General features: G+C 34.2%; 2 protein-coding genes and 1 non-coding gene across 3 annotated transcripts; 2 read left to right on the forward strand and 1 right to left on the reverse strand.

Annotated features, from left to right (window-relative positions):
• The first annotated feature begins 11775 nt into the window (after window positions 1-11775).
• LOC111636071 (lymphoid-restricted membrane protein-like) lies at window positions 11776-19307 on the forward strand. The gene is made up of 4 exons (XM_023381232.1): window positions 11776-12022; window positions 12162-12192; window positions 18898-19038; window positions 19143-19307. The coding sequence occupies exons 1-4, from the start codon at window positions 11967-11969 to the stop codon at window positions 19305-19307; spliced, it is 393 nt and encodes a 130-aa protein (XP_023237000.1). The 5' UTR covers window positions 11776-11966.
• A 14926-nt stretch (window positions 19308-34233) lies between these two features.
• On the forward strand, window positions 34234-37250 carry LOC111636075. Its single transcript, XM_023381240.1, has one exon. It carries the CDS (start codon window positions 36351-36353, stop codon window positions 37125-37127), a length of 777 nt encoding a protein of 258 aa, XP_023237008.1. The 5' UTR covers window positions 34234-36350; the 3' UTR covers window positions 37128-37250.
• A 7080-nt stretch (window positions 37251-44330) lies between these two features.
• Trnaq-uug lies at window positions 44331-44402 on the reverse strand. Its single transcript has one exon. It is a non-coding gene; the product is annotated as a tRNA-Gln (tRNA).
• Between the last annotated feature and the right edge of the window lie 16696 nt (window positions 44403-61098).

Below are 61098 nucleotides of genomic sequence, written 5' to 3' on the forward strand. Positions count from 1 at the left end.
AATTCTTTCCACACAATCTTGTTCATATTACTGAAGATAATAAAAAACGGTGTTTAAAAAAACTATACTAATTCCAAAAGAAATAAAAAAAAAACTTAATGATTACATAAAATTAATAAAAATTATATTGTAATTGTTCTGTCACAGTACCTATTTAGAATCAATCACTTTCTAAACAAGAAAACACTTTTTGTAAAATGTCATTGCAGTATGCCTATCACTTATTCCCAGTTTATTTAAAAGTTTCTTCACATCATCTATCTTTCTCAACTTAAGCTTATTCCCGAATGGAAACAAATCAATTAATAGACATGACCATTTTTTACCTCTTTTTAACATTGTATGTTTGTACATCCCCCCATCTATCAGAATAATGCTGTTTGCAACAAACATATTTAGGGTTTATTTTGATTACTTTCATTTCAGATACTTTAAAATCCATTTTTGACTTAATGTGTGAATTAATTGCAAGTTTCCAATTACCAAGTTGCCAGTTTTTACCAAGAACATGTACAGCACTTGTCCTATACACTCAAAAGTTTTATTGTAGTCTTCTGGTAAAAGAAGCAGTTTAGTTTTCCTTAACATGTCCACCCTTCCAAAGGCTCTATCTATGGGTAAATAACTGTGATTCTGCACCGGATATGTAATCTCAAAAATTACACTATACAGTACATATCTGAAAGTTTACTTATCATTACTAATGTGTGTGTTTTGTGCACTGCATCCATCACAAAACAAATTAATTTTCTGGATTTTTGGATTTTCCTTACGAAAATTTCTATAAAATAAGGAGGCGGCCTCTTTCTAGCATATCGATTAAATACTTTTTGAACTTCTTCAGAAAATGTGGCCATTATTAAAGAAAAATTAAGGAAACAATCAAACACAATAGCACTTGCACTTCAGAAAGCAATCATTACTGTGAAATAATCGCGTGACCAACATACACTTTGTAATTGGCTGTTATGGAAATGCGACAGTTTGGAAATAAATACAAAACGAAAAACATTACATTTGAAAATAAAACCAATTTTTTTAATATATTTTTCAACAGAAGAAACACCCGTTTTGGAAAAACATTGTAGCACCATAGAAAAGCTTATTATCAGCGTTGGTGCCATAAACTAAAAAAAAAAATTAAAATGGAGATACGTCACTTTGGAAATAAGCTCTTCAATTGTGAGAATATAAATAGAAAAAATACTGTGTGTGTGTGTGTTATTTATACAGTCTAATTTTAAGTAATTTTAAAATAATACGAACTTCCAGTGCAAAAGAACAATAAATAAAGTCTTATTACAAATGCACTAGATAAATTCAAAAGTACGAGGTAATATACAAAGTTAGTCTGTAACGAAAACAATCACTGAATAGTTACTTTCTATTACAGTCGAGTCCACTTAACGGGTACTGTATAAGACAGCAGTTCGGTTATTCTTCACATTTTCGATTTTCTCCTCTCGGAGTCGCGCTAATGTGACTTCTGTTAACGTGCATGGAAAGAAAAGCGGTCCGTTTAAATGATCGTCGTGCATTTTTAGAGTAGTACTCTGCAAAAGGGAGCAATATTCCAAGGAAGATTTGTAAGAGAGATTTATTACGTAAGTTATCTTTAACCTTACGGTACATGGCACATGGCGACAAGGTTCTGCACTGATATATGTTATGTGAAAATTTGTTGATACCTTCCATTTTTAAAACACAGTCTGTCAAAAGATTTCTTACCAAATCGAACAGGTTTTATTGGACACGTGAGAAACAATTACATATTAAAACATCCAACAACGAGTTGCGTAACTTTCTCGGAAAGAGGTGAGTTTTTGGGTTGTTGTTGCTTTTATCTTTCGTCGCAGTGTGTGAAAGAAACGAACGAGACGAAATCGTAACAAAAACTAAACTTTTATTGTCCTTCTCGCGTACTTGGTACAGCACAAGTCTCGACAACGTGGCTAACAAAGACAACTGGTGGTCGACGTTCTTTGTGGGTTGAGTTCGAATTTATTCCAGGAAGTGATGACTCATACACCTGGGGGTAATTGCTTGTATTTTACAACCGTTAAGGGTACAGATGTGAAGGGCGGCGTTCGCCACAGCGGTTAAAATTGTGTGCGGCGCCATCTGTTATGAGATTTATTTTTAAAATAACTTTTATATCATTAATTATTATAAAATGGCAAAAAGGTTAATTTGAGGGAATTTTATTTAAAAAATTGTAAATACTAATAACTAGTAAAATATTAAGTCCGATTCCACTTGCGATGTGACACATGACCCACCCGTCGATCTTTAATCACCAAAATAATCGCATTAATAGCATCCCTAATACCCAAACCTCCCTGTAAAATTTCAGAAACTTTTGACAAAAATCACGGAAGTTATTAAATTTAAAATTGAGTGAACGAAATCGTCCACTCATCCACACACGCGCACAATAACATGTATACATACAGAAAAAAAAAAAACAAATTTCTGCATTTCTCGACGTTTTGAGGTTCTCTAAGTCCAAAAATGTAAAAATTTTGGGGATTTTTAACCGGGCCTCTGTTATACAGTGGCGTGCCGTCATTAGAAGCGGTGGAAGCGCCGCTTTAATTGTATTTTCTAAAAAATAAATACATATTAATTTTAATTATATGAAAATAATCGCACAATATTTTATTATAACCGCATTATGTATCTTATTACAAATTTCTATACTACACGTGAAAAAAATAACAACATTGCAATTGTATATTCGAATATTGGTGGCGGAGTGGAATCTCTGTATTGTCAGATTCCAAAAAGCCAGATTTGCGCACGCGCTTTACAGAGCACCAACCTCACCCGGTTTAGCCGGTGGAAGCCTACGACCTTGAGTTGATCTACACATTTCAACGCTTCCAATTCTATCGGGGACCGGTTCCGGGCTGTTAGCCACCCGCCCACTAGATATTTGGCCGATTACGTGAATAACGAGTAGATTTATAACTTAACCCAACCGATAAGAATTTACTGGTATGTTTTCACGATAGTTCTGTATAGTTGACAGGAGTTAAAAAAAATTCATTAAAATATTTGATATATTTATTCCGCTCTCCGATTTTATATTACTCACGGATTTCAATGTTAAACCAATGATATATTACGATTTCGTATATCCCATCTTTAAGGGGATGTAGAAAAACACGTGTACAATTCTTGTACACGTTTTTTTCTACATCCCTTTAATTTTTTAACAGTGTACAATTCTTGTACAATGTTAAAAAATTAACCGTTACTTTGACAGCGTCATTTACAACTAAATTTAATGAATGAGAGAGATGCGCGAGGTACAAAAAAGCTCTAGAATTTAGTTTCCTTAAATTTACGATTTATGTATCCGTTTGTCATAAAAATTTGTCTTTCCACTTTTTTCCCGAGACTACAAATATTCGAGTACAAAGTAACCGGTTTCGACTTATTTCTACTTAAGAAGTAGTTAAATAATTAAGAGATTAGGGAATTGGGGACGTAAACAAAACCCTGACGAAAGAGCCGGAATATTACTTAAACAAAAGCTTAACCGAACCAATCTATAGCCGAGTACAGTGGGGACCGATTTCTTCGAAATACTGTATTAGATGTAATAAAGACAGAAATTTTTCCAGTTCGACGAGAGTGACCGAAAAGTTGTAAATTTTGGAAATTTCCATGGACAGCACCTGGTCCTAAAACGAATTAGTTAGAACACAAAAGACGGACAATCTATTAACTTTAACGTATTTAGATTTTTACAGCTATGATGAGAAACGTTTAAAATTTACAACAACTCTGTCGCGTCCTTTGAGATATACTAGTGATGAGACAAAAGAGACATTAACCGGTATCAGCACCCTCGGGATTTGTCATGCATGCACGCACCGCACATCTACCAAGATCGTCTCTGATTCCATCCACGAGTCACTGATAGGGAGCACTTTTAACTAAGTGGATTGTTTTAATATTTAAAAAGTAAAGAATATCTTTTGCTATTTTTATGTACGCTTCTTCACAAAACTATATTCATACAATCGAATATTTTGTACCAGGTATGTGTAATTGTATATCGAACACATTTTATTTTAACAAGTAAGTTTTTATAATTTTATTTTTAATTTTAGCCCTTAGATTATAGCTAGCAATTTAGAATGTAATTGTGATATTGAAAATTTATTTCAAAAAGTTTTGGTTCGAGACCTTATAATGAAAAAGAAAACATTATTAAAAGAGAAAGACCGATGCCTAAATTAAATATAAATACGTCGACAAAAAAATTTGTTCGGCATTTTCACGATAAAATTTATGAAGATATAAAATGGCTCTGTGGATGCATAAAAATGCAAAAATTGTTTTGTTTGCCTTGCCTACTATTTTCAAATAAAATTAGTGTGTGGAATGAGATTGGCTTTGACGATTTAAATAATTTGANTGGTCGAGCCAGTGTTGCCAGCTAAAACACGTAAAAATACTATTAAAGTAGCCAAGACATAGCCAAATATTGTAGCGCCACATCACTAGCGGACATTTGAATTTGCCGACTAGAACGCGGTCGCGGTTAACCGAGGTGAAGGTTAATCGGGGGTTGGATAATCGATGCTCTACTGTACTTCGGTCGGTAGTTGATAGAGCGATACGCCGTGACGAATGGAAATCGAGCAATAGTATTGTTCGTTGCAATTGGCACTTTGAACCTGACGTTTCTACACACTGACCAGATACATCTATTTGCACGTAACATCGGTTGCTACAAAGTTTGATTTTCCTCGGCCTCTATAGAGACGGCCAGTAGTGTCACCAAGACTACTAGAGCGAACGTCTTTGGCTAACGTAGGTGATGATACTGTGATGTTGAGCGGAGTGTGCAGCAGCAAAATGAAGCTCAAATGCCCGACTCACCACACCTGATAATCGGGATGGTTGTGGTGTTTCTGTCAGACAAATGCATATCAAACTTGTTCATGTTAAAGTTCAATAAGTAACGTTTATTGATGGGTTACTGTATTGAAAATATTTATATGAGGTCGTCCATAAATTATGTCCGCATTTTCCTTGAAGTTTTTACTTCTCTTCGCCCTCTTGTCCCAGTTTGACTAAGTTTCCGTAACTCCCTCTTCTCTTCGGACGTCCAACAAAACTCGACCCTCCTTTATTACTTTACGAACGATAGATACAAGTTAAAATGAAACGTACAAGAAATTCCGAAATAAATATAATGCGTAAACTGTATACATTTTAATGAAATATACGGACGTCCACTGAAGCTCAACCCTCCCTTTCCCCTTGTCCGATTTTTGTCGGATTTGTCTAATCCTCCTCCCTTTCTTCCAATGTGGACGTCATTTACGGGCAGCCGAAATGAATAATAATTCAACTACTGGTATTTATTATTAATGATTAATTTAATATTTTTCAGAGCATTTTGACTATTTCACTTATTATTTATCAATTTTGCAAATTATAGTCGTGAAAACTGTGTATTTATTTGACGAACAGTCGTATCTGTATTAGGTATTTCCTGCAGCTTTCTGCCTCAAAGTGTCATGGCGGTCGCACGTTTAATTCGCTTCGAAGATGGCGACCGAATCTGCGGTCTAGTAGTTATATGTCGTTGGTTTGGTGGACAGATGAAACTTACAATACTTGCATATTATAACAAGCGCTGATAAACGTTTAAAATATTAAAAATTCGAAAAATTTTATTCCAATTTTGAACACGACCGTTTTCAAATTTTGAAATTCGAAAGTTATTCTATATTCGAATCGGAAAAAATCGAAGTAAATCGTTCGTAAGGATTATAAAAATGCATTTTATTAGATATTTATTTGCTTTGGATTTTGTCATTTATTTAAAATTAGACAGTTTCTTGTCCGAGGAATCCAGCATCTACCAATTGCAATCAGATGTTTATTCGGTACAAGGAAATCTCATAGATGTAGTATCTTATGAATTTTCCGAAAATAATGATACATTTTTCAACGTATCATTTTTCGTGTTTGGAAAAGGAATTAATCTTTATCTACACAAAGACGAATCCATCTTATCTTCAACAGCTGAAGTGTTACTATACAATGACGATAAAGTAAAAAAGATGTATCTTCGAAGTTTATCTGGTGCTTATGTTCTTAAAGGAACAGTTAATAACTGGATCCAATCTTCAGCCATAGGTTACTTTAACAAAAGGGGATTCGTAGGAAGATTTAGTATGGATAATGAAATATTCTACTTGGAACCTACGGATGAAAGTTTTATCTACGATCCCAGTTTTAAGGATAAGAAGACATCTTTCGTCTATAAACTAAATGACGTGATAATAAATGATTTATTCAAGGAAAAAATAAATTATTGTGAAGAAATGGACGAAAGAAATTCTACTGAAAGTTATAGTTCTAAACGACATCACAACTGCACAGATTCTGAAATGTATAACCCAATGCTTTTAACTGATAAAACAAGGTAAAAGTTTTATATAGTATACTGTTGAAGAAATTTTAAATTTATTAATTGTAGCAATTAATTTTAAATTATATTCATAATATTACTAGTATTTAGGACAATTTTGGTTTTTCTAAATCTTTGCGTCCAGTAATTATTGCAAAAATTGGACGTACAACTAACTCGAAAAATACCCAAATCTAGTAACAAAAAAAGTGACCTTACGTGTTTGATCTTATGATTGATCTTTTCTTGATCGATCGTTTCTGATCTTTACAATAAAAAAATAAGAACATTCGTTTCAAATTTCCGTTAAGTTTAATGTTTTTTGAATGTTCTTTTTCACTTCAATAAACACTCAGATTCTTTGCATACAATGACACAATCACGTTATGTATCTGAGAACTAACATTTTCTATGTATCTTTTATATATTTATATTGAAACGAATTGTTCGAACACTTATAGAAATTTGAATTTTGGTTCGAATTGGAACCGATGCAAAGAAACGTTCCAAAGTTTCAAAAGTTTCAAAAATACCTGAGGATGACCTGTGGAGCAGGTAGAAAATGTTTGTAGGAGAATAAATGTTAGTTCTCAGATACATAAGGTGATTGTGTCATTGTTCTTTTTCATTTAAGTTTGATATTCCAAATGAAGAAGACCTTCAGAAGTAGGTCGAAATACTGTTAAATATATTGCTAGAGTTATACAAGGTTCAATGCTTCTTTCGTTTGGTTACTTCTCCAGTTTTATCAAATTACTAGCAGACCCCGCCACGCCTTGTTGTGGCTCAAAATGTATCTATTATAAATGTATAACACTTCCCCCGTGGGGGGAAATTTTTCGAAAAATTTTTTCTTAGTGTACATTCTCTTGACGTACCCTATTAAAACGCAATCAAAAACGCAAAAACCCGCATCTAAAATAGTATAAATAGAAGCAGAGTTTTTTTACCGTAAGCTTACGGGGAAGGCTTACTGTAAAGAACTGTCCATCTCCCATGTTTAACGGAATAATATACAGCCTATGTCCATCCTGAAGTTCCATTCTAAATATTGGTGAAAAATTTTTGAAATCGGATGAGTAGTTTCGGAGATTACCCGCTACATCCAAACTTACTTACAAACATTACCTCTATAATATTAGTATAGTTATATAAATTCTCGTCCGCCATTTTTAATGAGATGTTTTCAACGTTAAATTTTGTTTTTATTTTATAAACTGCTGATTAATAAAGCGATGAATGGTCATCCAGGTCTAGGTCAGAGGATTCCAATATAGGTTATATGTATATACTGCATTAAAATTTTTAGTGTTTTATAATATGTAAGATATATTATTTCATTCTATTGTTGATAATCTATTAATACGATATCTTCAAGCATATTTGTTGAAAAATAATTTATAATAAATTTTACTTTCCCGGCTGTTATATATAACAGCCGGTAAAGTAAAAGGCATATTATGACATATCATTAGTGTGAGATTAATGGATCTGTAGAACCTCTTTTCAACTATGTAGAGTTATAACATCACAAAGCTGTGCTCTGATTAGTGTTTATATTTGTTTAACGATAAAAATACGATATTTATATAACAATTTGCATTTTTTTTTTGTTTGTTTGTTTTAGAGCGTAGCCTCAAATAAAAGGTCATTTCTGTAAATGAAGATTGTGTGTTTGTTAGTATGTCGCTGGTAGTTTGTAACGAGGGATTGTGAACACACATTTTTTTTGTATTTAATATATTTTTAACTAGCAGACCCCTCCACGCGTTGTTGTGGCTCAAAATGTATCTATTATAAATGTATAACACTTCTCCCTTGGGGGGAAATTTTTCGAAAAATTTCTTCTTAGTGTACATTCTCTTGACGTACCCTATTAAAACGCAATCAAAAACGCAAAAACCCGCATCTAAAATAGTATAATAGAAGCCAAGTTTTTCACAGNAATAAATATTGAAAATTATAACGAGATAGTTATGGCTAATAGATATATTATATTTTAATTATTAGATGTTATCGAAGCGAGAATTGGGATTTAGAGAGCGTAAAGAATCTATTAAATCTAATATAACAGAGTTAATTATATTGAACTTGCTTATTTATTAAGTGCGTTAGATAATCTATTAATTAAAAATACATTTAGACAAGTCTACGGTTTTTACTGGCTTATCGAACAAACGAATACGAATGCAGTGCCGGCCCGAGACAAGTTTTAGGATGGAGCGAGATCCTATTATGGCGCCCGGGGGTGGAACCCCGCCCACGCACTCGACCCACGCGCGTCTCAACAGATAAGGCCATTCACATACTGACCACACAGCAATTAAAATATCGAAAAGTGAAAAAAATATATTTTTTCCTTTACTTTTTTTACCACTGAGGCGCCCCCTAAGACTTAGCGCCTGGAGCGGCTGTTCCGTTCGCCCTATGGTAGGGCCGGCTCTGTACGAGTGGACCCTAGACCATCACTGACTGATTGCCCCTGGAAGTCGGCTTGTTACAAAAACACAGCTTCCCTATCATCAAATGTCACGGCACGCCCCTGCTGTTATATATAACAGCCGGTAAAGTAAAAGGCATATTATGACATATCATTAGTGTGAGATTAATGGATCTGTAGAACCTCTTTTCAACTATGTAGAGTTATAACATCACAAAGCTGTGCTCTGATTAGTGTTTATATTTGTTTAACGATAAAAATACGATATTTATATAACAATTTGCATTTTTTTTTTGTTTGTTTGTTTTAGAGCGTAGCCTCAAATAAAAGGTCATTTCTGTAAATGAAGATTGTGTGTTTGTTAGTATGTCGCTGGTAGTTTGTAACGAGGGATTGTGAACACACATTTTTTTTGTATTTAATATATTTTTAACTAGCAGACCCCTCCACGCGTTGTTGTGGCTCAAAATGTATCTATTATAAATGTATAACACTTCTCCCTTGGGGAGAAATTTTTCGAAAAATTTCTTCTTAGTGTACATTCTCTTGACGTACCCTATTAAAACGCAATCAAAAACGCAAAAACCCGCATCTAAAATAGTATAATAGAAGCCAAGTTCTTCACGGTAAGCCTTAATCCTGTCTCTCTCCCTGCGGGGGAATATCGAAAAATCCCTTCTTAATTAATGTATATTCTGTTGACGTATCCTATTAAAACGCAATCAAAAACGCAAAAAAACCGCATTTAAAATAGTATAAATAGGAGCAGAGTTCTTTATGGTAAGCCTTAATCCTAACCATCTTCCTTCAGTGGGGGGAATTTCGACTTGTATATTATATAAAAACACGTGCGTATTCGAATGCAGCGTTGTGTCAAAATTTCAAAGGAATCGGTAGGAACAAACGAATATTACATTTTTATTTATATAGATAGATAGATGATCTGCTTTAGTTCATTTTCAAAGAAAAGCAAACTTAGGGCGTCGTACTTGTAGCGCCATCTGTTGGACATAAAAGCCTTAATCCTAGATGATATCTTTTAATTTATATGAATGTTTAACGGAATAATATACAGCCTATGTCCATCCTGAAGTTCCATTCTAAATATTGGTGAAAAATTTTTGAAATCGGATGAGTAGTTTCGGAGATTACCCGCTACATCCAAACTTACTTACAAACATTACCTCTATAATATTAGTATAGTTATATAAATTCTCGTCCGCCATTTTTAATGAGATGTTTTCAACGTTAAATTTTGTTTTTATTTTATAAACTGCTGATTAATAAAGCGATGAATGGTCATCCAGGTCTAGGTCAGAGGATTCCAATATAGGTTATATGTATATACTGCATTAAAATTTTTAGTGTTTTATAATATGTAAGATATATTATTTCATTCTATTGTTGATAATCTATTAATACGATATCTTCAAGCATATTTGTTGAAAAATAATTTATAATAAATTTTACTTTCCCGGCTGTTATATATAACAGGGCGATCGATCAAAAAATGACCCCCAAGATTTTTACATTTGTAGACTTAGGACATCTTGAAACGTCGAGACTTGCAAAATAGATCGGGTGTAATTTCTATATGTATGTATGTATGTATGTAGAGCCGTAACTAAGGTATGGCCAATGTGGCCCCCGCCATAGACTCCGATTTAATAAAGGCGCCAACCAGGTTTCGAAATAATATGTATTCGAAATTAATAACAAAAAAATTTTTATTTTTATATTTATATTTATATAGTATTTAAATGTCATTAGATAATTTTTTGAAATAGAATTTTTTTAGAATAAAATTATAAAGGAGCCATTTTTATTCTTGGCCATAGGTGTCCAAAATCCTAGTTATGGCTTTGTATGTATGTATGTATGTATGTATGTATGTTTGGATGGATGGATGTTAGTGTGTGGGGGACGATTTTGTTCACCCTGTTTGAAGCTTTATAACTCCCTGTGTTTTTGTCAAAGATTTCTGAAATTTTGCAGGGAGGTTTGTGTATTTGGGGAATTGATGCTATTAAATTTTGATGGTTAAAGGTCAAGGGAGAGACAATGGAGGTTCGTGTGTATCTCCAGTAGGGTTGGACTTAATGACAATTTTACTTGTTATTAGCATTTACAATTTTTTTATAAAACTCATCCCTACCCTCAAAATTAATCTTTTTGCCGTTTTATAACAGTAAAAAATATATAATGTTTTTTAGTAAAATGTGACAACAGATGGTGCTACCAAATGTTGCTGGGAAAGTTGAGCAACTTGTTTCTACATTTCTTTTTTAAATATAAGTTTTATAATATCAATATCTTTTCTCGTAAACTACTATTTTTTATCAAAATGTTGCTTTTTTTATCATTAAAATTTCTACTTGCAATTGAAATTTTAACTAACTATAAAGTTAGTTAATTTTTAATTTGTAAACTTTCTAAAGGAGTAATTTGTAACGTTTCTTGTAAAGTATTCTTAGGAAAACCATACTTACATGTCTGTCACAAATTCTTTTTAATCCAGGTTTCTATTAGTAATTAGGAAAGAGTGAATAAGTGCTTTTTTTTATCAAACTTCAAAAAAAATATTAATTTTATAAGAAATAGAAATTGTGAGATTGCGTGATGCTAATTGATACGATAAAGTTAGCAATTAGGAATTCTTCACAGGTTTATTTTAGAACATTTTTCCATTAGTATTTTACGAATTCGGATCTGGTTTACATAATCAAAGAATTATCATTAGTTGTTTAATTAAATATTTGATTAAACTATCGTTGGTTGGATTTAGTGGAAAAGAAACGATGAAATTATTTTTGAAAAGATATTTTTACCGTTTTCTCGGCGTCAGAGCAAAACATATTCGTTGGATGAGACTTTATATTTTGGAATAAATTCTAAATAGACCGGAATGTGTTTTTTAACATTTATTTGCGATTTTATAAGGATGCGAAACGAACTTCCGTTAAGACCAGGAAGGTCACGACCGACCTTTCTCTGAAATATCCGACACCCACGAGTAGAAGTGGGGTAGGCCCTTACGGTCGATAAATTCATCCTGGTTCCGAGAGATTAGTAAAAGTATCGAACGGGATGAGTCAAATTACCAGTTTCTACGAACTGGTCAAAGCCGTAAAACAAAATAACGGGTTCGTATATTAATTTAATTGATCGAATCTTTATTTTCTAATAAATATATATGGTTGTCACTTTTTTTTTTTATTATACATACATATAAATAAAATTATATACATATATATATATATATATATATGTATTTTTTTACAGCATCGATTCCCTGAGTGAGCAAGAGATAGAAGTGAGTCTTTTTGAAATCATTTTGTCTCTTATTGTATTTGTAAATTATTATCGAATAATAATTGTAAAATTAAATTGAACGCGCCAAAAGTATCTCTCAACTAAATTTTACCGTTGACCTGTTTATTTATTTATTAATTTGCTGTAATAAAATTAAATCTACCAGTTCGACTTTAATTTGGCATCGCCGCGTTTTGAGGAAAAAATATATATATTAAAATTTAATATAACCTATTTTGTTAGGTACAGAAATAGCCGTATGATTTTTGTTTTCTCATGAAACAATTAATATTTTGTCGAATGAAGATTAAAACATTTTTGTATCAAGGTCCAAATGTATTGACATCTAGTAGAATGACGTCACGATTAGGCAAATTTCATTACGGTATCGTTTGCGTTGTTAAAATTTCTTTTTTCGATTTTTTCTTGTAAAGTGTTGTAATATAAAATTGGCCACTCTTTTTGTTCCTAAAGAAAATTATTAATTTTTTTTACGTTTCCTAATCGAAAAACGATCTTCAGAAACGTCATTATAAAATTAGTATTTTTAATACAATTTTATTTCGAATTAAGAAAGTGTAAAAAGTGGATTAGGATAAATATTTAAATAATACTTCGTTTTTACGAAACGAATTTCGTCGCACGTCGACCAAAAGATTTGATTTGATCCTCTGACATTCGGTGTTCTTTTTCTTGCAACGTAGAGTTCTAGAGAAGTATTCGATCGAAATAATTTTTATAAGTGAAAGTCGGTTTCAATAAGCGCTCTTTGACGTTGCCCATTTTTAAAACCTTCCACCACTGCAAATATCTGACAAAATTTTCACTATTCTAATACAATATTTTCTTTTCCGTAATTTGAATACCGTGTTATGTCATCTTCGAAATAACTTTGATTAACGGATAAGGTGCTAATTTGATAGTTGATATATTTTTTGGTCGGAGTGTTTTAGTGTTAAGTGGCTTTGACAAATCCTGCATTTTATTACTTTTTAAACTGTAGAGTCTAACTTAGATGTGAGTTTATTTAAACGTGGCCACCTTCCCCTAATCTGCATTATGTCTATTAACTTTCTGGATGTTTTCCTTAGCTTGTTTCTGAAGTTTACAGCATCCATTTGTTTTTCTCCATTCTGGCAATTTGGTTCTGATCTTCCTGTTAAAAATGAGCTTTGCTGGGAAGGTTCCAGTTGTCCAATTAGGAGTTATTCTGCATACACATAGAAATGTTAGGAGTGCATCTTCCTTATTTATTCCTTTTAATCTAGCAGCCCTGAAGACTTTTAGAAAGAGAGAATTTAATCATTCTACTTGGCCATTAGCTTGCAGTCAATAATCGTGAGTCTTATTATAATTCCCAGAAATTCCTTTTCCATTCCAAATTCTGATGATCTAAACTGACTTCCATTATAACATGTAATTGTTAGTGGCTAGCCATAAGTACAGAAAACAAAATGTAGCCAATTAGCAACTTTCTGTGCAATTATAGAAGAGAGAAATGCTAACTCAATCCATTTGGAATAGTAGTCTACCAAAACAGGGTGGAACAATTCAAAAAGAGCTGAAAAAATCTAAGGCTAGATGTTGCCAAGCTGTTATAGGTTCACCCATAGAATTTTCATTTTAGCTGGCATGCTCGACAATCTGCAACTAGTTTTTTGACATGAATATGTTTTTAAATTTGGTCAATATACTGGACTGAATTTAAAGACCAAACTACAAAACCTCCAGATTGTGCTTGTATTTCATAAACTATAAATTATAATCTAATGATTTAAATTTTGTTGGATAGAGGGTTTATATCCATATCTAAAATGGGGATAGGGGTTGTGCAGCAGTGAGAGAGGAGGAGTAGAATTTGCATTTGAACACTGAAAATAGTGATGCCACATGGCATTTTGGGCAGTGTAATTTTGGATTGTGAAAAGATAGAACATTGAAATTTATGTCAGTTTATAGAGAATAACAGGATCTGCAATATTATTTAGCAATAATAGCCAATAGAATAAAATTTGTAAATTGAATGTTATCAAGCTTCTACATTTGCTTCTAATCTGAGGACTTATCACACCTTTTGGAGAATGTTTTCAATTGGACATCAAGAGACTTTTTTAACTGTTCTACTTTATTAAATATGCATTTTTGACAGTTTTGTCCCTCTTTAGTTTTAAATTAGATACTTTTCAGGTTAAAAGTTCTTTTACAATACTTTTACAATTACATTACTTTTTTAAAAAAAAGAAAAACTGTAATTATAGGACATGTGTGTATATATACAAAATTTTTGATTTTGCTACACTGTATAAGAATACACTCACATTTGGTGAAGATTATACATTAAATAAACATTTTTTCTCTTTTTATTTTTATTTCATTCATTTTTATTGGGTTTGAATTCTCCCGAGACCTTTTCTAAGGATATCTTAGATCTATAAATATAATTTCTAAAATATTATTAAATTGGCTTTTTTATTTCTTAATAAAATTAAATTTTAAAACTTACTCATTCTACAAGGGAAATTTTAACTTTTAGTTTTTATTTATAGAATTTTTCCTATAAATATATATATTGTAGTATGTTCTAAACACATGTATTTGTTTTTAATTTATCATTTAAGACCTACTCACATTTTTTCTTTTACAATAATTTATTGATTTTATTATCTTTTATTAGTAAAATATATATTTCTTCTTTATATGTATATTCTAAAAAATTTAAAAATTATATTATTTCTCTCTTAAGAATTCCCTTTTAAAAAATTGACTTGGAATGTGTTAACTTTGAAACATTAAATGATGAAATAAGAAAAAAATAACAATATTATAGTCACAATTCATTGGCTGTTCCTCTAGTAACACAGACGGATTCACAACTTACCCAATTGTGGTTGTGCCCCTGTATACAATCCACTCTTTCTTAAAAACTCTCTCTCAGTTCCAGACAACTACAATTCTTTTGACACTATATTTCCTGAATCAGGCAAGTTTCCAAAGAAGATTTGACAAAGTGGGCAAGAGAATATTCTAAAATCCCATTTTCTGAATGAATAGTATGAAGATATATCCTATGATCAAATCCAAGAGAAACCTCTCATAAATGAATCATTCAAGTGCAGACATATCAGTTTTTTTTTTTAAATCTTTAAAGTCTTGAGAATTTTTAAAAAAGTGAATCTCAATTCTTGAGAATCCAAAAAGTTTGGGAAAACACCATCCCTAGTCTCAATATACAACCCAAGGATGTGCAAATATTTATACTTACAATATACAGTACATGTACATGCTGAGGAATGATGGCAGGAAATTTTATTCAAATTTTCATTTTGATAATTAAACTATTAAGTTTCTGTAAGAGCACAAAACTTTGCTAGTACAGTCGACCCCCCTATAATACTGTTGATTATTCCATTTTATATGAATTCCATCTTGTACGAGTCACTTAGATTTTACAAATACATGTGCCAGGCTGTGAATGGCACACGTATTTGTAAAATCTTACCTCTCAAGATGACATGTACAGTACAAAGCAAAGTTTGAAAGAAGTAAATGGTAATAGAATGAGACCAAATAGGGGAGTATATTTAACTGAAAAGTAGCAGTGGATCAAAGCAAAAAGGATGTACTGTACAAACAATTTATTACTCTGTTATGTGCCCATAACATTATTTTAAATTTTAATTAAATATTTTAAATTAAAATGGTTGTCATAATTATTTTTGCTAACTAGTATTGGAGAATCTGTCAAAGAAACATTTCATGATGAAGTGACATCTTTTGCAAACAGTTGCCATAAGTTTGCAACACCCAAATTCTGTTACAAGACCCCAAATGGTGATGTAACTCATAGTTTGAGAAGCCTTGCTATAGATAATATAGTCTATCTTCAACTTTGATTCTTTAAAAATTGTTTGTTACTATGCAATGCTCTGATCAATGTTGGCAGTCTCTGCATAATCTCGCCAATTACAAAATATGACTGACTTTGTAGATGCATTTTGAAATAATCCATAAATTTATGTTTTCTTTGCTTAATACTTCTGAAAACATGACATATAATATTGCTTTTAACAAATTTTTTGTCAAACTTGTGGAGAAGCTCTTCATGAGATAATGAATTTAAATTCATAATTTTAAAGGTTTCAAAAATTATTTTATTTCCTCTCCTACAAAAGCAATAAACACTTTTTCTCAACATTGCCACCATTCTTGAATTGTTCAAATAATAGGAGAATTTTCTTTCTAATTTTTCCAACAACTTCTCTTGTTTTTCCTACCCAAGAAAATTTCTTTATTGATGATAAAAGCAATTGTAAAGCCATCATGTACAGTACCTGGTATGACATCAGTAAAAAGTGTAAATCCTCATTGCAATTATGAAGCAGTTCCAATAACAGAAAGACTAAGTTAGTTAATACATATTGTTATTACATCATGGCTTAAGGAGGATTCTTTCAACTTTCTATTGATTATCCTTATACAAAGGGAATATCTTGGTATTCTCCAAATTGTAATGACATCTGCTGTTCACTACAGTGGCAATTTTCAAAAGAGAACCTATTTTTCATACATTATAATAATTATTATTATTTAAATATCCAGAATAAAATTCATTTTATTTGCACATTATATTGGCACAGGCACATTAATTTTATTTAAGGAAAAATTAAAGAAAAATTTTGATGGTTAAAGGTCACTGGGGTGGGGAGATAGAGGAGGGGTCATGTCATATCTAGATAGGTTGAACTTAATGATTTTATTTGTTTATAACATTACAATTTTTTTTTATCTTTATCTTCAAAATTAAAGCTTTTTGCCATTTTATGATAATTAATTAAAAATATATAAAAAACTAGCAGATGAGCCCAGTGTTGCTCGGACAAAAGGTAACAATAGCAAAGATTAAGATTATTAGATCAGATTATAGCTGATCTTACTTGTTTTCACTGAGTGCAAGAATTAGGTCCCCCCATCTTCCAAGACTTAACCCCCTTGCAAGTTTCCAATTTTTGATATTAATGTAATTAAACATAAAAAATATTAAAACTGGAAAAAAACGAAAGAAATGCGTTAATTTTGAAGAAAAAGCTTCAAACTTTATTTTCCATTGTCTCGTCTTTCTGCGAAATTTGACACTGATGAGTCATTATGTTTACAGCTGGATGACCTTGAGAACCTCTGGTGTCAGATTTCCCGGGACATTCTCATAGACGTCTCGGGAGGACACGGGTTTAAAGTAGGGTGAATACTAGCTGGCGGTATATTTTTAAATATTTTAAAAAAATTAAAATTTTATTGCGATTTCCGACCCCTCGATTTAATTAAACTTATATATAATAAAATATATTAATTAAAAAAATTAAAAAATTATTGGAGGTCGTTTTTGACATCAGAAACTAGCTTTAAATAACTTTACCGAAGTAAAATCCGTGAACGATTTTACTTTAGAACGATTAATTAAATTTGATAAAAAAAGTCACATTAAAAAACAATTAACGTTAATCGCGCAACATTAAAGGTTGATTAAAATCGCGATAAAATTTTTTCGCACGGGTAAAAATTTTTAAAAAAAATTTTGAGACCTAAAAAACATCCAAAAATTGAAAAAAAAATTTTTTCAGGGCCCAAATGCCCGAGTTTTATGTAACGCTATGTAACTTGCCCGAGTTATCTCGGGTTGAAACTTTTTTATGATAATAGAAATACAAAAATCAGTCATGCAGTTTTAATAAAAATACATAAAAGAGATTAAAAATGTCTTCACTTTTGCTATGTCCAATCATCAGGAACAAAAGTCTTCCACAGCAGAGATAATCTTTCTTTAGAGGCTACACCTCTGTAAAAAACATGCAAAACAGACTAAAAGTTCTCCAGTGACAATCACAGAACAATTAAAAATACAATATTTTTGTTTGATTCTGATGAAACCGTGTTGTTGTTATTAAGCTGTTTCTTTGCAGACACACTAAGGTGACATATATCAACACTTGGCAACTTATTGACTATTTATTCAGTTGGGACGCCTTTTACATTACGCGTTTCGGGCATTGGCCCCTCTTCNAAGTTGCCAAGTGTTGATATATGTCACCTTAGTGTGTCTGCAAAGAAACAGGAAAAAAAATACAATATTTCTTTTGTATTTTTTAGTCTCTTTCACATATTTTTATAAAGTGTAAATTCATCAACCCTTTTTTACAACAGAATGCAGTTTTATTTTCAATAAGTACAAGAAACAAAATCTCTTATTACACAACCAACTGGACAAGCACAGAACACAATAGCATATCAGGAACATGTGTCTCCAAGCTAGTCCTATTGATGAGTCAACTAAAGGAGCCCTGAGTAGTTCAGGTTGGTTCATAAAAGAGTTGAACTCAGCGTAAAGGAGGAGAAGACAGATGGGAAAATACATGAAAAGATACATATTTTTCAAGTAAAAAGTTTCAAATACAAATACATTAAAAATAATATTTAGACAGTACTTCAAGAAATGTAGGGGACTAGCTTAGTCTCACTAGTCCATTCTCAGCATTCTACTGGTTCACTACATCTTGGCCCAGCAGAACACTAGATATTGGTATTAACTGAGTAGAGTACATTTCCAACACTCAAATAATAATATAATATTCAATAAATAAATATCAATTAAAATATTTATTTAGAAAACATAATATTAATTTAATAATAATTATTTTTTTTATTTTTGCAGGCAAAATTTAATAGTTTATCTTTAGCTTTCAAAACAGATAAATTTACTTTGTCCAAAAGATTAGAGTTGCATCAGAGACAAAGAGATATTGCTGAAAAAAATGTTGAGACTGAGTTGAATGCATTGAAAACATTGCTTTCTGTAAGTAAATTTAATGTTAAATTTTATTATTTAAATTTTAATTAAATTACAGTTTATTTATATTGATTATAAAGTTTTAATGTGCTATATAATTATAAATTAAGGAATTAGGTCATCATTGTTATGAAGGAGAATCAAAAGAATTAATTTCTAAAATGCAAAATCATATTGATATCATTGAACAGTCAACTTCCAGAATATCTTGTCGTTCAGAAATTTTTGGAGCTGTACAACAGGTAATATCTAATAATGATTTTTATAATATATAATACTTGAAAAATTTTTAATTACAAAAAATAGTAAAAAATATTTCAATGACACTTTTAGTTTAATGCAAAATGTTAAAAGCAAAACATAACTTCTGAGTATTTTTCATCTTCAAGATTTGTTGAATAGTAAAGTTCCAGACATCAACTTGCAAAACAAAATTTCTACTTTATATAAATTTGAACATATATAAAGTATAACATTATTCCAATAGCATTAATAGAATGCAAAAAACACACACACATACAATATGTGTATAATTTTTTTAAAAAAGGCACCGTGTGTGTGTGTGTGTGTATATACGCACACAGTATATTATGTTATATATATATAACATAATATACTGTGTATATATACACATAATATAACATAACATAATATAGCATTATATATATATATATATATATAATGCTATATTATGTTATGTTATATTATGTATATTATGTTATATATATATACTGTACCTTTTTCAAAAAAGTTACTGCTGGTACACATACTGTATATGGTGTGAGATGTGAAAGGAATTTCATTAACCCACTAAGACAAACATCCAATGACTAAACACACAGTAGATGTGAGAAACATTTATTTATTTATGTGTGATATAACTTTATACAGGCTCAATCAAGGATGCCAACTCTAGGACGGTTGCTCTGTCAGTAACTTTAAACCTGTTTGTTGGCAAAACAATTACCAAATTAATAAATGACCATAACACACCAAATTGCGATAATACTAACTTATACTCTCATCCCCAAGAAGGAAAAATTAAGGAGATTAGAAAGTTCTAGAAGGTACAAAGAATGGGAAAATGTAAGAACAGAAAGATAAAAACAGACATATGGCACACAGCTACAATGGTAACTGAATATATATATATATATATGTGTATATGCAGTAAAACTTGTGTAAACCAGAATTGTATGGTACCAAATATTTTTTTGTCATTTGGCAGATGTTTGTTTTGAACAGGTTTCAGATCTTTTCCTTTTTTTTATCTTTAAACTACAACAGATAAATGTTACTTGGTTGTGTTTGTATTTTATAGTGAAATCACTTACATATATAAAGAAATTTTATTACTAGGATTGATTCAAATTAATTCCAAAATGATTCCAACTAAAGATAGGAGTATTTGAATGAAAGAATTGGGAACTGTTTTATTGCAAAAAGTTCTTGTTGTTCCCAGGAACTTGTGCTAGGTATTCAAATGAGCTCACACAATGGCAAACAAGCCAATTCTGGTTGTTATGTCAAACAAACAGTAGTGTCTTGCATCAGAAATTCTAATCTCATGACAGTAATCAATTTATTTTGTGATATGACTTTATGAAGAATTTTAATACTCTGATTAATCATTTACATCAATCTCTAATTACCAACATGTTAATCAATTTCTTTTCAAATACTTGGAACTAATTAGTTACTAATTATTCTATACAAGTCAAATTGTGCTGCTCAAAGTCAAAGAGCTTTATCTCCATAAAAATTTAACATGTTGTGAACTTGTCATCATACTGAATTAGTATCCTTTTTTTGATTCTGTAATTATTACAGAACATATTTTCACATGGAATATTGGGGGGCAGTGTCAATGAAAAATACTAATTTGGCATGATGACAAGTTCATAACTTGATTTTAAATTTTTTTGAAGATAAAACCTTTTTTCTTTGGACAATAGAATTGGTGTCACCTTTTTTTATTGTTTACATGAATTACATTCATTGCTTGTTCTAAAGAACTTGATTCTAGGAGACTAATCTAATTCTTGAAAAATTCTTGATTCTTAAAAGTATTCAATTCTACTCCTGGTTAATATCATACTAACCAGGGGCTTATATTAACAAAAACATGTCTGTTGTGTTTCTTTTACGAACTGGGCAAAAAGTCCATAAAAATTTTTAAGCATTCCTAAAATATGGAAGAATTATCAGAATGAAATGCAGTTTTTCATGGTAGGTATTGTCGGCATGGAGACGTTTTTGTTGATGGGAAAAAATATGTTCCAAAAGTCACTGCTAGGTAGCATTCTTCTATTTTTTTATGAATGTTTAAAGTTTTTACAGACTTTTTGCTCACCCTATATTTATTTTAAAATATGCACCAGCACAGAACAGTAATTTTAAGTTAACAAATCATTCCTGGAATACAGTTTGTTGTTTATGCTTTGCAATGACTAATACTTAGAGAGGCAGCTTTACTTATTTGTCTACAAATAGAATTTTAATTTTCCACTTTATTTGGGTTATGTTGTTTTTTGTATCCAAAACCATTTTTCTGCATTGGAAAGGTTTCCAGCTTATAGTAAAATTTAACATAGAAAATTGCTTTATTCCAAAGAAAGTTTTGTTTCTGTTGTATTCAAATTTTGCTTTGGAAGGCTTTATTGTACATAATATATATATATATATATACATACACTGACAGGTAAAAACTTGTAGCATCCTGAGAATGTTTGTGTTTGTTTACTCAAGGTCACACTTATGTACTGTACTGTACTGTATATGATCATTACTTGCGTGCAGGATCAGCCCATGAGTTTTTGCACACTAGCACACCAGGCAGATTTCAATCTTGGCTCTCTCCCCTTTTACTTATTAAATGCCTTGTGCATTGAGTCACCTGCACACCTACATGCAACAGCTCTGGATGTATATATAATATGTCTAATTAAAATAATTGATAAATATTTTCCTTTAACTGATGCTGGCTGTGGCACTCCTAAAGTTTTCAGCCCTAGGTGACTGCTTAATATGCCTATAGCTCAGGCTGGTTTTGCTTGCATGAATGCAGAAACTACTCTCAATCACTAGTGCACTCTAGAGCAACGGTCGGCAATTGGTGGTTCATGATGTAATTTTAATGGTCTGCAAAGAATTCAGACATTATTTAAATTTCTAATTTATTTAAATTATTATTTAAAATGGATAAAAAATATAACTAAAGCTAGTAAAAAAAAAGTACGACAAAAATAAAAAATTTTGAATATTTATTAATAGTTATAGTAATGGTGTGCGCAACTGGTTTGTGCAGAAATGTTATACTCTTGAAAGTATAATTTTCAAATTGTCTTATTTTATTTCTTTGTCTATGGTTTCCACCTCACTTCATCTGGCAACGGCACTGAATACAACGAAGAGTAAAACTGTTATTTCAGTATTTAATCCATTCAGATATATGTGGCTGTATATCATTTGCTTTTTATGCAATCATATGAATCATCTCATTGTATAAACATACAATTAAGGTAAAGTACTCAATAATTCATAATTAAGGTAAAGTACTCAATAATTCCCAGTGATTCATTTAATCTTTCTAATATACGTTTATGTACTTCTTTAACCCTTTTAAAGCCATGACGTAAAGATGACAGTTTTAATGTTATTTATAATTTAGGATATCCTAAATTTTGATTATCGATATCCTAATTATGATATCGATTATTGAGAAATGAGAATTAAAAATAATGGCATTGAGGAAAAGCTTGATAGCAAAATATCAAAATTTTATAATACAACGGTAGAAACATGTTCTTGTTCATTTTGGAATTCTTTTAGGGCACCATGTCATCATATTCTTATGATAAGAAAATATAATAATTTGGACATATTTTCAAAAATTTGCTTTCATGCAAGATATATTATTTCAATTGAAAATGCACTAAGTATAGATACAGGTGATGTAAATGTATACATTGATGATCATATTAATGATGAAATTTTTACTGATGATTTTGATTGTCCCAACAAAATATTATCGGATAGGGAAAAATTTAATATGACACTGGCGATAACTAAAAATATTGCAGATGTTTTTCTAATTATGGAATGCAAACCTTCAATAAATATGTAGAGGAATTAAAAGTAATAGAAAGCAAAGCAAGAAGTGGAATTTCTCTTTTTGAACATGAGATTAGTAGGCTTAGTACAATTGAACCAGAAGAATCTGAAGAACAAATTTGGTCTAATAATGAGCCCTGTTCAAATCAATCAAATAAAAACTTAAAATTCAAAACTAAAATTAAATCCAAAGGACATCTGAAGAGAAAGACTAAGCAGACTACCTTTTACAAAAAGAAAATTAAAATACAGAATAAAAATAATATATTTATTTTACTTTATTGGTATACCTATCAATCTAATGTAAATTTCATTACCTATATTTCACTGATTTAATGCTACTTCATAGTTTATTGATTACTTTATTGAACAACATTGTAACTGAACTATAATAAATAAAACTATAATTATTTATAATTGCATAGTTATTATCAAAATATTAATTGTAATAGCAGTGCATACAGTCAGTATCTGGCTGGAATATAGGAATATACAGTCAGTATGTATAAATAGCCATGGCCTTAAAATTATACATCACATTTTTAATATATTTAAGCAATCAAAATTATTAGGAATATATTATTTTTGTATGGTTCTAGGATCAAAAAATTAAAATGGATGAAGAGAAGCAATTGACAATTTTACATTTTTTTCACAATGCTTCAGGTAAACATGAGTTAGTTGAAGAATCACAAGGGCCCTCACAGATTCCATCATCATCAAGCACCAGCTAGAAAGAAGATAAAACTGAACATCAAGAAAACAAAAAATTTAAAGTTTTAAGACAATATGATCATGATTATTTGAAATATGGTTTTTTACAAGAACCTAGAACTGAACTTGATCCACGACTGTTTTGTGTCATATGTTCTATGAGTTTATCCAATGAAGCCATGAAACCATCAAAACTTACCAGACACCTGACTAAACATCCAGATTTAGCTAGTAAGTCAATCAAACATTTTCAGAGATTACATGATAATTTACAAAAGTAAATATATCCTTTAAATACACTGGTGGAAATTGAAAGTGTTACACCCAGATGGAATTGGTGGAAATTCGCAAAACTTGGTAAACATGTACAGTACAGGAGCATACCCAGAAGAAATAAACACAAAATGAAATGAATTACACAAGTTTTATTGCTGTTTGGTACATGTTTCAGTAAGTGGTATTCCCACCTTGAGCATGGAAACACTCTTGGATCCTTGCAGGCATTGAATCAATAAATGCTTGAATGTCTTATTGACATTCAAGCATTTATTGCTCCATCTCTCCATGCCTGCATAGCTTGTACAGTCAGTTGTTGTACAGTGTGCACTGGATGGCTATGAGATGTAATCTGTCTACTCATGGCATTCCAGACATGCTGTATAGGGGATAAATCTGGAGACTGGGCGGTCCAATCCATGATTGTAACACTTTGCAAGGCCTGTCTTGTGATGGCAGCAGCATGAGGATAGGCATAACCTTTTTGGAAGATACCATTTTGGATGGTGTTCATGAAAGGTATGACTACTGGATGAATCACCCTGTCCACATACTGGCAGGCAGTCATTGTGCCTTCAACAATCACCAACTCAGTCCTGCTGTCGTAACTGATTGCCTCCCAAACCATGACACCAGGAGTTGGACCTGAGTGCCACTCTGAAATTACAGCAGGGTGGACTCTTTCTCCAGCATGCCGGCGGACATGTCGCTAATTATCACATTGGCCTAAACAGAATCGGGATTCATCACTAAACACAACTGTACACCATTCATGTGTCCAATTACAACTAGCAGCACACCACGTTAGCTGTTGTTGGCGATGATCTCTGGTTAAGGGAACTCATTGCATGGGAGTCCGAGATCTCAGCCCAGCATCAAGCAATTGGTTTACAATTGTCCATGGGGTGATTCTTGCAGTAACTACTGCTCGGATCTGTGCTGCCGTCACCCATCTGTCAGCAACTGCCATCCGCATAATATGGCGGTCTTCGTGTGGTATCGTCCTTCTGTGTGGACCTGTGCCAGGTCTGTGAGTACTGGACCCTTCCTGCATCCACCTTGTGACCACTCTTTGTACTGACATTGCAATACGGCCAGTCCTTCAGGCAATTTCATGATATGATGCTCCCATTTCTGACATGCCAATTATTCGACCTCTTTCAAAGTCAAACATTTGGGTGTACAGAGTTCTCACTCGTTGATATGGCATAGCTGGTCACCAACAACCTGTGGACCAAAAAAAGTCATGTTTCCTAACACAGTTCACAACTTATAAACTAAGCACTATAGCAATTTTGCATAACAAATGTCTCCATAATTTCCATATCACTGTATGTACTTCATTTAATTTTTGATCATTCATTCATTCATTCATTCATTTTTATTTACTTTGTACTGTCAAGTACAGTACATTCCTGGCCCCGCATGGAGCATTACTAGGAGATAAACAATACAAATACGTTACAATATACAGTAGAGCATTGATTACCCGACTCAATTGGGGACTCAGGTTGGTAGGATAACTGAAAAAATCGGATAATCGAAAAGAATAAAAAAATACATTATTAGTATAGTATATTAGCATATTAGTATATCCCATGTAATTAGTATATCGTTATTAACATACTTCATGTTGAATTTTCATCGATGTTAAGCCTAACAAAATTTTTTTTTAAATAATAATAATAGCTATTGTATCGTTAAAAGATATTTTTAAATTATTTTATTGCTCACAAAACAAACAACCACTTATAATTAGAAAATTAAATCTCGTTTAAATACTGGCCTCCCTTTCATGGTTGAGCCAATGTTGTCAGCTAAAACACGCAAAAATTTAACAAAAACAATATTAAAGTAGCCAAGACATAGCCGAATATTGTAGTGCCACATCACTAGCAAACAATTGAAATTTACCGATTAGAACGGTCGGTTAATTGATGTGACGGTTAATTGGGGGTCGGATAATTGATGCTCTATTGTATATTCGTAGAGAAAATTAAATAACATTAAGTTCTAGTAATGGTAAATAAAAAATAAAAATAAATAGATAAAATTGTTGAGGGACATTGATAGGACGATCACAATTTAACTATTAACATTTACATAGATATAGAGTTATTATAAATTTCGTGATTAATATATATTTACTTAATAAATATCTTGGTTATTGAGTACTTATAGATTAAGAAGGTGAACAGAAATAACTGTTTCAGGTCTCAAGAACATAATTCTCAGCCTAAGCAGTTAGAACTTGGATTGATGTATGTTTTTGCCGCTTCAAGATGGAATGAAGTTGGGCAACAACACATTCCTTAAGCATGGTATCTTGAGCAGAGTATTATTAAAAAGCAAATTATAGGTAACACATCACCTCTGTAGCGCAGGACGATTTGAATGCATGTCTGAGATATCACAAGATACCATTGGCACAGCACTTCCAGGCACTAAATACACAGATATGATAACAATCAATGCACAGGGTACGGCACATGAAGAAGAACATCATCCCAAGTAGAGAAAATGTGTAGAAGTTTTCTTTTTACAAGCACTTCTATTAGAACAACATCATTGAAAGATGGTTCACACATAATCAGACAATGATGATCAGAACCCTTGTTGTATATCACATATAGTAGTATTGCTTTCAGGATGCAAACTATTGAGAGTAGTGCAAACTCTGCAGATATTATTCAATAAGGCACAATACTTAACTATAGCATGTAGCCTTATTCTTGAGTACAATTTCACAGTAGTTCCATTAGTACAGTATATTCAAGGCACTGCGATTAGGACAATGAACGCCAAGGATTTTTGATGCATAGGAAAGCAGAGCACTTCCATCAGGACAACACTGCTGAAAGATGGTTCACAGATACCAGTTAATAATGATCAAAACATAACTGGACGAAGATTGGCACTAGTGATTTGCTCCTTATTTCCAAATCACACTCCCTGTGAGTTGGAAATATTATTCTCTAAAGATATAAAGTGTATAGTTGGCAAATGCACAAGGTGAATCAATTTGAAGAACACAAATTTTCACAGAAAATATGGAACATGTCCAGAAACACAATCATTCAATTGAAATATTATCATTCAGACACATCTTAGACAAGTTGATGAGATTGCACATGTAGTTTTAATGTTATATTATTTGATATGTTATTTTAGAGATACTTTTAGCAAGTCTGGTGAAGGCATTATAAACTTCAAAAGATGTCCATATGTCTGATAATTGGCAGGGCCAGTTAATTCCTAGTTGATTTAGTAATAATTTTAGCTCTAGTCGTTCACGATCAAATAGTATGCAATCATAAAAATAATGTTTGGAACAATCTGTCACAAGACAAGTAGGACATTGATCAGAGTTTCTATCAGTGAACCTAACAAGATATGAAGCATATTTGCCATGATTTGTGAACAGCTGCGTGGCGTAGTAGGTGGGTGAATACCACTGTATCATGAAAAATTTACGGAGGTCAGGAATGTATTCATGAGTGATATGATAATCATTGCAATCCCATTCAATTTGCCATAAATGAAGAGCATGTTCCCAAAGTATACAGTGCAAGGTATGTTGACTGTATTTATTATAAGTAATAGGAGCAGTGATATCATTAGCTGCAGATTCTGCCAAGCAATCAGCCTTTTTGTTGCCTAACGTTCTCTGATGCACTCTGATCCATGTGATAGCAAAAGTACAGTTGGAAAACCTCATAAGATGTCTGATTTACTCTGCAAGTGGATGTAGCTTTGAGTTGTTAATTAAATTGCAAGTGGATAAAGCATCAGTGTGGATATGAACTGAAATATTATTATAATTACTGTTTATCCAGTCAATGCTCATTTTAATAGCGAAAAGTTTCGCCTGAAACACTGTGCAGTGGTCATCTGATTGTATATTTTGCAATCTTGCCTGAAGACAACAAAACTACACCCCACTGAATCGTTAATTCTTGAGCCATCAGAATATATATCCACATCAGCATAGTTATTGCTTTCAAAAGTGTAATTTAAGGGAATACCGGGGGGAGAGGTGTCACAGTAAGGAGAGTTCCATTCAATGTTATTGTGTAATATCGTTCTAGAGTATGTCATAATATTTTCACCCCATTTGGCTTGTTGCAATTTCTCTTTCATCATAACTGTTAGGTCTATTAGTAGTTTTTTCACAATAACTTGTAAGGATTGATTGCTTGCAGTTCGAAATGCCTTGGTTATAAGTAGAAGGGCACATCTTTGCGATGAGACTAGTTTCCTTTTAGTATGTACCTTATGAGTGGCTCATCCCCAAGTTCCACATGCATATGTAATTATAGGAATATATATACTGTCATAAATAATGGACATTGCATCTGCAGATAGTCCCCAGTCTCTTCTGGCTACTTTTGCAAAAGCTCGAAGTATAAATCCTGTACGGTTAGAGATATATTTCACATATTTATCCCACGAGAATCGGAAGTCAAGTATAACATGCAGGTATTTGAGAGTTTTTTCAACTTTGATTGTGTTGTTATTCATTTTAAGCTGTGGTGGTCTGAGGTAAAGGATGTGTTTACCTGGTTTGTTGAAAACAATACCTCTGGTCTTTAGAGGATTGAAGTTAAGTTTGTGTTTATTTCCCATGTGTAAATCTGCTGTAATAGGTTGTTGCTTTTGTACTAAAGGTCAGACCTTGACTGACCTCCTAGCAGCATTATGACGTCGTCAGCATAAGCAAAGGAATCTGTTTGTCCGAGGGTTTCTTTAAGGAAGGCATCAAAAGTGATATTCCAAAGCAAGGGTCCACAGACAGACCCTGCGGGCAGCCTCTTGTAATGATTTTATTCACCTGATGCTGTCCATACTGTATAGTTGCAGTACGGTCATTTAAATAATCCTGAAATAGTTGTAGGATGTTACGAGGTCATTTTAACTTTCACAATTGATGTGTAATAAATGGCCACCAAACAGAGTCAAATGCTTTAGATATGTCTAAGCTCACTCCAAGAACATATTTATTGCCATCAAGTAAATGTTTAACTGTATTAACCATAGATTTAATTGCGTCCTCGGCCAATCGTTGTGGCCGAAAGCTGTACTGTTTATTGCTTAGGCATTTATTATGCTCAACATGCCAGTTGAGCCTGTTGGTCATCAACCATTTGAGTATCTTACCCAATACGGGTAGAAGGAAATTGATCTCGCATCACTTGAAGAGCCTGGTTTTGGGAGAGGGACAATCCGTGCGTGTTTCCATGCATGAGGAAAAATTGCATGGTGTAGATAGGCATTATATAAATTAAATAAGTGTTGCAGAATTAGAGCCTACAGATTGAGTGCAATTTCATTAGTAATTTCGTCAGGGCCTGGAACTTTGCCTTTTTTGAGATAACAGAAGGCATGTTGAATTTCCTCATACTTGAATTGTGGATGTCTATTGTATCATCTAAATTGCTAAATTCAGCACGAATAGAATGTTGCCAGTCTGTGTCACCCTCTGGATTGTCATCAGGACAGAAGGCATCCAGTTGGGCTGTTAATGTTTGGATAAGAGTACATGGGTTAGAATCTTCAGTACTTAGGTCCGTTATAATTTTTGTTTTTCACAGTTTATTGCTGCACATTTTTGTTATAAATCCCCATGGGTTCTTAGATGTATTAGTACAAAATTTGCACCAGCTGCACGTTTTCTCAGCTTTTATTGTTTCTTTGTAGAGTTTTTGACTACAGAGATAGGCCTCTTTATGTGCAGCTCGTGCAGCATTATCCCTGCAAAGATTTGCAAATGTTTCCAAATCTGGATGAATACATAAAAGAAAAAGACATCAACTGACAGATAATAGGTCTTGTTCAACAGCACTTGCAGTCACTCAAAGAGTCTTTTGAACATTATTATCGAAAAGAAGAAGATCCCAGAAATAGAAATATGTGGATAGTAAACACATTTTTTTCAAATATTGAGGAAAGCAATTTAAATGTGAAAGAAAAAGAAAGTTTAATCGAATTATCGTCAGATGATAGTCTCAAACTTCAATTCAACTTATCTTCAAGAAGATCATTTTTGGCTTTCTGTAAAAAGCAAATATCCAATATTGAGTGAAAAAGCCTTAAAACTTTTGACTCTATTCACAATGACCTACTTGGGTGAAAAAACATTCTCAACTGTAACAGCTATTAAAAACAAGTATCATGCTTGGCTTGAAATAGAACCTCCTTTACGTGTTGCAGAGCCAAGGATTAGTAAAATAATTTTAAAGCAAGAGCAGCAAATGTCATACTAATTTTTAATATATATTACTATTATTTATTACTATTTTGTGTTTGTGTTACCGTCAAATAAATGCAATTAAAATTATTAATATAAATAAACATATATATGTGAACCATACTCAATGCTCATAAAAATTTGTATCTTTAAAAATTATGTTAGTGGTCCATGAAATTTTAAAATTCTGAATTTAGTGGTCCACAATATCTAAAAGGTTGCCGACCTCTACTGTAGAGTATTATTCCATCCTCCAAGTGATCCTATCACAACACTACTGGAGTTGTTCATGCCAGTGTAAGTGGAAGTCTGGTCAGAGACACATTCCCATAGTCCTGCTGCAACTAAATGATTCATGTAAGGTTGCCGACTTTTAGGGGCACTACATTAATTGCGCATCAGGAAAACCTAGGGGATAATCGTATGTGGGTGGTGGTGGTGGTAGGAGACAAAGATGACAAGTGTCTTACATGAAACCATTTATTTTTGACATAAGGTTAACTTACATAATATCAAGAACTATAACTAGAATGTTGGATTTCCGATGAGGCATGTTGCTGGTGGAGGGGGCCCTGGGGCCCCTCCACCAGCAACATGCCTCGTATTTTACTCCGTTATGGCCCTTCCCTCTGACATCTTTGAACCTAAACAGTCCACCAGATGTTCTTATGGCCATTTACCCCCTAATGCGTTCGTTCTTAACAGTTGTCCCTTTTGTCATTAACCCTCCCTATTCTCGATTGTTTCTACCCGACACTTGTTCGCGAGCATCTCGACAAAGCTCTCTCTCTCTGTCGGCATTCCCCTCTGCTGTTTATCATCGCGTCGTATTTGTCTTACAATACATAAGAAAGTTTTCATCCCATCTGGGTTCTGTCATTAACACACCCTCTTAACCTCTTAACAATGGTTCATATTGATACTCCTGGTTCCACTTTTGCTCTGATATGTACTGAAGATGCTGTGAAATCTCCTACAACTGTTCTTACAATGCATTGATTTTGATATGCATGTGTAGTATATGGCAACTTAGAACTTGATTACAGGTGTGGGAATATTCAATTAACCACAAGTTGCCAACATCAAAACACACCACTAACACATCACATCAACATGCAGCAATCTTCCAATATGCTCACCCAGCCTCTCAAATGTGTACAATACACTCCCTTTCAAACAGCTATAATTGCACAAAAGGAGCATATGCACTTGTCCTGGCATGACAATTGATTGTATTACTGTTACATAAAAGTTACACCTTGTTAAATCTTCTTGTACCACATGTTAATGATATGCACAGATAGCACAATAATTTGAGTGGTACAATATCACATGATGACCAATAGCCTTGATAATTAAATCAGAAATTCTATCACTTGTCAGCATGAAGAAATTGTATCCATGCCTATATTTACATCTTTCAGTGTTGTAATTTTTTTCCTGTTTGTTTCCATTCAATTTTGAAAACAGTTCTAATCTTTTATGAAATATGATACTTCAACTACCCACTTTCATTTTAGAAATAATAAGGAATTCTCTTACAAAGAAAGTTTATAAGATCTGATAGTTTTAGCAGAATATGGAATAATTCTTCTGCAATAAACTTTGTGCTGTAATAAATTTGTTTCTATTTATAGAAAGCAATTGTAAAAGAAAAGGAAAAATTGTAAAAGAGAAAAGGATATATTAAAAAAAGAAGGAAAAAAAAAACAGCTTTGCACAACACAAACTAGATATTTAACTAAAATTTGGAAGTTTTTTCCTGGCATAGTAATCAATGGATTCATGAATTTAGTAAGTCAATCAACAAATGCCCCAAATTTCTGATTGGTAAAGAGCAAGCAAAAACAGAGAGACAATTACCTGGAGAATGAATACATTCATCGATTAATCTTATTTTGACTCCTGATTGTGATTTTACTACATACTCATATTAAGGAGGTTGTTCAAAATAGAAACGTTTTAATAACGTTTTAAGCAGGAAACTATTCCTTGTCGTGTATTCATAATACTAACAAGCAAAGAATTAATTGAGGAACCAAATTGTTTTCAAACTTAACTGGTTATAAAATTATAGAGACACTTTTGAACACGAGTTCAAATTTAATTTGAGGAATTAATTATTTTATAAATTGATTACCATATATATTTAATTTATCATTCAAGGAATTTTTTTCTTTGTTGAATTGAACTCTTATTCAATTGATCTCATCAAATTCACTCAATATATAAAATCATTGCATGATGTCTTTTTTCATAAATATGTATAACATTTATTCTTTCAAAATTGAAGTAGACTAGACTCTTGCTAATCTGCCTGTGGCGAACGCCGCCCTTCACATCTGTACCCTTAACGGTTGTAAAAGATAAGTAATTACCCCCTGGCATATGAGTCATCACTTCCGGGAATAAATTCGAACTCACTACACAAAGACGGTCGAAAACCAGTTGTCCTTTGTTAGCCGCGTCGTCGAGACATGTGCTGTACCTAGTACGCGAGAAGAACAATAAAAGTTTAGTTTTTGTTACGATCTCGTCTCGTTCGTTTCTTCCACTCANAAGTGCCTATAGAATTTACATATATTTGTCTTCATAATAGGTTATCTTAAGGTAGGTTTGTTCTTCCATGGCATCTTCTACCATCAACAGCATAATGTGTTTCTAAATTTTCTAAAAATTAATTTTTCAAGCTGTTTTCAAATTTACATAAGCCACTATTTCCTCCAACAAAAGTATGAGGTAGTCTTATCACACAGTAAAAGACATGATGCTAATTAAAATTAATTATTCAGTGATTAAACATCCTATAAATACTTTTAAACAGTAATTTGTTTGTTTACCTTTGCTGGTAACCCTCAATGTTAAATGTATCTGCCATTTTTTCAACAAATTTCCCATGAGTCAATGCGCGACATTCACCGAGTCACGTGATGTTGTGAATGAGCGCCGCAAGGTCTTTTACTTGGACTTACATGTAAACCATGTACTTCTGTTTGCCGTACAAGTTTAACTTTTGTACTTGCGCATCAACCTCTCTATTATCGAGTAAAAGAAAACTTTCAAATTTTAACAAATATGTTAACACAACAGCCATTAAATATAAAACTGTAGAATTGTTCAGAACAAACTTGTTAAAGAGAAACTTCTAATTATAAGATTTTTAAAATAAACTCATAACAGCTGTGAAAGTTTGAAAGTTATGCAACTCTCATTGCTAGTTTTTTACACTACGATTTGATGTGGACGAAAAAAATTCAATCCTGTTTTTTACTGTTTATTTTGATCCAACATGTCTCAATAAATTTGCCCTTTTAAATCTCCATTTGATTTTAATTCTAAGAAAATATTCATATTTCATATCCTAAAAAACTAATTTTTTTTAAATTTAGAATTTGCATTTAAAGCTGCTATACACAGCCAATTTTTAAGATTTGACATTTGTACAATTCCAATTTCTTCCAATAAAAAACCAATCTTAGTATGCTATCTGGTGTTAAAAGCGTCAGTATTTTGATGTTTAATTGAATAGGTGAAATAAAAAGTAAATGTATGCAGACACGAATTTACTGCTAAGTTACAATTGTCCTTTCTGTGATTAACTACATTGAAATATTTTGTTTAAACACATTGTATAATATAAATCAATATATCAAATAATATATTAATGATTTATCATCATGTTTTTATTTGATTAAGATCTGGAACCAATCTCCATTTTACAATAGTTATCTTTTTTGCATGGACTTTTTTTTGAAAGGAATTTTTTTTTGAAAACATATCAACCACATAAAAAATACTATTAGAATAGAAGTGTATATTTCTGGGTACTTGTGCAGTTTAGGGGGTACAGCAGTTTGAGAGGTTTCCTTCCATAAAATTAAATCGATTCTAGACTAATTTGACTCGATCATTTCCAAACACAATTTTTTGGGAATATTCCACATAAAATATGCTATAAACAAAACATAAAATTGTAGGAATACTTACAGTATGTGCACTGTTTGAAGATGCCATTGCTTAAGCTCATTTTCGTTGCAGAGCAGCACACTGGAAAGCAGACACATACAAAGCATGTCATGTGACATTTTGGGGACATTTGGTCAGGTGACTACTCGCTCGTCTTGGCCATGCCTCGCATCTCTTGACGTGTTTCCTGATAATTTAATAATAATAAAAATATAATGAATGACTATATGATACAATAACAGGTAAAACCACTCACTAACGACAATAATTTTATCATATATTTTATGATGATAAATAGTCAGATACATCATGTCTTCTTGATCAGGCATGGCCAACATACGGCCTGCAGGCCAGATTTGGCCCATCTAATGAATTTATGTGGCCCGCACTCAATCTTTCAATATTAGGTATTGAAGTCTGAATAGCTCTATGAAAAATTCTGATGCGTAGAGAAAAAAAATCACTAACTCACTGTGCATGTAGAGTTAACCCTCCATTTCCATTACAAATCTTTTAAGTACAGCATAGTGTTGCTAAAGCATGATAATGTGAAAAATTTATCTGTAATCTCTATGTACAATTTAGTCTCTACAGGGTGACACCACAATGAGATCTTGCACCACCTCAAAATCTTCCTAGGGCAGCCCTGGTTCAGCCCATGGAAAAGTTCTGTTTCCAATTCGGCCCAGGGGCAAAAACTGTTGGCCATCCCTGGTCTTCATGTAAATAAATAAAACTAAATTTTGCTTAAGACATGAAAGAGATTAGGCAATTTAAAAGCAGAAAAGAATTATTAGTTATTTATGGAAATATCATACATATGTTGATTTTAATCCATATTTAAATGGAATGATGTTTTAATATTTCTATTAATGATGCTTCCAAAGTTCAGCAAATTTTTCTGCAAGAAGAGTATGTTATCACATGACATCATAGATTATGTCATGTGACCAAATGGCCCCAAGAAATGTCATGTGACACGTCTTGTACATGTCCACCTTCCAACGTGCCACTCTGCGATGAAAATGAGCTTAAACAATGGTGTCTTTGAATGGTGCACTCTAGGTATTTCTTCAATTTTTTGTTTATAGCATATTTTATATGGATTATTCCCAAAAAATTATACGTGTTTGAAAATGATCAAGTCAAATAAGTCTAGAATCAATTAATTTTATGGGGAAAAACCTCTCAAACTGCTGTGCCCCCTAAGCTGCCTATTTCAGATATTAACACCTTTTAAGTACTTGATAAGTATATAAATAATGGCACAATTACATTTCTGAATCAGATAGTTGGGATCTTAACAGAGCTGTAGACAATATCCACAGGAGCAAAAAAGTGAAAGGAAATATACCTCTATACGTGACATACATTTAGAGGTATGTTTCCTTCATGACATATAGTCTTCCAAAATCAGCTTATTTCTAGGACATACATAATCAGAAGTCATGTTGTTCTGCTAAGACTATCATGTTTAACTATTTAGCCCGCACGACTATGCAAGCTTTGAGTAGTCCACTTGACTGTTCTCGAAGTATTTGATTTTATGTAGTTTTAGATGTGGGAGCTTTGCCGCCCAAACAGGCTGGCTCACATCACTCACACTGAAGCACATGATCATGTGGCGAACGCCGCCTTTCACATCTGTATCCTTAACGGTTGTACAGACAAGCAATTACCCCCGGGCATATGAGTCACCACTTCCTGGAATAAATTCGAACTCACTACACAAAGACGGTCGAAAACCAGTTGTCCTTTGTTAGCTGCGTCGTCGAGACATGTGTTGTACCTAGTACGCGAGAAGAACAATAAAAGTTTAGTTTTGTTACGATCTCGTCTCATTCGTTTCTTCCACTCACAGCGACCAGAGATAAAAGCAACCACCACGCCAAAACCACATTGGTGAGCCGGACTTAGAACATATTTCGACAAAGAACTACCATTGGAACCTTCATCAGGTACGTCGTTTACTACCTTTTCTCAAGACCTCAGTCGTCAGATCATGGCCGAGATTGGAGCTGTAAAAATCCCTCCATACAACTTTTCCGACCCAGCCTTATGGTTCCACATGTGCGAAAGCACATTTGCGCTGGGATCGCCAAAGCCGATCACGGAAAGTGCCACAAAGTTCAACTACGTAGTGGCCCATTTACCACCGGAAGTCGCATCAACGGTTAGAGACATTATTATTTCTCCGGACCGTACAGACCCGTACGGTCACATAAAGGTGGAACTTATTAAACGATCCGGCGAATCGTCTCAACAGGAGCTACGAAAACTATTGGCCGGAGAACAGCTAGGAGATCGCAAACCCTCCGAACTACTACGTGTTCTAAAGCGTCGGGCGGAAAATTTTCAAATCCCGGACGCAGTTATACTAGAATTATTCATACAACACCTTCCGACTTCCGTCCAATCCATCCTAGCCGCCATTACCCCACTCGACGTAGACAAAGCAGCGGAGGTAGCGGACCGCGTGGTGGAAGTAACCCCCGCAACGATAGCTTCAGTGTTGCAACCCGAGGAACCCGATACCGTAACCAACAAAATACTAATCGAAATAGATAAACTTAACAAGCGAATCGATCAACTAACGCAGGCACGTCGGGATCGCAGTGACCATTTTTCTCGACGCTCCCGCAGCAGTTCAGGACATCGCAACAATTCAACTCGCCGCAGTATCAACAACTACTGCTGGTACCACAACCGTTTTGGCGCAAAGGCACAAAAATGTACTCCTCTGTGTAGTTCTCCAACAAACGAGAACGGCGAAGCGTAGAGGCGACATGCACTTTGCCGGAACAATCTCGTCGCCTGTTCATCCTAGACAAGAGAACGAACATAAACTTTCTCGTCGACACAGGTTCCGACGTATCAATATTTCCAGCCTCCTCGTCTCAAATGACCTTGATGGCAGCAAACACAACTGCAATTCATGTCTACGACCAACAAACATTGACACTCGATTTTGGGTTAAAGAAAATTTTTCGCTGGAAATTCCTAATTGGCAACGTGTCAACGGCAATAATAGGCGCAGATTTCTTGTATCATTTCCACCTGGTACCAAATCTTAGACGCAAGTGTCTCACAGACGTCCAGACCAAGGTGAACTCTCCAGGCAAATTATTAGAAACCTTCATCCACTCTATTAAGATAACGACCAACGACTCCATATATCATAAGATATTGGAAGAATTTCCTGAGATCACCAGACCTCCACGTCCAAACCAACCCGTAAAACACAACGTTGTACATCATATAGAAACGATTGGTCCACCCGTAACGGCGAAACCACGTCGCCTAGCACCCGATGGACTTAAAATCGCTAAGGCCGAATTCGATAAGATGATAGCTCTCGGCCATATGTGAACATAAAAAAGCAATTACGCATCACCACTCCACATGGTCACCAAGAAAAACAGTTCGGATTGGCGACCCGTGGGAGATTATCGTGCTTTAAACGCACAAACCATAAAGGACAGATACGGAGTTCCAAACATCGCAGATTTCACATCGGAACTGCACGGAACACAAATCTTCTCTCACATAGACTTAATCAAGGCCTATCATCAGATACCCATCTACCCACCGCACGTGCACAAAACAGCTATAATGACACAGTTTGGTCTTTTCGAGAGCACCAGGATGCAATTCGGATTGTGCTACGCATCCGCAACATTTCAACGTTTCATCGACGAAGTAACCAGAGGACTCTCCTTCGCATATGCTTTCGTCGATGACAAACTAATAGCATCACGCTCCCAGGAAGAGCACATCTCGCATCTTCGCGCCTTATTCCAACGTCTCCAGGAATATGGTTTGACCATAAATCCGTCAAAATGTGCCTTCGGCGTACGATCAATCGAATTTCTCGGATTCAAGGTCTCGGAAAAGGGTCTGGAACCACTCCCTGATAGAGTCAGAGCCATCCGAGAATTTCCCAAACCTTCGTCTCTCACTCAACTTAGACGATTCTTGGGTATAATAAATTTCTACAGGAGATGCATCCCTCGAGCGGCACACATCCTCGCCCCGCTAGTGCAGTTACTAGAAGGGAAAAAGAACGAGAAACGTACATCACTCACTCGGAAAGCAGAATCACGATCTCTGCAATGGTCAGAAGCAGCAGAACAATCCTTTATATCAGCTAAGGAAGCACTGGCCAAAGCCACACTTCTCCATCATCCAATACCCGGGGCTAAACTATGCATATGGGTAGACGCGTCAGATGCAGCGGTTGGAGGAGCACTGATGCAATACAACAGGAAATGGGAACCCATAGCTTTTATCTCAGCAAAACTGGCACCAAACCAACGCAACTGGTCAGCTTATGATAGAGAACTATTGGCAATATATACATCAATAAAACGATTTCGCCACATGTTAGAAGGCCGTGAATTCACGATCTACACGGATCAAAAACCGCTTATATACGCCTTCAAACAAAAACCAGATAAATGTTCACCTCGACAAATGCGGCATCTCGATTTTATATCCCAATTCTCTACGGACATACGTCATATTCCGGGCACAGCCAACACGATAGCAGACGCTCTCTCCCGCATCGAGATAGATTCTATCACCTCTGCTTCCCCTCTAGACTTCCGAGAGCTAGCCACATCGCAAGCTACAGATTCGGAACTTCATCAATTGTTAAAGGATCCTATGTCGCTCAAATTAGAGCTGAAATCCCTTCCACCTAACGAAATCGACCTATACTGTGACACATCATCCGGAATATCTCGCCCCTTCGTGCCGCATAATTTCCGACGAATCATATTCGATCACCTACATGGACTTTCTCATCCAGGAGCAACAGCAACCACTAAGCTAATTTCAAGTCGTTATGTTTGGCCGGGCATGCGGAAGGACATCCGTCAGTGGGCACGACATTGCATCCCCTGCCAGAAATCGAAAATCCACCGCCACGCCTGGACACCAATAGGGAAGTTTACACTTCCGGAAGCAAGATTTTCCCATCTTCACATGGACCTGATAGGACCACTTCCGCCAGCTGACGGGAAACACTACTGCCTTACAGTGATCGACCGTTTTACCAGATGGCCAGAAGTCATCCCAATTGCCGACATATCTGCTGAGACGGTATGCCGAGCCTTTTTCTCAGGTTGGATCGCAAGATTCGGATGTCCTACTACCATCACAACTGATCAAGGACGTCAGTTCGAATCGAACCTCTTCCGAGAACTGACCAGACTTCTCGGCACCAATCGCATCCATTCAGCAGCATACCATCCCCGATCAAACGGTTTAATAGAACGATTACATAGACACCTGAAGGCATCGCTAATGGCACACGAATCCTCCAAATGGACCGACGCCCTTCCGGTAGTCCTCCTGGGAATTCGTTCAGCAATTAAAGCCGATATAGGCACAACAGCAGCCGAACTATTATATGGTACCCCGTTAAAATTACCAGCTGACATCATTAGCCCTGACACTCCACGAGTTCCTTGCGAGTCATTTGTCAGTCAACTAAAAACCCACATGGCCAATCTGAAACCGTTAGCAACTTCCGATCATTCCACACAGAAAATTTTCATTCATCCAGGGCTAAAGGAATGTACACATGTTTTCCTAAGATTCGACGCAAACCGACCTCCTCTCCGCCAGCCTTACTCGGGCCCATACAAAGTGCTAGAAAAACACGACAAAACACTAGTAATTGACATCCAAGGTCGCAAATCAACCGTCTCCATTGACAGAGTAAAACCAGCGTATATCTTACAGGACGAATCACCCCAGGAATCCATTATCAAACCCATCCAGTCAAGTCTATCGCAGAAACCACTGTCATCAGCAACAGCGAACAACAAAAAACTAGAAACTACCTCTAAAGAAGATCAAACCGTCACGACTAGGTCAGGCCGTCACGTCCATTTTCCTAAAAGACTAGTCACCATAATGTAACGTTAAGCGACTCGTCCGACATCAATTCTATCGCTCGTCCCTCACTGGGGGGATACTCTGTGGCGAACGCCGCCTTTCACATCTGTATCCTTAACGGTTGTAAAAGACAAGCAATTACCCCCGGGCATATGAGTCACCACTTCCTGGAATAAATTCGAACTCACTACACAAAGACGGTCGAAAAACCAGTTGTCCTTTGTTAGCCGCGTCGTCGAGACATGTGCTGTACCTAGTACGCGAGAAGAACAATAAAAGTTTAGTTTTGTTACGATCTCGTCTCGTTCGTTTCTTCCACTCACAGCGACCAGAGATAAAAGCAACCACCACGCCAAAACCACAATCACATGTGGAGCATCAGTCAAGGCAGGAAATAGTAAAGAATATTGACTTGTTAGAAACATGGAGTAAGCAGTAGTACAAGATACCCTCACTTCCAAAGGTCAGTTTTTCATTAGGAAAAATTGACGATCTGAGGTATCTTGTAAAGGGTCACACGAACAGGTTTCCATTGATTTATTTAATTGTAAGGTTGTATTATCATCCTGTAAGAATAACTAAAGGTAAAAATTTATAGTAATAATAATCAAAGAAAAAATCTCGATTTAATAAACGTCAGTAAAAATCAATTATTAATTATTCAATATAGTTTAATTATTTTAATAGTTGAATACTATAAATTATTTTGGTACTTTTTTTTTTGCTTTTGTACTTGAAATGTTACTTTTCTACACGTTAACTTTATGAACGCATACCACGCCACGTTACAAAATAAAACTGCTAAGAAAACATTTAAATAATTTACTATACATCTGGAAATACATATGACAATGACCAAAATAAAATTTAACTTAATTTTGATTAAAATGTTTTAGAAGAACAAAGATGACTTTGGATTATTACATTCACGAATTCGAAAACAAACCTTACCCATGCTTCTCCTGCGAATAAAATGAGTTTCGAGCAGAGCTGCCAGATAGTCGAAGTAAAAGAGTCTCCAATTCACGACGTCGGAGTAGCCCAAAGTCTCCTAATCGCAAATTCCTATAAAAATTTTAATTTCTAGACATTAAACAAAATAAAACGTGAAAAGTCGTTATTAATTTTTATGATAGCAAAATACACGCTAATAAATTTTCATAGAAAGAAAAAAATTTTTTAAATAATTTTTTTAAAAGCAAAATCTATTTTGAAATGCTAAAAATTGCTACTTAATATTAGTTATGTTATTGGTTTTAATGTTTTAAACATTGTCGATATGCAACGTCAGAAACTCCAAATACGATATAATGTTATAGAAAAAGAAAATCACAATAAAAAATGCTTAAAAATTCTTCATAGATGTTTTAAACCATTTTGACACAAAATTCATATTATTTTCCGTGACTTTTCCAAAGAGTATTGAGCGCTCTTTCGTTCGAGTTAATAAATAAATTAATATTGATGAAGTAGGCAAAACATTTCTACCGATTTAGGGGCATTGGTGGGTCTTAATCGAAAAACAAATGATGGCATTGATGCGATATCGTCGTGACGGTATCTAACTTATATCGGCCTTCCGTTGGATGCCATTGATGAACCGATATCGCTTACATTGATGAACCGTTGTCATCCGAATAATTACCGAAGTTAGACTGGAGTAATTTTTCTACCTGGGTAGGTTCACAATAGCATAGAACCACTGCCAAGCTGTTCTTGTGCCATTGTGGCATATGATCATTCGGCTATCATTTGACCAATTTGGTTTTCCTTAAAATAAGTAATTGTAAGCGAAAGCTTTTCAACTAATTACGTTTTAATACAGTGTCGCGCAGTGCAATGTAAATATTTCGTTTGGTTAGGGTTCGTGTCGTCCGCTCGTAGAGGTTCGAATAAACCTAGCTTTAGATTCAGGTCACATCACATCGTCGAAACTTCGAGATATGTTTTTGATATCCAGTGCGACAAAATAGGCATTATAGGAACCTTCTTCTCGCTTCTCGCAAATCTCTGGTTGTACGAAACCGTCTTCAAGTGGCGAGTTTAAATACTGTACAGTATATGACATTAATATTGGCGTTTTCATTCAAAATAATCGCCGCCGAAATGGTAAACTTGAGAATTATTAACTCATTAGACGTATAAACTGTAATAATACACGTACACTGCAACGTAATGAATATTATACTTTGCTTCTGCTTGCAAATAAATGTTTCAAAAATTATAACAATTTAAGTTATAAAAAATAAATATCGCTCTGCATTAGCAAAAAGCTATGTTTTTTTATGATTTTGTTTTTGTTTATTCATTGCTTTATATAATAGTTGCTCGAAAATAAACGTTTCGAATGTACAGTTAATTTGTATTTAATTAGTACAAAGTATTTTTACGAATGACAAAACGTTTCAATTATGTACTGTAACAAGTTCGTAAAAATTCCATACACGTTTGTTTTGCCCATTGCTGCTTCAAATCTGAGCTTGATCTAAATTTTCAATGAGAATTCTAAAATATATTGCTTTTAGCAGTAGGAAAAATACTGTATATACATTTGACAAGAAATGTTTATTTATTAAAGTACAAGTACACTGCTATCACACTTTCTAGAACTAGTTTTACGTGCTGGAAATAAATAACTCTTCTGTTTTCTTTTACAATATTTACAGTAGAGCGTCGTTTATCCGAATCAATTGGGGACTGGGGTTGTTCGGATAACGAATCATGTACGAAAAAATATATTAATTTATCCCATGTTGAAATTTCTCTCCGTTGCGTGTCGCTTCGCGTTGAATCTTCGTCGATGTTAAGCCTAACGAAGACTATTGCATCGTTAAAAATTATTTTTTTATTTTGTACAAACAAAATAAATATATTGAAAAATATAAAAACAATAAAAAATTATACTTCAGATGTTAATTTAGTATCAAAAACGTAAAATATTTGAGTAGCCCGAGAAATAGCCGAAGATTGCAGCGCCACAGCACTAGCGAAAATTTAAATTTGCCGACTGGAATGCTTTCGGATAACGGACGTTTCGGATAACCAGCTTTCGGATAAACGACGCTCTACTGTATTTGTATTTTATGAAGTTTAGCATTGACCTCGAGGTAAAGACTGCCGGATAACCCAGAGCGGTCAAGGTGACAACCGACCGCTCTGGGGGACCCGAGTTCGAAATCGGAAGGGTCGAAAAATCCCCAGGAATTTTTCGGGTGATAATCCGATTATGTTGGGCGTCGTAACTCACCAACTGCCGGCCCATTGTGGGCTTGCTTAAAAAGGTCCTCTTTGTGCGCAAAGGGCGAAAAGATGTAAAAAAAACTACACCAAAGTTTGGTGTAGTTTTTTTTTTTACATTTTTTTCCCATCGCCTTTTGGCAGATGTTAAAAAATATAAAGCGCCACCTGAAGTCTGTCGAAGTATCTAATAATATAAGAAAAAATACTGCAACAAGATTTATAATGTTTTGAATAAAGCAATTTATAAGATTTAATTAAATTACATTAACTTAAGATATCGATAAAATATGAATTTCGTGCTTTAAATAAATATTTAGATTCAGACGTAGATCGCTATCTATAGATAGAGAAACAGCCATCTATTATGTAACAGTTGTACAAGTGTCGCCCTCTATTAGCAAATATATTGTAAAAAAGACGAAAATTTCTGAGAAATGTAAAACATAAATAAACAAATAAATAAATATGTAAATAAATTTGCCTGATAATTATTTTTTTAAAATACTTGCTCACTTAAATCAATTATTTAGAATAATAAAAGAAGATGCGCGCGGTAAATTATTATATTATTACGTATTTTTTTAAAAGCGTGATAATTAAAAAAAAAAATACAGAATAATATTACGTCATGAAAATGATGAATTTTATAGAATAAAATAATTTAAAATGTTAACTTTGTATAAAATATGTTTAATATAATAAATTAATGGATTTATTTAATTACCCTTGTAATTGTACTATTAAATTATATTGAAAATGAAGAATACTAAGTAGAAATAAATTTATGCTATATAAGATTTTGAATTAATAACGAAAAAAAAAAAAAGAAAATAGTTAGAGGTCCCACCGAGATTTGAACTCGGATCGCTGGATTCAAAGTCCAGAGTGCTAACCATTACACCATGGGACCACACTTTCAACTTTTCCTTCAGAGTCTATACATTCTTTCTCTTAAAAGGTTTAATACATTAAGTAATAAATATAACTTTTTTTTCGTTTACATTTTAAACAAAATAATTATAAATACAAAATAAATAATTTTTTTAAACAATATTAACTAAAGCTAATAAAATAGTAATAGAATTTCTATCTATCTCTATTGTTTCTCTGGATTAGTATTGTGTAGAAAACATTTCAGATAAAACTCTAAAATAATGTGATGGATGGATGTATAATAAATAATTTTAGTTCATTAAATATATATATATGCCTCATTTAGGGCCTACAGTTATTTTTTTTAAACTCGCATTAGCAGGTTTTATGAGGTTCACATACGCATCAATGATTGGATCGGGTCTACAACCTGAAACTTCCGGGATTAACCGGACACTTCAAGATTTACAGTACAGTATATACTGTCCGGAATGTCGTCTCTCCGTATTTCTGAAATTCCAAAGTTATGATTAATAAGATACTCGCAAAGAGACATGATTAAGAGGTTTTAGTATCTGACAGATGTCATTTAGGCTACTTATATAGAAGACGAGTTAAGGGAACAATTTAAAAAGTATAGAATTATTGTTATTGTATTGTAGTTAGGACAATCAACCCCAATCAACTCTATAGTCGGAGGGCCGAGCGGTAAGGTGCAAGCTAATGTTTTGGGGTTCCGGTGGGATCGAATTTTTCGGGGATGGTTTGAGAGGTATATAGAGTCGCATCCTTCACCTGACCGAAACCATAATAGGTTCGCTAAATCAAGCCCTCTTAGTAACCAGAGAGCGGAAAGAGTTTTAAAAACAGAAAAAAAAATTCATTTTTACATAGGATCTACTGGAAACAAAATACTGCGAACAAAATAGGACGTTTACAAAAATGTGTTCGAATGGTAATTTTTACTTCCAAAAAGAGGAAATGTCGTCATAAATGACACGGTAAGGCTAAGTAGAATCATATTTTGTCATGCTTTTGTAATATTAAATATAGTATTTGCATACATACAGTACAGTACATGAAACTATGCTTCAAATGTATGTACTTAGTGCTTGATTTTACTCATGAAGTTTATGGCAAGCTTAAAGACAGTCCAAATAACTTTGGACAGCGATAGGTGATGCGAAACAAATATCCAGTCGTATTTTTGAGAAAAGGGAGTAAAATGTTGCTACAAATATAACCGCAATAAAATGTACCGTATTGTAATGCTTGTAATACGTCGTAACGACAAAGTAGATCACACAGACAGAACGATCAGTTCGAAAGATTTGAAATATAGGGTGCATTGCTCAGTAAAGAGACTTAAATACAACTAGATAAGCAAGCCAATGATAAAGCTCGTTTCTTTTGAAACGGACTATGTTATTGGTTTGCTTATCCAGCTGCATTTATCCTATAACCGATTAGGGAACACAATTGCTGTGAAGAGATGTACTTGATCAGCAGTAAAGTTTAATAAAGGTCAGAGTTCCGTTCACAGGGTGAAAGGCCCAGCCATCTCTCAGAAAACTGCCCACTACACTCCCTCCTCCTGTCAGTGTCCTCCAACAGCGCATTCAGATGATAAAACCTCATGTGATAAATGTTGCAAACGTTCCCGACAGTTGCCATGGTATTATATGAATCATAATTCATTGAACCAGGAGACCCTCTTCCATAATTCAGTAGTCCACTTTTGATACTGACATCCCCACTGAAAATGCTGTCGGTGACGAACAGCTGTTAACTTATCCTACCATTTCTTAACATCGTATTTAAAAGTATATTTGCTAGTAAAAGTATTGTACAGCTAAATCCCGTTATTAGATTATAGGTTTATGCAAAATCTGCGTTAATACGAAGTAGATTTGCGGTCCCGTGGATGAGGATAGGCATTAATATTAATACAATATATCGGCTAGTATGTAACACAAAGCGTGTCGTGATCCTCGAATTCAATAACTATGAAATCGTGTAATACAAACGACTTGATATAATAAACACGAACCAAAATGACAACGCACAAGCCACATTATTACCAGGAACCCTTTTACATAAAAGAAAATCGAAGCCGGATTTAGGCATTTCGAGGCCCTAAGCTAAACTCGGTGTGAGGTCCTTTATCAGCCCTTTTTAATCTTATAAATCATAAAATCATAAAAAGAAAAAATTAACATAAACATATTAATTAAACATTACACAAAATAAAAGGTAAAGTATATTTTGTTGCATTTCTGTGTATATATTGCAGACATGGGCAAATGCGGCTCTTGCTGAAAGAGTTAATTTCTGCTTTTTGTTATTATTTTTACTATTTTATTTCCACAATTTTGTGAAAATATGTTTATTAAAAAATTCAATATTTGTTTTGTATTGTATTTATATTATATAATAAAATCGCGATACAGAACTGCGGTACAGAATAAAAAAGTACAGAACTGCGGCTCCCATACATTTTGCAAAACCTATATTTCGGCTCCCACTGGACTTTTGCTTGCCCATTCCTGATATATTGTCTACTTGGACTTTGTTTATTAATTTAATTAATAGGATTTATCATACTGGGTAAAATTTCTGATAAGCAGACAGGAAATCTTGATTAAAAGTCAAGACAAAATATCTTTATTTTCACCTGTACACTCTTTTTGTGTGTTTCGGACCTAAAGTCCCCTCTTCAGCAGGTCTGCAAATTCAGCAGTAGCACAAAGAAGAATGTGAAATTAATTTAAATATGGTAAGAACAACGTGCTAGAATATACTATATAGAGTGGCTGTGATCATGGCTACAACACTCTTGGTGACAACGACGGATACTATCGATCGCCATCTTTCTTTAAGTCAAAACATTGAAGTCTCTACCATGTGTTGGGCACGATTGTCACTTTAGAATCTATTTTTCTCATCTAAATCTCGGTTGTTTTGTTTGTTCCCAGATATGAGATTTAGGCAATTAGATAAGGAATATAAATCTAGATTGTTTCATCTCATACTTGGCTATTTTCTAAATTTTATTTAATCATAAAAAAGAGGTCGGATCAGAGTTTAAAGTGGTAAGTGTAGTACTTAACCTCAATATAACAATATTTTTATAAACTAAGCCAGGTCTTGAAGGGCTTTACACTCAGCCACATGATTATTTACAGTATTTATAGTGTAAGCAGATCAGTTTGATCGATACCATACCATCAGTAAGTTGTCAATTTTTTCAAACAGTGTTTTTCTCTTTTGCAGAATATAAGTAGTGTTTTTTATTTTTATTATAGTTATAGTTTGTTTGTGAAAATTTATATTTCAACTTCAGAAAATATTTACAATGAAAAACTACACTTTGACCTTTGTCATGATAAATTAAAAATCACATTGTTGAAGTTAAAATCCTTCTAAGAGGTAAGAGGCTAATTGTGGGAAATGGAATAATTGTTGCATTTTCCCATCAAAAAATAGACAAAGAAAACATGCCTGCAAGTGAAAGAGATGATATGTAGAAACTGCGCCATTAGGACGTGTACAAATTTTACACTATATGCTAGATCTAGGTTTCTCGGGGCCTAGGGCTTATTGAAGTCCAATGGGGCCCCATTTTTTGTTAATACAAATAATACTAAAATTATCATTATTATTATATTATTTATATTATCTATTTTTTACTATACGAAAAGTGCTCATTGTTAAAGAAAAAGTATTAAAAATTTATGATAATTCAATTTTTGTGGGCCCTTGACACTTGGTGACACCCTATTAGTCCTCATGTAGATCCGCTCCTGACTATATGTATCATTTTGAATAACAAAAGTATATTAACACGAACTAACCTTTTGTTCGTTATGTTGTAGACAACAACTTTAGATACTGAAGCCGTGAAGAGGGATTGGAATATTACCAATCTAAAATGCATTGTTCAATAGGCGAAATAAAGTAACTGTTTTTGACTCGGTCTCTGTTAATTGCGGATAATTAAGAAAAACGTGATAAATACCACTAGTCTCACTATTAGAAGAAAAAAAATCTTTACTTATAACTTTTTATATTTTTAATTATTATCGAATGGCAAAAAGCTTAATTTTGAGGATAGTGATGAGTTTAAAAAAATGATACCTGTTAATAACGAATAACATCTTCATTAAGTCCTACCTCTCCCGAGATATGATACACAAACCCTCTATCTCCCACCCCTTTAATATTACGGAGCTATGATGCTATTAAATAATAATAAGGAACATCAATGCTTCTTAAACACAACCTATCATGCAAAATTTCGTTTCTTATGGACGTCAACACGCATACACTAAATATTTTTTCCTTTTTTGAACTTTTTGGATTCGGGAGGTCTGAAAATATGAAAATTTACAAAAAAACTCTTAGGGTCAAATCTGACACGATTCCAATTCTTTCTTTTATTATGTATACATAACAGCAGGAAAAGTAAAATTAAGAATATTTAGAAATGTATTTAACTTATCGCTACAGAATATTTTGCCTTATTTAGAAACGTTTAAATAAAGGGTTAAGGAAAGAAATGTCTTGTTATTTACTTTCAAAATTAAAAAAAAAAAAAGCTGATTAGGGTCATTTTGGCTCGCACCATCTCAATAAAGAGTGAAACTCTTCCTTTCCTTCGCACACTTTTACACAACGAGTTAGCATAGTCTAGTTCGTTGCCTTTACATAAGACAAATGTCACGCCCCTTGACTAAAAAGAAAATGCAGACGTGTATTCAATTTTCTTCCAACACGGCATCGCTATAGCCACTCTACGTAGTATATTCTAGCTCGTTGGGTAAAGATAAATAAAACGTAAAGAAGTAGATTGAAAAGACACTTATTTGAACATCTTTATATAAAAAATCAAGGCAATAGAATTAATAATCATTTAGGAAAAGAGATACATCAATTATAGAATAGTATCATTTATAGAGGGCGTAATGGGTAGAAAATTATTTAAAGCCCAAGTAACAGCGAAAAAGATAATAGGTCCACCAGTGGCCTCGCGGTCTGTTCCCTGAACACTGAGAGTTCAGACGTGGGCTCGAGCCTCGCCAGGACTGGCTAGCCACGTAGAGTTTTCCGGGTTTTCTCCATGTCTGTAACACCTGCATAAGGACCAGTTACCTTAAAAAGATCTCCCGGAAGGCATCATCTCCGCTCCTCACCTATAACCAAGTAATAAAGCTTCAACAGCCTTATCAGATACTATCATCGCTGCTTTATCGGAGAAATAAAGCCGCACACATCGATCCTTCATATGAACCATGCGAAGAGATAATAGAAAAAGGAAATAAGAATGTGGAAAAACACGGAACGAAAAAATAACTAACCGAGTACAGAGTTATTTTAAGTTTTTAGAAAAAATTTTAGCATTAATACAGGCGTAAAAAAACGATATGTTACGTTCTGTTTTTCGGATACTTTATGTCGGTATTGATGATGTTTTAATATTGAACAATAAAGTAAATGTAAGTAATTTCATCTTAAATAGTACAGTTTTAAATAGTACAATTGTTATAGAATATAAACCTGCTGAAGAGAATCCTTCAGGTTCGAAACACAAAAAGAGCACAAGTAACCTATCACGTGTTGTTTGAACATATTTATATTTAAATGGAACAAACCCATTGATCCTTTTACTTCCACATATTTGCAGAGCCACGTACTCGCTCATGTGAATCAGTACTTAACGTTGACCTTAACGCTTACGTCGTCAATGTTATCGTCGTCATTGACAATGTCAATATACACCAACAATGCTTACTCCAACTTCAAAAATGCACTTGTTAATACAAAATGCCAATATTTAAGTCCCCTACATGAAGGGAATTTGACTGTTATAAGATTCCATTCGTTCATGACTAATTAACGAATAGGAAGCCCGCAGTCATTAATTATTGGGTTTTGAAAAAAAAAATTGTAGACCTAAAAATTCCCACTGTCGTCCTGTCCGTCCGCCTGGCTGTCTTTACTTAATCTCGAGAACGGAGTAGACAAATGAAATTGAAGACCATATGTGGAAAGCTTAGGAGAAGAAGGCCCTGATTAACTATACATGAACTTCCGATGCAAACCAGAAGTCACGTTATTTCAATTCAATAATTTCCCTTGAAAGGAGTTAGATAGATGACCGACACGACTTTACTGTTAAAGGAAAGTATGTTTTTACTAATTTGAGGAGGAGAGCATTTATTTTAAATTAAATAAATTAAAAATATGATAAAAATTGCAGCCCAGCATTGCAACGATGTCGCAATAAATAACTGATCGTTTATTTACGAGTTAATACCGCTGATGTCTTTTGAATTTTTCAACATATTTATAAATAATTTATTAGATGTCAATGCGTTGTAATCACTATATTTGTGATTTTAATCGATAGCTTATAACAGAATAAAACGATCATTTCATAAAATATATGATATTTTGAGTCCATTTATCATTTTATGTCACGTAAATTTATAATGCGGTAATGACCCTCCAAGATTTTTATTTTTATGGACTGAGGACGTCTTGAAACATCGAGCAATGCAAAATAATTAGGGGGTTTGACGTTTAAATGTCTAGAGGGTGTGAAGATATATAATCGGACTTAATGAAGATTTTACTCGTTATTAGCATTTACAACTTTTTAAAATAAAACTCATTCCTATTTTCAAAATTTAGCTTTTTTGTCATTTTATAATATTTAATTATATAAAGTTTTCTTTAAAATAAAATATCATAACATAGCATCATAGGAAGTTTTAAATGTTATTGCAGGGAAGTTAAGCAACTCGTTGCTGGATTTTTTAAAAATAATTATCACCTATAAAATTTATGTAAAATATACGGTAACTATATGCCTTATATATATTTCAATATTTATAGGGGGCAGGAGGCATTATTCAGTGGTATATCCTCAAAGAGATAAAAAGAAATGAGAAGGGTTAGTTGGAGGGAAAGTCTGTTGGGGCAGGGGCCGAAGGTGGATGGAAAATGGGAGAGAAGTGAGAAGTGGAAGGGGAGGTCAAGAGCCGCACCGGGAACTTTATTTAAAACATAAACAGGTTACATATGGAAATAATATTTACAAAAGAAAACAAGAGAGGTACAGATTTTTACGTCCATACATAAAAGCGCGACTATAAATTCCTTAACACAAAAGTAGACATTGTCTGGCATAGTGCCATAAAATTTACAGCATTGACGTCAAAATGATGATTACCATGATTAGGTTAACAGGAAATACTGCTTGGCGAATAGAGTTCTAACTCACCTACACACAAGTAGCTATACGTTATACACATGTTAAGCGCATGTTGAACTAGATCAGTGTTTCTCAACCTGTAACGAATTGTCACCCTCTTCAACGTAGTATCGCCCCTTCAATAAAACCTTTATGTAGTATCGCCCCCTTCACTTCAAAATTCTGATGCCGAGGGCCAAGGCTAATGCCAAATTCGTACTCCATTGAATAGACTAGTGACTAGTTTAATGTTATTTGTTTAGTTATTGTACGATATAACGAATAAAATATCTAATTATTCTTAATATACTGTTTTACTATATGGCCCAGAAAATTGTTTTTCGCCCCCCAAAATATAAATTGTTACCAATCGCCCCCTCAACATGGAAAATCGCCCCCATTGAGAAACACTGAACTAGATGAAGATGTTCTTACTCATTGTCGTGTTGCAGGTCCAGAGCCTTTGTTGACTCGACAAAGTTTAAAAGTGCTTTGAAGATCTTATTTCTAACTAAGACGTTGTGGTCGCAAGGCCAGTTGTATCCCTCCTGTAACACTGTCCTGAGTAGATTCATCCTATGTTGGGTGTATTGGTTGCAGTCGAATATGAGATGCTGTGCGTCTTGTTGCGAAGTCCCTGACAATGTGGAGAGTCCCTGTGCCCAAATCTGTTTAGGTAGGCCAGGAAGTTCCCGTGGTTGGTGAACAATTGAGTAGTTCTGAAGTTAATGCTGAGGTGTTGAAGCTGTAGCCGCTGTGCAATGTCTGGGAAGAAGCTGAAAGTTGTCCTTCCTGTTTCTTCCTCTTCCCAGTTGCGCTGCCATACGTTGATCATGGTGTTCCAGATGAGTTTTTTGGTTGCCACCATCGGGACGTCTTCGAAGGTAATGTCAGTAGTACTCGAGGAGACCTCTCTAGCAAGGCGATCAGCTTCCTCTACCGGTGTCGCCAGAATGTGCCTGTGTCCACATGAAGTTTATGTGATTGGTGCTACCAGTTAGCTCCTGAGTGATCATCCGTTGAATGTTGCCACCCAGCTTACCACTGGATATGCTTTGCAGAGCAGTCCTAATGTCCGAGCATATATAGATGTTTTTGCCCTTGAGCTTAGTACTCGTATTAATGTACTTGAGGGCTCTGTAAACGGCATACAGTTCAGCCTGAGTGATGGAGCAGAACCCTGCCAGGTGGTGGGATTCTTTGTGCATGAACTGATTATTTCGAGTATTATAGTGGACCAGACCAGCACCCACCCCAGTCTTAGTTTTAGAACCGTCTGTGTAGACAATATTATATGGAAGGGAACAGTGGCGTAGCGTGGGTGTCAGCCGCCCGGGGCGGAGGAAAATTTCGCTCCCCTTATTTAGTTATCTCAATTTAAAAGACTAAAATTCAGTTTGGTCACAGAATAAGTAATGAAAAATTCCGTGCTAGTGTTGCCACCTTATTAAAATCGCTGACCCGGACGGCAGGTGATGTTTGTTCGAATAGAAGTTCCTGACGCGTGCGTATGTCACTTTGCAATGCGAAGAATAATGTGCAGTGTATGCTGGTTTTAAATCAGTTACTGTTAGCGACTAGGGAGACTTGGATAGGAGTAACGCAAGTGACCTAGCTCTATTGGATGTTGGAGGTGTATATATATATACGAATAAATCGTACAAGCAAAGAAAAAAAAAGGTCAACAGGTTGCGCACGATATCTCCAGACGGCGAGTCGATTCCCGGACTATCCGGATGGATGGTAACACTATTCTGTGCTCATTTCAATCAGTCCGAGTCATAGGTGGATAAAATATGAAATAAAATGGTTCGAATTCTTACAAGATATTATTATTATTTACTGTGAAATTTTGCCACCTCCTAAAACGTAATTTTGCCACCCCCTAAAAAGTGCCGCCCGGGGCGAGCCGCCCCTGCCGCCCCCACTACGCTACGCTACTGAAAGGGAACCCTCTGTCTGGGAACCCATTGTGACTTTCGGTAGATAAGCAGAGTGATGCAGTGGAGAGTAGGTAGTCTGAAAAGTGGTGTTGAGGCTGGGGTGAAACAGGTGGTCCATATTCAGATTGGGTAAGCTTCCTATGTCCAGGTATGCTAGAAGTTCTTTCCATTTCCCCATAGGTATGATGAGGTGAGTCAGCCTCCAGGGGATCCTATTGGCCTGAGCCTTAAGACTCATAGGTGGTATCTCAGTCAGTACTTGGAGAGCTGCTGTGGGAGCCGTTTTGTATGCCCCCGATATCCGAAGAAGGCATACACGTTGCACTTTGTTAAGAGCCCTCCTGATGTGGATTTTTGAAGCTGCTGTTCCCCAGATTGGGGCACTGTACAGTACAAGACTGTAGGCACTACGACCTGTCTATAGATATTTACAAGAATGTCTCTGTTGACCCCCCCAGCTCTTACCAGCCATGTAACTGAGGAGATTTGCCAGTTTGAGGGCCTTCCCATATACATAGTCCACATGTGGGTTTCACTTAAGTCCCTGATCGATAATTAGGTCCAAGTACCTCATTTCTGTGGTATGAGGGATCCTTGTGTTCCCAATTTTTATGGAAGATGGTTTGCAGAGTTGCCGGGCCTTCGACATCTGCATACAGACAGATTTCTGCATGTTGATAATGAGTTTATTTTTGCTCCATTCATGGATATCTGTAAGAAGCTTGTTCGCCTCAGCCAGGAGTTTTTCGCCATTTCTACCAGATACCATGACCAGGATATCATCCGCATACCCTTGTATTGCCCAGGTTGCCATGATGTCGTTGGGATTGATACGCAGAAGCCCATCATACATGATGTTCCACAGTCCCGGCCTTGACCGAGAGCTCTGTGGATACCCCCGGGACATCTCCTGCATAATGATACCCCCGGGACATCTCCTGCATAATGAGGTGGTTTGAGTCATATATACCTACCGTCCGATTACTTAGGTAGTCACTAAGAATTGCAAATAAGTTATTTGGCACTGTTTCTTCTTAAGTTGATGGAGTAGGGTCGGCCACCAGAGAGAGTTGAATGCATTCTTGTAATCAATTGAGATTAGTAGCACATGATGTTTTCTATTCCAGGCGTTATTTATAAACTGTAAGGTCTTATGTAAGGCATGGTTAGTAGACCTTCTAGGAACAAAGCCAAACTGGTTGTTGTGCATGAGATGATTTTTGTAGAGATAGAAGTTGATGCGGTTGATAATTATTCCATCAAGGACTTTCCCGAGTACCGGGAGGAGGCTAATTGGCCTGAAGTCTGTGGCTGTAAAGGGTTGTGACTTACCCGCTTTAGGGATAAATTTGATTTCTGCTTTCTTCCAACTCTGTGGGAACTGTGCGTGTTCTAGGCATTTATTGTACGTGAAAACGAAGGCTATGGATACTGCCTCGAATGCCTTCTTGACCATGAGAGGGGTTATCTTGTTGATTCCCGGTGCTTTCTTGTTCCGAAGAGACTTAACTGCTGCCTGAACCTCCCTGAAGGTGAACATGATGTCATTATTAGAAGCTGGGGGGTCAGGATATGTCAGGGTTGTAATAGTCGTTTTAATGTAGCGATGATCGCTGGTCCCATTTTCGTCTAGGGACTGCAGTATGAGATGGACCGATGGGCTTTGAAGCTAGCCAGACACAGGTCAATCCAGCTTTCGCCCTTGGTGCTGTAGTAGGCGGGCAGTGTACTGGTGTTGCATGAAATCAAATTGTTCTGAGCCATAAACTCACACACAATGTAGCCACGTGGGTCCTTCTCTGGGCTATGCCAGGTTGGGGACTTTGCATTGAAGTCTCCACTGATCACCCAGAAGTGACTTCTGATGTTATTGGAAATGTTCTGTAAATCTGCAATCAGGTGCTGAATATCCTCAGCTGGGGTGCAATAAACAGAGGAGAAGTAGAGTTGCTTGTTGTTGTGAGATAGAAAGATGGTGGTCACAAAGCTTGTGCTGAAATTAGGACAGAAATTAACCTTGAGGTTTTTATTGCAGACCAGGATTCCTGCCTTAATCACCCTGCAGAATTCTTGATCCGGGAAGGTCCTCTACCTGCCAAAGCGCACCAGAGAGTTATTCAATAGGTAAGGCTCCTGGATGAGGACTATGTCAGCCCTGTGGTCATCTGCCATTTTTTGCAGGACAGAAGAGACCACCTTGGACCTTTGTGTGTTGATTGTGAGGATAGTAATGTTGAAGGTAGACCTTGTGGCATAGATGTTGTCTTGGTTAGAGCTTGAAGCCTGCGTGAGAGCAGGTGACTCCATAATAATGATGGTGTCGTTTTCCCACATCATGACGTTGTCCATGAAGTACGAATCTCCTGAGACTTAAGAACTGACTAGTACATGTCTAGTGACTAATATATGATATTGGCAATGACCTGTGCTTTAAACCATTTTAGGCATGGGCAGTTGGCTGCAAAGGAGTTATGGTCTGTGTTGAGTCTCTTGTTCTGTAGATTGCTTTTATTGTACTTGGCACAGTTGGTGCGTTTTGGGTCCTTATTCTGATTCGGGCATTCCTTCAGGCGATGTTTTCTCCCACAGTGGCTGCATTTTTGTCTTAAGTCGCACCTGGTGGAAATGTGGCCAAATCCACAGCAATTGAAGCAGCGGGTGACTGGTATATGGTCGTCCATCCTGATGGAATTCCATCCAATAGCCACCCTGCCAGCCTCAATGAGGCCGAGCCGAAGCCTGGGGGTCACTGTGAGGATGGCATGCTGCACCTCTCCTCTGTTCTTGGAGGTAAGAAATTTGTCAAAGGAGCAGGCATTTTGGAAGGCCTCTTTAGTGTAGTTCTCACAAATGTTTGAGTTCTGAAAATAGAAATGTTCCATCATGTCTCTGTATCTATTGTATATCTATCTGTATGTCATGTCTATTGGCAGGTTCAGAAGGATAACTTTTGGGTCTCTTTTTTTCTTTTCTCTCACCTCTCTCTATCTTGTCTTCCAGATCGGTGTTTCGTTTTATTACTTCCTTCAAGGCCTTTTCCTGTTTAGATTTCATTTTTATGCTGATTTCCCCACTTGACAGGTGTCTGATGTTTCCTACGTTTAACCCAATATCCTTGGGTGAGATGTTTTCCTGTAGCATGACCATTAACTTTTCGGCTACCATTTTTGGTTCCTGCTGGTCTGCAGTTGCCGATATTATGAGATTATGGTCTTCATTCTGCTTTACGCCACTACCCCCTGATTACCCGTAGTGACATTTATCAATCTAGTTTCCTTGCTCTTAATTCTAGTATTCTTTCTGACCATATCAGAGTAGGACGGAGCCTTTGGTTGGACAGCGGCATTAGCCTGCTTTTGTCTCATTTCAAGGATTATGCCAAAGAGCTGGTTCGCTGCAGCATGCATCTTTATTGCGGCCTCCCTGACCAAGGCCATTTTCCCACTTTTAACTGTTATACCACGGTTCGTAGGAATGTTTAGCATTATTGTTTCCAAGTGAGAGTGGATATTAGATAGTAATTCCTCCTCCACAAAATCCATATTTGTTGAGCCAGTCCCTGATGGAGTTTGACTGCTTGGCAGAATGACGATATTCATGACCCTTGTGCTGGCCATCATACCAAGAGGTCAAAGGAAGACCCCGCACCGGGAAGGCCACTAAACAGCGAGCCCGAGGATGGGCTGGCCGACGCACTAGTACCTGGTAGTAACTGAACCCAAGTCCAAATGTTGGGATGACGCACTAGTATGAGGAAGGAGACTTGACTATTCCCACACTGGAGATATCTTGACACCAGACCGAAAGGGGTGCGGATGACAACTGGCAGTTGAGCAAAGTTGCCCAAGATGTCTCCCAATAAAATGGCACCACAACCACAGCCGGGGAGGCCAATATGGCGGATACCAAAGCTACCAACTTGGGTAAATAAAATAACCAGAAAAATTAGGCTTAGCAGTACTAAGCCTAAACAGTCCGCTAGGACTAGAATAGCCCTAACCTTCTATACTGAGATATAGGGCAACCCAAGCTAAGCCTAATATTAGGCTTAGCACCAAAAGTAGAGAAAATTTTCACAAATTACCTCTCTAGAGCAGAGAGACACACCTCTTGCCTGTTTGAAATCCAAACTCAGACCCCACCTTATATATATTGTCCATATATGTATCACGATTTATATCATCTACATAATATTATATTTTTATTAACTATGATAGCTTAGAAGTATATTTTTATCTATCTTTAAAGAAAGTGCGATTACGAATAAGATATAAATTTATTAATAAAAAGTTAATAAAATCAGTGTTAATTTGGGATTATCAAAGAAAAACTATGTGCAGCCGAAAAAAATATATAGAGGAGAAGGTGGTATTATGGAACACTGCGGGTATTATGGAACCACCCCATTTCGAACTGATAATAAAGGCGAACTGTAGCGGAATGAGGCTGAACTGAACTAGACAGACATCCATAGTAAGGGAAAAACCCGTTTTACTTCAGTTAAACGGTTGTCCGTATTTAATCAGCAAATTTGTTTTTTTCAAAATTCGCAAGTTTTGAATGCTAAGTGAATTTAATTATTTTTAAAATATAAATCGTGTAGTTGTAGGTTCACTGGTGCATGTATTCCGTTCCAGAGACTTAGGGGTACATATTAATCTGTGTGATGTTCACGTTTTTTAAATTTTGGTCTTGACAGACATAAGTTAATTCGAGATGGCGATGCGTGAAATACGGACCCCATTGGTGCTTTTACAGTAATATGGAACTCAACTCCTCCGAACTTTCTATTTGCAAGCAGACATTCCTCCAGAGCAATTTGTGAAAAAGACACTAGGTAGAAAGCCAATTCTTCCCGAGAATATCGAAAAAGAGCTGCTGGAATATATATTGTTGATGGAGGTCATATTTTTCTATTATAAAAGCATTTTTGCGATAAAATACATTGGAGTAAATAATTTTGTAATTATTTAACATTTTTTGTCCTTTCCTATTTGTTTTTGGCTACATTAAAGCATTTTTTTGAAAATATACAGTAAGGTTCCATATTACCACCCGATTTTCTCTAAGCCTACTTTCGGACTTTTTGTACAAAAGCCTTCAAAAACCATACTTATAATTACACTAGCGAAAAATCCAATTAGGAACATTTAGTTTACTAGTTACCAGTACTTTTCGCACAAAAAATGTGGGTGTAGTTATGATACCTTGTTTACAATTCACTAAAATGTAATTGGGGTTCCATAATACCACCTTCTCCTCTATATATTAGAAAATATTAGAAAATATATATATTGAAATATTGATAATATATTTTAATGACAAGGAAATAATCACATAGATGATAAATATTTTGGCATGATAATTGATTATGAGATCTCATCACCATAAGATACGGCAGAACTTGTCTAAAACGGGAACCTTCCTAGACGGAAAAACTTCGATACCGCTCAATTCCGGTTTATACGGGTTTTATAATAATAATTTTTGTATATTTTGAATAAAAATAGCGAATTTAAGAAGTTGTTTTAAAAGTTTTAAATATTAAAATTTATTATTATTTTTTTGTAATTTTAAAAAATATTTATAAGTTATTTGTAAATTATTTTCTAGAATATGACAAAAGTTACAATAATTTTATTAATAAACAACAAATATTATAAAATATTTTATTTTATTTAAGTTAAAATTTTATTACATTTATTTTTTTAATGTTTTCTTACAAAAAAATGTTAATTCAATCACAAAATTTACTATTTTACAATAAAAGCTTTTTCACAAAAAAAGGGGTTAATTAATTATAATTTAAATAAATTAGAATTAAAAAAAATAATTTACACAAAGAAACTGTCTTAAGTTCTGTAGAATTAATAAAATATTTTGCCATAGTTTGTTTCTTTTATAATCTAATTACTAAATGCGATTTATAAAAATTTTCTTTGTTTCTTTCTATTAAGTTTTACATTATATAGAATGCCCCCATAAATGGGTGTACAATTCAGAAGCATGCAATTTCATAAGAATTAAGCTTCACCTTAAAAATTCTGATAGAATTCTTGATTTAGTTTACATTTTTCTCCATTTTTTCTTTTTAAATTAAATTTGAAAGGAAAAAACTGGAGAAGAATGCAATATAAATTTATTATAATTAAATTTTAAATATAAAAACATTTCATAATTTTCCCTTAAAGAAGTGTGTTAAAAATTAATTATTAATGAAAACAATTTAAAAGAAAATTGAAGATTTATAGTAAATATTTGATTAAAGGCTAAATTAATTTAGAATTATTTGTGTAAAAAATTAACATTAAATGGTTTACTGATACTTTTCCATCATGGCCTGAAGATTTGTAAAAATTTTTAATAATGCTACCAAGGATTTAGATTAATGTTGGGTGTATAAATAATTTTAATAATTAGAAAATCATAAAATATCTCTAGTGATGAACTCTTCATGGTTATTTTGTAAACTGCAATATCATATTCCATGTATTCTTAATATGTATGCATAACTCTTATTGAGGATGCTTCTTTTCTGTGTCATCTGGATAGATACTTTTATATCTGCAGCAAATTTAAAGGTGAATGTACTTTTAAACATAGTATATAATATATTAATTATAATAACAAGTTAAATACTAATAAAAAATAATTTTAATGAACATTAGAATGCAATTTGGATGTGGTGTAAATTTAATACAAGATTAAAATAATTTTCACTTTTAAGTTTAATTTGTAACTAATGTAATTTTAAATAATTTTAATTATTTAAAAAGTTTGAAGCTGTTTTTATGTAGAAAAAGAGAAAAATTTTATTAACTTTATAATGACAGCATTATAAATTACTTGAATATAAAAGCAAATGTTTAATGTTATTTAATAAACAATTATGCTCTATAATCAGAATTTCCTTTATTAAACAAAATATTCAGATTATAAATTGATTTGATATAAAATATGTTTTGAAATTCTGTTAAATAAATGTCAGATATTCTGAAAAATCATGTTAATTTAATTTTCATAATTAGGTAAGCATATCCTTTGCTAGAAAAAAAATTATATATTACAAACTTGTTTACTTTTAATGTTGTCAAATAATCTTAAAGCCTTTCAAAAAATCTCCATCCAGAGATGCACCTTATCTAGGAATGTATCTTTATCCATAGATGCAGATTCATACAAACCCCTAGCATTCTTTTTAATAAGATTACTCATTTTTCTAGACTAATTTTTTTAAAATAGCTGTCTGAATTGTACACCCACTTTATGTGATATCCTATATATTCAATCTACAAATGGTTTTGATTCCTATTGCAAGATACCATGTGGATTTATTATATATTTTATGAGGGATATTTTGTCTAAAATTCAATTTATTAAAATTAATAAAGACAACTTTGCACATTAATTTTCCTTTTTTATATTTATAAATCAAATCATTAAGATAATAAAATTTGTATATAAATATATTTATAAAAATTTCTTATATTTTATATTAAGTACAAATTGAAAAACTTAATAATACTTATTAAATA

The sequence above is a fragment of the Centruroides sculpturatus genome, unplaced genomic scaffold (assembly GCF_000671375.1).
Source record: "Centruroides sculpturatus isolate CEXI.00-Female unplaced genomic scaffold, Cexi_2.0 scaffold923, whole genome shotgun sequence".
NCBI lineage: Eukaryota > Metazoa > Arthropoda > Arachnida > Scorpiones > Buthidae > Centruroides > Centruroides sculpturatus.

What these genes read in the sequence shown, in the direction of transcription:
- LOC111636071 (XM_023381232.1), top strand. Translation starts at nt 11,967, where the DNA reads ATGAGTCAAATTACCAGTTTCTACGAACTGGTCAAAGCCGTAAAACAA. An exon ending in GCCGTAAAACAAAATAACGG is followed by an intron (nt 12,023 to 12,161) that starts GTTCGTATATTA and finishes ATTTTTTTACAG; the next exon opens with CATCGATTCCCTGAGTGAGC. An exon ending in TGAGTGAGCAAGAGATAGAA is followed by an intron (nt 12,193 to 18,897) that starts GTGAGTCTTTTT and finishes TTATTTTTGCAG; the next exon opens with GCAAAATTTAATAGTTTATC.
- LOC111636075 (XM_023381240.1), top strand. Translation starts at nt 36,351, where the DNA reads ATGGCCGAGATTGGAGCTGTAAAAATCCCTCCATACAACTTTTCCGAC.